Genomic DNA, 72,089 nt, shown 5'->3' with positions numbered 1-72,089 from the left:
TGAGCTTGAAAGTGCTAACGGCGACATCGTCAAAGTCACTGTCTATCTCGTTGAACATCTCCCAATATCTGTCCGAATATGTTTTCAGAGTTTCTCCTTCCCTCATGGACGGAGACAATAGGGAGGCTAGAGGCAGAGGGACCCTGTTGCATGTTATAAAGTGGGCCCCAAACACTTGAGTGAGCTCCTTGAAGGAATTAATGGAACCTGCCCTCAAGTCGTCAAACCACCTCATCGCCATAGGTCCCAAGCTGGAAGGAAAAATTTTGCACATCAGGGCCTCGTTTTTGGCGTGCATTGCCATCCTCTTGCTGAAGTGGCTCACATGCTCCACAGGGTCTATTCGACCATTGTAGATGGTGAACATTGGCTGGTAGAAACGCCAAGGAAGCATCGCCACTTCAATCTTGCACGTGAAGGGTGACTTGGAAATCTAGTTCAACGCCCTGCTCATAGCGTCATTTCCTAGACCTTTACGAGGTGGACTCCTACGACTATGTTTGTGGTGGCACTCCTCATCGTAGGAGAAAGACTCACTAGGTGGGGTCCTCAACCTTCGCCTATAACTGGCATCCTCTTTATCATCAGAGGAAGCGTCAGAGCTGGAGGGGGTTTGTTTTTGTTGTGCATGGCGCAGCTTTCTCTTTAGCTGGTCAACTTCCAATTGCAGGGCTTTGGTACCTTCCTCATGGGAGAGATAGCTTTTACCCCGTGAGCAACTCTTACTAGATTGGACAGTGTGCACGCTTCTCTCTCGGTCCCTTCTATGTTTGAGGTTGACAAAAGGATTTTCATGTTAGGATCCTATGGATTCTGCCTGTTGTGGACCTGAACCTACCATCGTTAGCCGTTGCACTCACTATTACACAAGTTCTTCCCACAAATGGCGCCAATTGTAAGGACCTAATTTGAACTCCTGGCCCAAAAGGAGTATGGACTTAAGCCTAAACAGCCCAAAGTAATAAATTTGTAGAGAGCGAGTTGAAGAACTGGGCTTTAGTGAATTAAGCAACAAGCTAATAGATTTTAATGATGAAGAAAAAAGGATGATAGACATTTACTAAAAAAAAAAGGTCCTTGGCCAAATCTGAGGAGACTGATTCTAGTATATTGCTTCCGAGATTTGATTACAAGTTTGGTTCTAGATTGCTACAGTATTTCTCTCTTGATTTTCTGATCCTTTTCTCATGGAGGGTCTCTTGCATTATATAGATCCCATTAAACCATCTTGACCCTACTCTTGTTGATCATTTGAGCCCTTACTCAAGTGCCCGTTCCATCAGACACCCCCTCTGGCATACTATGAGTTGCGGTAGCCAAGGTAGCACTGTTCAGGGGTCTTCTCCACATAAATGAGGCCAGAAAAGTAGCTGCAGTGCATTTAATGCGGTGGTAGCAACTTTTCTCCAGATATTTTTGGGTTTCCATCCTTCTCGCATGCTCATGAGGTGCGTCCCTATCAATGGAGTTCCTATGAAGGTCACGTCCATTACTGGAATACATATCTAAGCCGTAATTGTCATAGCCGAGGAAGAATTCCTCCTCGGACCGCCCTCCACTCCTTTCTTATCTATGAGACTCTAAACTGAAATTCCTCATAACTGTTTATCCCTCCTCGGACATGCCCACATCCACAGATAAGGCCCAAGGCCCAAAATATAATTTTGGGCCCTTATCCCTACAACGTGTTTGGCTCTCACTTTTAAGAACAATTTTCAAAATACTAAAAACAAAAAATAATTGTTTGGGAGACTTTTTCTATTTTTGAGATTTTTTAAAAAAAATTACAAAAAGTAATGTGTAGAATCTATAGATTATTATTATTATTTGGATAATGATAAGGAAATAGAGCTCATGTTTTTTTTTTTTTTTAATGATAAGTTTCAAATTTGAAGTGTGGGAATTCTTTTTGTGATAAAAATAAGCTCCTTAATTTAAGAGATAAAGAAGAGTTTGGATAAATATATGGAGTCCAATATTTTCAATTTATTTACAATTATGTCATTAAAAACATTTTCTATATCCTGAAAACACCCCCTTAGTCGTTTTCAAAATATATTCTTAACCAGGAAAATATGATACAATTTTTTGAAAATTGTATTTAGAAAATATTAGCCAAACAATAAATTCAAGTGTGTGATTCACTATTTTATAGATTGCAAAAAAAAAAAATTATATTTAAAAACTCTTACCAAACAGGCCATTATATAGGATACATTTAGATTGGAGGTTTTAATTATAAAATGCCTTGGGTTAGGAATTTGTTGGGAAGACTGGTTTACAGTTTGCGGTTTACCTCTCTCCCTATCTTAATTATTTTTCTTTTCAAAATTTTCTGAGTTTGATTACTTTAATTTTTTCTTTAAATTTCATATTGTTAGCTTAATAAATGGAACATCTTCAGGATGACTTTAAATTGCAAGGACAAAGATGGCATATGCCTTAATCCAATATAAATTATCAGAACTTATCTCAATTTCATTTGCAACCAAAATAGTAACTCCTTCTATGATGGTTATATAAAAGATTTGAGGTTCAATCTTCGACTTACACTAAATCCCGATTAGTGTCTTGGTCTAATGAAAAAGAGATATTATCAAAAGCAGACGCTATAAATTAAAACTCTCTTTTAAAAAAAAATAGTAACTCCAAATTTCTCCCTTGGTTGTTTAAGGACAAAGGAAATCCACTAGGTATGTGATTGTACCAATTTATTTTTGGTATTGATGTAATTGTAAAGTAGGTCCCTGGCTACGTACAGACATGGTTAATGCCATATTTTGCAAATTCTTCCTTGATTCTTTACTGTTTACTGGATTTTGTAAGGACGCAGTGGACCATTATTGAGGCCCGTATGATTTGATTGGAAGTGATCAGTATATGCTGATATTCTGTCCTTTTTTGCTTACTATACCTATGTGGGCTGACCCTTTTTGCGTGGCAAACGCACGCATTGAACTCTTGGTCTGTCCATGGTCCCCTCGACCCATGTGGCTATGGCTCACAAAAGTCACAACCTTTTGTTTTTGCTTTCTCAGAATGAAAACCCCAACACTTATAAAATTGGTGGTACTGGTGGTTCAAATTTTTCTTGTAATATATTTTTCAGTACAGAGTCACTATCAAATATTTCTAACCAATTACATCTATGGAGCTAGGTACAATGGAAACTGTCACCATTTATCATAAGATTGCGATCCACATGAAGTGATGACAATTCTTGTAGGCGGGGAACAATGGGTAATTGCAAATTTTCAAAACAATATAGAGCTCCTTCCTATTGAGTCAATTGGAATATCTTATTTGTTTCATATTCTTTTTTCTTACAATTAGTGAAGATTTAAATCTAGGTTCTTCTTACCGAGGGCACAGTGATTATTTTTATGAAAAGAATTGAAGAAAACACAATTCAAAATAGCTTTTAATGTGGATCATATATGATGGTAAATATTTGATGTCCTTTTGTTAAATCTACTCTCATGTCATAGACTCTCAAAAGAAAAAAATAAAATAAATAAAATAATAATAATAATAATAATTAGAATGACTATAGCGAATTAAGCTACTAGATGATTCCATTACTTCTTATTAAAAAAAAATGATTCAATTTCTTTGAAAATATAAGAAAAAAAAAGGCTAATAAAACCGGTTTTTTTAAAAAAAGAAAATAAATAATTGGTTATGCAAAATTTTATTAAGACGTTTCCCATATTTTGTTTGCTAAACATCCTGATAGGATTATTAGCTTTCTAAGTTATTTGGCTATGTAAAAGTTTTCAAAACCTTACTTCTTCTAAATTGAATAGGATTATTAGCATTCTAAGTTATTTGGCTATATAAAAGTTTTCAAAACCTTACTTCTTCTAAATTGAACTATAATAATTCTATTAATTTTCAACAATTAAACAAATAAGTTTTTAACAAAAAGATAAACCAATCGCACAATATATAAATAAATAAACTTAACTTAAAAAAAGAAAAAAGAAAAGAAAAAAAAAAAGAGTTATTCAAAATTCATCTTTATATACATAATTATTGTCGGCAAGGAAAACATAGTCATCTCTTTCAATGACGCTGGACCAATGAAAATTACATATAACTGCCATTAACTGCATTAGTAGCCTAAAGACATTGAGAGGATGTGACTTTTATAAGATTTTCATAAGAACATCACTCTTCTGAGTCAAGGATTTATTATGAATGATGGGATATTTAGCGGTCATCACATTGGTGGGGTTGTAGGGTGTCAATGCAAAACATATATGCCATTGCCATATGTGTGAAGAAAATTACCTGAGGAATACATGCAAGTCGTTTTCTATGTTCACAGACCGTAGGGAAAAGAAAAAAACCAGAAAGTGAAATTACTATGAAAAAATTGTTTGTGCTGGGTCCTTTCTAACTGGGCCCAACTGCGGTATAGTATATCCCAAGTTTTTGTTCTGTACAATATAGATGGCCCAGTCCACTAAATAATCAGTATAGTCTGCTAACACTTGTATCATCCCTCCCCTTAGGAGTGTGCATGAAACCCGCCAACCTGCCAAATCCGACCCGATCCAACCCAACCTGTCGGGTTAGGTCAATTTTTAGGGTTTGGTGGGTTGAGTTGAGTTATAAAAAAAAAAAATTCATAGCAGGTCGGGTTGGGTTTGGATCATAAAATTACAAACCGGTCAAACCCGACCCAACTCACTCATATTTTAATATATGTTTAAAATATATTATATATTTAATAAATTTTTTAAAAAAACCAGCTGTAGAGCACTTGCTTGGTTCCTACTATCATATATAATATAAAATCCTATAAGTTCTTTTAATATTTATTTAAATGCATTATATAATTAATAAAAAAATTTAAAAATTTTAGATATATTTTGTTTATAACTGAGTTAGGAACTCATGTATATTTTTTTATAAATGAATTAAAATACTAGTTCATTTATATTTTGTTTATCAATTCAGTTGAATACTTAAACATATTTTGTTTACAACTAAGTTGGAATATTAGTTTATATATTAATGTATATTTTGTTTATCAATTTAGGTGGCAAGTGTGATATATATATATATATATATATTGCTCAATTTAATAATAATAGTAATAAAAAAAATTGTCCAACCCATGGGTTCAATCCAACCCCAACTCACACCATGTGGGTTGGGTTGGACTTATGTGATGGACTAAGTTGGGTTGAATTTTTTTTGACCCACCATGGTGAGTTGGGTCAAAAAATCCTCTCAACCCAACCTATGTACACCCCTACCTCCCCCAAAGGCCAAATAGAAGAGAGGGAGAAAGAGATGATTATATAGTAGGGTTAGAAAGGGTATACTAGCAAAATTGGTCACTAGCAATTCGAGTTAGACGATGAGTTATTGTGTGTTTTGTGTGTAAACCCGAATTGGATCTGTTTATTTATTGGATCTGTTTTGGATTGACATAAATTTGACACGAAACTCGTTAGCCTGTTAATTCCATGACGTGTTTGTGGGCCATATCAAATATTGTCACCCCTAATTGAATCATCTCTTTTTCAAAAAAAAAAGTTTTCTTCCTATCTTATAGTTACTTTCATTTAATAACTTAATAACAGGAGCATAATACAAATACAGTTAATGATATTGGAATTGCCCATGTATAATAATAGGAATAGAATAATGTTAGAGATACAAACTATTTTACAAAAAAATTTACAAACTCCTGATGTGGTGAATGATTATTGGCAAATGAAGAAGTGATATTAATGGTGGGCCTAGATGAAAACCAATAAGAGGTCGGCCACATCAATATTTTGTAAAAATGTTGTAAAATAGTTTGTGCCTGTAGCATTACTCAATAAGAATAATACTAACAACAACAACAACAACTAAAGTAAACTATTACTCTAAAAAGTAAATAATTAAATTTCTATTATAACAAACTACTATTAAGATACATGCCACATGTAAAACAAATGGAGAATTTACCAAGGTGGATGATGATATGAATTCAAATCTGATTGGGGAATTTACCAAGGCTAATGTGGAACTGGCTTAAGGCTCCTGGTCTAGACGGCATGCCTCCTATTTTTTTCCAACATTATTGGGATAGCATTAGAGATGATATTATTAAGGCGGTTCTCTCTTGCCTAAATTCCAAAACAATTTTGCTAGGTTTGAACCATACTTTTATCACTCTTATTCCTAAAGTAAAAAGTCTAGAATATGTTACTAAGTTTTGCCCTATAGCTTTGTGTAATATTCTTTATAAACTTGTTTCTAAAGTTTTAGCTAACAAATTAAAAAGAGTGTTACCTTAGATTATTTCTGAATCTCAAAGTGCTTTTCAATCCGATAAAGCTATTTCGGACAACATTTTGGTGGCCTTTGAGACTCTCCATCATATGAAGATGAAGAAAACTGGGAAGATAGGACATATGGCGCTGAAGCTAGATATGAGCAAGGTATATGACAAATTGGAATGAATTTTTCTCCAATGAATTATGGAAAAAAAGGGTTTTCATCCTACTTGGATTGGTTGGATTATGGAATGCATTAGTTCAGTGACTTACTCCATTTTGGTAAATAGGGAACCAAAGGGTCATATTACACCAACTGACTTGAGCTTGAAATAGGCCGAAAACTTGAAGGAAAGAAGGATTTTAGAGAGAAATAAGGTTTTGGAGTGAGAAAGAAAAGAGAAGTGTCAAGATATTTGAGTTTGAACAAAACCGGGTTGACCCTTGAGTATTTATAGAAACAAGCATCTTGATAGATCAAGAAGGTATCGAGGAGGTGTCGAGAATAAAAGCTCAACGTATCGAGATGTGTCAACGGCTAAAAACTTTGATGTATTGAGGTAGATGTCGAGCAGATATCAAGCAGACAATGAGTTTAGAAATTTGGCTTGATTTATCGGGCTGTATCAAGAGGTATCGAGAAAAACCTAGAAAGTCTCGATAGAAGAGACTTGTGTCTAGAGGTATCGAGAGGTGTTGAGACTGCTATCGAGCTGGTATCGAGAATCATAGATGTTAGGACATATATGTTTTAACTTGTTTAAGAACATATGTCACTTAGTTATGTAAATTGACTAATCCTTTGACAAAACGCACTCTGCTTGTAATTGGGTAGTTTTAGGTGTTTTTAATACTTCAAGAAACAATGTTTCAAGGTCAAGTGTTGAAGTCATCAAGTCTGTCCAAGAGAAAGCAAGTTGAAGTGCACAGTTTTTAAAGCTCGACACCTCTCGACAGCTACATCGACACCTGCTATCTGTCGAGATTTAAAAAGTCAGATTTCCAATCAGATTTTATTGGGATCCGTGAATATGTTTTTGGGCCTTCTTTTCTTCTAACCCTAAACATATAAAAGGATTATTTTAAAAGCTGTTTTGGGTGACACAAGTTGCATTATCATTGAGCAATCTCTGTTTAAGCAAATTGTGATCAACAGACGAAGTTCTTGACCTAGTTCATCTTCCATCAAGAAGTTGCTGTGTATTTGCACCATAGGGTTTTGTAACCAAGCATCTTCCTGCTATTCATCAAGTGGATGAACTGAAGAACTTTGTAGCCAACCATTCTTCCTCAGTTGGTGTTCTGAAGTCGCGTACTTGGATCCTCGCATTGGTTAGTCACGTACTTGGGAGCCGTGCATCAAAGGAGGGAACTGTCGCTACAGATCAAGTCCAATTGGGTATTGGGGTAAGGGTTCAACTGTAGGTTGGTAAGGTACTTGGGATTCCTTTACTTGTAACCGCTTGATTTGATAATAGTGGAGTTTCGGGAGTGGTGACCTGAAAATCACCCGGTGGGGTTTTTGTCATTAGGGTTTTTCCCATTCGTAAACAAATCACCGTGTTATTTATTTTCCGCTGCATATTTAGTTGATTGGTGATTTGTTTGTGCTTCCATAAAATTGCATGATTAATTGATTAATTAATTACTTGGCTAAATTAATTAATTAGGGTTAATCACAGGGGGTCATTCAGATTGTGACCTATTAATTAGGGTTGACCCTTGAGTATTTATAGAAACAAGCATCTTGATAGATCAAGAAGGTATTGAGGAGGTGTAGAGAATAAAAGCTCAACGTATCGAGATGTGTCAACGGCTAAAAACTTTGATGTATTGAGGTAGATGTCGAGCAGATATTGAGCAGACAATGAGTTTAGAAATTTGGCTTGATTTATCGGGCTGTATCAAGAGGTATCGAGAAAAACCTAGAAAGTCTCGATAGAAGAGACTTGTGTCTAGAGGTATCGAGAGGTGTTGAGACTGCTATCGAGCTGGTATCGAGAATCATAGAAACATGAATTTTCAACAGAGAAAAGGTATCATGATATGAATGCAAACAAGATAAATACCATACCAAACCATCATAGAAGCATGTTAAGCATTCAAACATAACAAAACTGATGCAAAGCATTCTAGGATTTGAAACTAAACAAGTCTAACTAATTTTATTTTCAAAAATGAGTTAAGATCATTTAGTAAGCTTATACTACCACATGTATTCCTTGTGATGGCCAAATTAAATTGTACATGTACAATAGTATCAAGAGTGGCAAAGGGTTGCATGTTGTGTGTGAAACTTTTGCAAAAAAGCACAAGTTTTTCATCATATGAAAATAATGATATAAGAGAATCAAGAATCATTAACACACGATCGTAATTGTTTGATGGAGACTATTACCTTTAAGGTACATTATATAACTCTCACATTTCCTAAAAACACGCTTGCACTCTTATATAAAAGCATTTTGATTCTTTTTGTTTTTTCATGTTCTTTGCACATTTTTCTTTTAAGTATAAAAAGGCATATCATGCCTCGGCATATAAGAGAGAGAAAAGAAATATCCATTTATGTTAGCCAAACATTTTTTTCTTAATGTGCAAGTGCTACACCTTATTGAGCACAGCTTTTATGAATTGCACACATATGTTTTATGATTAATGAGTTTTAGTGGTGAAATAATTATTTATGCCTTTCTCATAGGATTTTTTTTGTCATTCCCTTCAAAAAGAGTGATATAGATATGAATGATTAAAGATTAACCAAATCATACAAATCACACAATGAGCCACAAAGCTCACATTTCTTAGTGTTGAGGGGAAAATTTTGATGTTCCCAAATAGAATATGGAGTAGCCAAGCCGAAACTCGACAATGAGCCCTTGAAATAAAGCCCAAAGACTTTTGGTGTTGTGTAAGTCTGCCCAAGCAAGAGATGGAGGCTGCACCATAACAAGAAAAACAACAATAAAGCACAATAAACACGTTACTGTTGTTAGTTTGTTATATTGTTAGTCCTTTTACAACATCATAGTTCAAATCAGTCTTTTAGCGGTATGGTATTATCTCTAGCAGTAGGGTAATTCCAGGTTAATAAGTGTGTTTACATGTTAAAAATCATATGTTTTTCTTATTATTATTAAGTCAACATAAGGGAAAACTTTCATAATATCCAAAACATTATGGCCTTCATCATAATAATAATAAACAAGGACTAAAGGCTCCATAGTTACAAAGAAAAGAGGAAAAATAAGATGGAGTGAAAGGAGAGAAAGATCCCCAGCTCAGTGCAGCAAGTATTAAGTTAAGATTTTGGTGACTGTGTATTTATAAGGCATGAATGAGATGAATGTGAGCTTTTTTTGAGTGAGATGGGATTAATATTAAGATCAAGGCTTTTTGTGAGTGGTAGTTTGTTTGTGACTAATTGAGAAACATTTATGGGTTCTGATTGTGTGAAAAGGAAAAAAGAGTATCTGAAATTAGATGAGTGTGGGCTAAAGATGATGAGTGGTGAGTTTGAGGAAAGCTAAACCACGAGCAAAGTAGTAAACAAACCAAGAGTTTCAGAGGGTAGCCGTCTATTTTTTTGGTTAGTTGCTTATGTTTTTATAGTGAAGCTTTAGAGAAGCATTAATTGACAAGAATCCAAAAATCGCAGGACTAATCAAAGGTGATGAATCAAGGTTAATCTTCCTAAGATTTTTGGTCAGAAGTAGAAGATTTACTTTAGGGGCTGCCTTGCTTCTTTGGGTAATGATGGGATTTTAGAGTGGTTTGTATTCAATGCTAGGATTTCTGGGGCTGAGCTCAATCAATGTGATTAAGGCGTGTATCAAGAACGAATTCTAATGCTGCAACTGAGATTTGGACTCCCAAGAAGTAAGATTCCACACCCCAAGCCAGGTGTTAAGCTCTAAGTCTACTTCAGGTGGTTCTACTAGAGATCTCTTTATGCCCTCCAAACCACATGTTCCCAATTTTTCCTCTTTTGGATTCATGGGTTGGCGCATGAATCATGTTTTGAATGTTTTTAACATTTATAGCATCAATTTGTTGAAGTTGAATAATTTGGTTTCAACTCCCCTTCCGCTAGAGGTACAGTCTTGAGGAAGATGATGGAGTCCTATCATCTTTTAGACTTTAGCTGATATGACAGTACTCGGGCACTGTTCATGCCAAGTAGAGTGTGGTAGAAAACTGATGGGACAACCCCTAGTTCATCCTCAAAGACTTGGTTCTCTTGTAGGGGCCTCTAGTTGTACTTTGGTTAGGAATGAACAAGAGCTGGTTGCCCACTTTCAAGCCTTTTTTTGGGACCTTTTTGGGCTGGAACTTTGCTCCATTTCAACACTTTTAGTTGGGCCACATGACCCTTTCTTTGCTTGGGCTTGTTCCCTTCCTTATGAGATTCTTGGGCCTACAAAATGGGCATTAAAGACATGATTTGCCATGAGTTTTTTACTCCTCATGGGTTTTAGTTGTTAGCAGAAATAAAAATGAATCTATGAGCTTTAATAAATATTTATGGTAGATTTTAGGTATTAATTTTCATGGGCTTTAAATAACAACTTGTATAGTTTCTCATAATTTTTGCTATGGATTACTTTGTAAATGATATTTCTTTGGGGCTTTTTTAAATAATGACCTCCAATATTTTCTTGAGAATAATATTTACCATGGGTTTTAAATAAGTATGGTAACAACCACTAAAATAGAATAATATGATGTTCTCATGAGTTTCTCTATAAATAATAATAATGGACATGTAGGATGAATAATTACCATGAGTTTTGGTAATAAATATTATGAATGTTGTGATGTAAGATAGATAGTAAACATGAGTTTATAATATGAAATAAATAAATATCATGGGTCTAATAATCATAACTTTCCATGGGATTTTATAAGAAGATTGCCATGGGTTTTGAGAATAGATAATTAATAAATTCCATGACCTTGTAATATTATGGTAATATGTTTAAGAATCTAAAGTATTGTTCATTATTGGACTTTTAAGTGAAATAATTATGATATAATATTTTGCCAAGTATTAATAACCTTGGACTTTTGATAGAATAGTGTCAAGTAGTTAATATGGGCTTTTAATAGTGCCAACGTAAGTTGGGCTTTTGATATTACCAATGAGAATTGGGCTTTAAATATTACCAGTGAGAACTGGGTTTTGATATTGCCAATGAGAATGCCAATGAGAATTGGGTTTTAATATTGCTAATGAAAATTGGGTTTTAAATATTGCTAATGAGAATTGGGCTTTGATATTGTTAATATAAATTAGGTTTTGGATAAATAAATTGTCATGGGTTTAAACCATGGGCTTTGATTATGGATTTGAATTCCATTGATAAAATTGTTTTTCCATGAATTTGAATCATGAGTTTTTCAAATATTGCTAAGCATAAGTATTTTTGAGCTCTAATTGAATAGGATGTGTTTATTGGGTTCATAAGGCCGGTTTTGGGTTTAGCTAAATAATGATAATAAAAATTGGATAAAATATGAGTTTTTGGGCTTTTTGTGATAGTTTATATCATAGCCCAATTTAGATAATGAGATATGAAATATTTGTGATTAGCATAATAATAGAGCAAAAAATATTTAGGAAAACCCAATAACTTATTAGTGGTATAAATAGGTGGTACTCGAATAAAATTAGGTGTAAAAAAAAAGTACCCTAACACTTAGTTGTGCATGAAGATGCTCATCTAAACTACAAAAAATACAAAGTTTAAGAAACCTAGTTTCATTGGCCATTCAAGGTACACAAGTACCAATATACATAAACACACACTCTTTTTGTATTTTTTCAATTTTTTTTTATTCTTCTTTTCTTGAAAGCAATAAAAGAAATAAAAAATGCATGTGCAAAAATAAATAAATACAAAAACAATGCAATACATGAAATCATGATTCCAAAAACAGATAAGAAATCAAGCATGAAAGTCATACTTTAGGTAGAAAGAATTAAAGTAGAGGACAAACAAAAAGACAATCAAGTCTTAGGATCCTTTATCACCTATACAGTATTAGTCTTTGATTGTGAAGATAAAAAGACACGTGTCCTAGTTTGACCACTAAAGGACATAGAAGAATTAGAATTCTCCTGAAATTGAGTTAAAAAGCTCAAAGTTTTTAATAACTCACCAAGAATAGGTATATAGCCTTTAGACAAAGGATGAGACCTATTAGAGACTCGTTTATGAGGAAATAGTTTAAAACAATTTAGGCTAGTGTGACTGAAAGCACCGCAATGGTGATAAACATAAGTGGTTTTAGAACTACTAGGCTTCCTAAAAGGAGGTTTAATCTTGGAGGTTGACAGAGACCTTAACTTAGGACAATTTGGCCTAATATGACTAACAATATGACAATAATGACAAGTGGAGACTAATTCATATTTTTCATTCAACCTAAGAGAAGTTTTAGACTGGTTTAGAAACTTCAATGTCAACATCAGGTTTTTGCCTTTGTCTATCCTAGTAGAATTAGCCTTCAACTCTTCATTATTTCCTTTTAAATGGAGGAATATAAATTTTTTTTTTTTTAGAGTTAGGCTCAACAGTAAGCTTGGCACTAGTTAATTTTTCAACTTCAATTTTAGATTCAACTAGTTGCTCTTCTAAACTCTTAATTTTGTCTACCTGATATGAAAATTGATTTTTTAAATTCTCATTCAAATTATTGGCTTCATCCAATTTTGCAATCAATTCATCTTTTTCAAGTTTGACCTTTTCAAATTTAGCTTTTAATTTTGTAGAACTTTTAAGAAATTTCAAACAAAATTTATAAAGCTTACAATAGGCATCTTGAATATCATCATTATTCAACACAAGATCATGCAAATAAAAAAAATCAATAGTTTCCATGACAACGAGGGTCAATGGATCACACAGCAAAGATTAAAATCTAATCAGAGTGTGCCCACTCTTATACCACTTGTTGGGTTATAGATTGACCATGGTTAATTAATTCAATTACCCAAGTTGATTAATTAGGTCAAATTATATGCAAATCGTGGAGGCACCAACAAATCACCAAATAAACTAAGTGCAGTGGAAATTAAATTGACATGGTAATTTGTTGACGAATGTGGAAAACCTCTCGCAAGGCAAAAACCCCCATCGAGTGAATTTCAGGTCACCACTCTCAAAAATCCACTATCAATAATCAAGTGGTTACAAGTATGAGAAATCTTACCACTATCCTAGCTTATCCCAAAATACCAACCTATAGTTGAACTTTCGCTCTAATACTCAATCGGACTTAATCTTGTAGTAGATTTCTTCTCATGCATAGATCCCAATATGTGACTAACTCCAGCAACCTAATTGATCGTTATTGGATGCAAATTTTTCCACATCAAGATGTTGAAGACCAGGAAGTACTTGGTTACAAAATACTAAGGCGCATAAATGCAGTAACTTCTCATAGAGTATATGAGTTATGAGTCTCAATTTCTGTACTTAATGACTTTTAAAATGAGTCTTTTATATGACTAGAGTTGTAGAGAGAGAAACCCTAATCATTCAAGTCATCATGGGCCAAAATTCAGATCTGAGAATTCTGAATTCGTAAGTCTCGATAAATTGAGCTTGTGCCGAGCTCCCCGGGGGGGGGGGGGGGTTTGTTGTGATTTGCTCTAGTGTCTAGCTTTAATGAAACAACTTTTTTTTCACTTGTTTCTTGGATCAATTTTCATGTCTTTAATGATACTACTTCTAAAGTAAACTACACACACTTGTTGATACATTAAACCCAACTTAGATCTACTAAATTACAAGTGTGTTTCGTCAAAAGATGAGCCAATACATATAAAATATGACCCTAGCATTAAGAAATAAATTCATTTAAGTTATAATCTATCAATATCATAATTCACCATTTTAAAATAATTCTATATTTAAATAAAAATTCAAAGTACCAACTTTGTGTTCACGGCTGCAGCAACCAGTGCATATTTTAGTTGATTTGAGAACACATGATGGTGACGTGTGTGTATGGGTGTATCAGATTTCAAATTGATGCCCATGAATGATAGTATATGGAGTGTAATTTGATTTTAGAGTAAATTATAATTTGGGAGCCTAAAATTTGAATTTAGTTTGAAATTAGTCCCTCAAAATTTTAAATGTTGGATTTCAATCCCTCAAATTTTTGAAAGGTAGCAGCTTAATTTGTTAGCATAACCTCCGTTAATTATTTATGTCTTACATGACTATCGGTGCTAAGGTAGTTTTAATCTAATGCGCTAATTCATTTGGACACATAGCCACTTATCTTCTTTGTTTTTTGGAAAAATTACATCCTAAACCCTTTAATTTAGGGGTCTAACAAATTAAACCTTATATTAAATTCTAAATACAATATAATTCCACTCAAAAGGGTGAGGTTAAATTTCTTACCATTGGAAACTTCAAGAATTACTTTGTTAATTTTTGAAAATTATTAATGTTTAATTTATTACTTTTGAAATTAAAGGGTTTAATCTGTTACACCCTTAAAACTATAGGGTTAAAAATGTAATTTATCCTCTTTATTTATTTATTTATTTATCCTTAGCTCCCCTCTCTACTCTTCTCTATCCTTTATCAACCTCTTCCCTTCTCATTTGCCAGCCAAATCTGTTGCACGTGGTTCCAAATTAACTAAGAAGCTCAAAATAAATATTGTGGGATTTGATCAGAATTAAAAACCCATTGATATTTCCCCTAACCACATAGAGTTACAGGAAGTTATTAGCATTTAGAAGTAACCACTCTTTCTCTTGCTTATGAGTTATGCCATGTGGAAAGACACTCGTGTATCATATGAGGAGATTGGAACACTTGTCAAAGGATATAGCAACTAGAAGACACTTGTCAATAAATGAAAAATCTGGTAATTAATTACTACAAATAATCCCCATCCACACCCCCCCCCCCTCCCCCCCCCCCCCCCCCCCCTATTTTGTGGAGTAGTTGTGAGCTAAAAATAACTATCATCCAATAGAAGACACCGAGCAAGTCTAAGATCACTGAATTAGAGATCAAGTAGTTTGTAGGCAAATCAAACTAGTGTATATTAAAGTGTATTTCCTTTGTACTCATTTTATTATTCAATCAAGTATTAAAGTAGTTTGATGCAATCATTAGTTGTTTTCTGATTTACTGCTTATTCTGAATCAATATGTTGTTGGAGTTAACACTTTGATTTAAACCATTTAAATTTCCTACAACTTACTTTATTTGGAGATGATTTCCTCTAGAATAGTTTACTTCGAGATGATTGATTTCAAGTTGATGCACTTTGAATTATTTCTATTAACTTAGGCCTGATAACTTAAGCTCGATAATTTAGGCTAAATAACTTAGGCTTATAACTTAATTATTTAGGATTTTTCATTATCATTGTTAACTTGCGTGTTTCTCAAAGTCCTATTATGTAAGTATCTCCTGATCACAAACCTAGTCTGCGTTAGATAATCACTTTGAACTAGTTGAAGCATCTTGAGACATCTTAAGTAATATGAAAGCACAATTAAGGGACCAAGGTTGACCTAGAATTGGTTTCTACTTAGATACATCTAATTTTGTGTTTGATATTAAAAAAAATCAAGAATTGGGTCTGATTTTGGGATTGATGTGGTGGTGCTTTTGGGGAACATTTGCTTCTTTGGATGTGTATTACTTTAGAAACTAATTCTTTTGATAAATTGATAGTTATAATGGGAAATGAAAGATTTGAACTATGGATGTCTTTGTTGGGAACACCAAGAAGTGCCAACCAGTTGAGCTACCCTCTTGGCAAGTTGTTCTTTCAAACCAAGTTCTTCAATCCCATTTGGAGTTCATTTGAATTGGTTCAATGCAACACACACACACACACACACACACACACAGAGGTGATTTTGACATTTAGGGTTTGTTTGGTTGGAGAAGTGGAAAAGTGGGAGGATAGAAAATGGGGAAATGATAGAAAAGTGGGAGGATATAAAATATTTAGTTTTCTCTCATATGTGTTTGGTTAAGAGGATAGAAAAGTGGAGAGATAGAAAACTATGAAAAATGAAATTGATATAAATTTACAATTATGTCCCTATTAAATAAAACAAAAGGCAATACAATTTTTTATACACATTTATTTATTTAAAAAATTATGTATGTACCAAAGAAGTGAATCTCGTACCGTCATACCGTACTGGTCAGTGAACCGGTACACTTAACCCCCTGTTTCATACTGGAAAAAATACCAAACGTACATGCCTCGTACCAGCTGTACCAGCGAAATCCGGATGTTTCGGCCGGTAAATGAACACTAGGCCAAAACAAGAAATGCTTTTTTGTTTTTTGGGTAATTTTGGCAATTTTTTAACTGCAGGATAGTGAAAATCTGAGTAAGCTAAGAAATCCCAGCAGATAGAAAGAGAAAAATGAAAGAAAAATGCACAATAGCTTTGCAAAATGAAGTTAGAATCACCTTTTATTCAAGACTTTGATACTAGATTTTGGCCCGTAAATAGAATTCGGGCGAAACAAAGACACTTACCCACTTTTTCCAGCTTTCCTCCACTTTTCGTTCTTCAGTTTTTTCTTCAAATCTCTCTCTTAGCATTTGAGTGTCTATGTTTGTTTGTTCCTTTCTTAGTTTTGTGTGGCCGAGTGAAGAGGCAAAGGAGTTCTAAAACCAAGAAAAGAAAAAGTAATGCGATAAGACTTATCTTGTAAAGTGAGATTGAAAAAAAGATTTTAAAAATAATAATAAAAGATACCAAAGATGGTGGAAAAGAATAAAAACTAAAAAAAGCAGTAACAAATGTTGGCAGGTATACCATATACCTTGGCTTGTACATGTACAACAACTTCAGATTTGAGTAAAGAAGAGATCTAGAATTAGCCTTATAATTTTTTTTTTTAAATGTCTAGTCAATTAAACAAAAATTCACATTTATTGTTAGTTTTATATATATATATATATATATATTAAATATATAAAATAGCGGTAAACCCGAAACGGTACACCGGTATTGACCGGTATCCGAAATATATCGTATCGTGGTCAAACTGGGGGGGGGGTGGAAATCACAAGAAGAAGAAGAAAGGATCTATAGAAGAAAGTGATAAAAACAAAAGAAAGAAAAAAGAAAAAATGAGATGAAAAAAAAAGCCCAAAATAACATGAACGTGTGCAAATTAGTAACAGAGAAAGAAAAACAAAGGGAGAAAGGAACTATGGAAGAAAGTAATAAAAACAAAAGAAAGAAAAAGAAAAAAAGTGAGATAAAACAAAAAATCCAAAACAACATGAATGTGCATAGATTAGTGACAAAGAAGAAACAAAAAATGTTAGCAAAGAAGAATGTGTAGGGGCATTTGGGGCAGCTCATGTTAGTGAGCTTCTCCCCCTAGTTTTCTCCCTATTTTGGAGAGAACTTTTTGGTGGCTCGGAGAAAAAACACCTGGGCTCCACATTTTTTTCCACTCTTCCTTCCAACAAACACCCATTAAAACTTCTTTCTCTCCACTTTTCTCTTCTAAATTTTCCATCCTCTCTAAAATCTCTCCAAAACAAACACACCCTTCATGTGGTTAGACAAATAATAGGTAAGAAAATGTTTGTGGTAAAGTTAGGCCCTATGTTCTTTCAGTCTATAGATTCAGTAAATTTTGATAAAGAACATATGGTTGATTGCTAGGATTGGTTGTTGCATATAAAGGATGAGGGTTCAGCTTCTCCAATTGGGAGTTCATCCAGGCAGGTGAAATTGTTTGAGATTCTTGCTTTCAACTTACCTTTGTAGTTTTAGGCTACAAAATTATATTGAGATAACATAAAGTGAAAAGATCAATTTTGACCCCAAAACGATTAAGCAGCAGCGAGTCAATCAATTAACTTTTTTTTTTTATAACGAGAGAGAGAGTTAATCAATTAACTTAGTTATGTGATTCCGATTATATTAATTTAATGAACAAAACCAGCAAGGCACCAAAACTGTAAAACAGATAAGCAAAACAATAATCAAGAAACAGTGATATGAAAAAGCTTTAATCCTAGACTCTTAACATGTAGATAAACTTACTGCGAAAACCCTCTACAACTCTAAAACCTTTATTTGATACATGAACACCTTCACAGATGATGTATTCAAGTCCATGACCAAAACCTGTGACTTCGAGAGGTTTAATAACACGCTAGGTGCTATGATTTCAAGCTTGATGAGCTCTAAGGCAACAAACACCATGTTAAAAAAATTTCGCTAAATTTTTCACTCTGGAACTCACTGATCAGGCTCAGATTTTCTTTCCAAGGTTCACGATAAATAGCCTCTCCAGCCTCTTGGAAGTTGTGCATAACGAATAGGGTACAGAATAACCTTTCCAACTTCTGGAAATTAAAACACATCAACCTGATCTTCAATTGATTGAGTCAATGTCGAAGGGCAGTCAAACATCTTTCGATCAATCAAGTCACGATCAAAAGGCAATCAAATCCTGAGATTTTGTTCAATCAAATGATAGTCAAAATCTACACAAACTGCTGCTTTTAAGCTGCTGCTCCTTGTACAAATGATCTTGAACTCGTTTGGAGATTGCCAAACATAGAAGACAGTCTCTTTCTCTCCTTTTTTTGTGCCATTAATTAATAAATGATCATTAAACTACTAGGTGATTCGTTTTTCTTATACACATATCATAGATCAGCAAACACAGAAATTGACTGAATCAAATTTAGAAATAACCAGAGTGAGCCAAAATTGCTATGACACTGACCAGCACATTACCATACAAATGGAAGTATTGAAAGAACCATCCACTAACTTGGGTAAGAGAGAGGAAAGACATGAATGATAACTTACAACTCAACATAATTAAAATAAGGAAAATAATCAAATACACTTAATGTTCCGAACTACGTCAACCAGGGATTATATAATCACCTCCATGAGACATCTTGGTACGATGTAAAAGAATTTTCCTTTGTAACTCTCCCCAATGTTTGTCAGTTCAATGCACACAAAGATCTGAATATTTTCAACTCCAGCACAACAAAAATTCATTCCACACAGCCAAGCCCAGAATTTCCATCTGATAAGGTCAAGTGTTTGCATAGTCCATTTAAGAAATAATCCAGAGTAAAACAGTTTCTTTGATGGATGGCCAGTTTAAGAAGAATTCGGAGCTTCCTTGTTAGAACCTGTAGTTAACAAGAACAAATACATTTAGGGTTAACTTCTAATTAAGTAATTGGAAAAACAGGGGAAAATAAGAGTAATAATAAAGGCATAACTTGTTATGAGGGCCACACAACTCCAGAATTTGCACTCCACTTTTAACTTTCTGAGTCCACCTTTAAGTGCAAAGAAAGCAATAGCTACATGGGAGAGCGCATGGTGAGGACATTATTACTATATTACCCTTATTATTACCTATTTACTTAAGGTGAGCAATATTACACATGCCATACTAGCATCTCAGTAATGAAAAAACCTTATGCAAGTTGTCACGTGTACAGACGAAAGCACCACCATTAGAATAACGGTTACTTTACAATTTGTATAGGCCAAAAAAATCAGCACCATTTGCAATATTTTTAGCGTCAGTTCTTAAATCAGCAATATTTGTCTTCCACCAACGAATCTACACTACAGAACTCAAGATTACAGTGAGAGAGAGAACTGAGGAAAATGAGACCAGTCAAGTCATCCAACATGATAAAGTCTTACCACTGGTTTTAGAGAACCAACTATGTGTCGGTACCCAAATTACTTTCCATGCTACGAGGGCACGAAATAAGCAGTACATAATATTTCATATATATAGTGGATTACATATTTCCATCACCAGGATTCTAAATCCTACCAGCAAGAAACCATGACATATACAATAGCCAACTTGAATAATCACACACACACATTTATGCATGTTTACATGTATATCTGCACGCCAGAAATTTTAATTTAAAATTCACCTGACTTAACACTAACGTTAAAATTATCTCATGTGCACACCTCTTTAAACATATATAAAGGAATCGTCATAGAAACTGACATAGCTTACCTAATTAAACTCAGAAAGGAGCCTCAAGTGATTCATCCCAAACTTCTGCACTTCCATTAGAGGCATCTTCAACATCTTCCTCCATTGAAAGCCTGATGTATTCTCTATGTGCAAAGCGATCCCACTCTGTCAATGTTGGATTTTCTCGTTCCTGTTCACATCACAACATCATTCTATCATAAAAAATGGCAAGCAGTACAGAATCACACTTTTATCCTAATGTATCATCAAGCAATGATTAAAAACTAGAAACATTTCAAGTACCTGACGAATGAGAAATGGATCACGAGTTTCAAAGGCCATAAATTTATTAAGGTTGAAAAGGATATTGAATACGCTTCCCGAAAGTCTACAACCTTTCAGGTCATGCAGTGTGATATAGCTCTCATTCTGCAGTCATGAAAATTTCATGTCAGGCACAGTAAAATAATCTCTAGTTAATGATGCCTTTGTAGATATGTTCAAGGAACATTGGCTACTCATGGCAAACTGAGTTCACTATAAGCTATCATATCCCAAAAACAAAAAATAAACAAAAAGAGAAAGCTATGGTTGTATATCAGTGGAAATCGACAGAAACAGCTAGTAGTGGCTGAAACAAACCAGTGTTTAAAGCAGTACATTCCAAGCGGTTAAATGCACCATATAACTGGCCGGTACAACAAGTACAGTATTGTATTTATAATTTGCTCTCTATTGCGACGTGAAGCAGTTCGAGAAGAACCTGTGGTAATGGCAACCTCATTTGCCCCTTAATTCATTTAGCTGGGGGCAATCCAACAGTGGTGGGCAGGGGTAGATTTGTGTTTGGTAAAGAAATAGAATGGATCTCATGATGAGGAAGATAAGGGGTACATGTAGGTTTGTGTTTGGCAGGACAAAAACTGTTTGAGCTTTTATTTTATTTTTTTCTTAACACGACTTAGTCAGATCAGCCTTAAAATCATGTCTTCAAGACACAGTTTCAAGCTCAAGAATCAAGAATCAAGTCTTCAAGACATGATTTCAAAAGAAATCTGCACTATTTTTACAAAAATTGTAATTGCATTAATTTCCCAAAAGCCCCAGGCCCAAATAAAGGGACAGGAGAGAGAGTTCTGGGACATTGTGGAGCATCATATGTACTCTATAAGAAGGACGTTAGAAATCAGGGCATTGGTATGCAATAAAATATTAATGGTTATTAGAAGTTGTTTCTCTTAGAAAATGTTCCCACACAAACCCTAACATTCAAGAAAGGGAAACAAAACCATCATTAAAAGAAGAAAAGAGGAAAAAGTGAACCTCAGGTCCAATCATGTCAATTATTTGGCACAATATATCCTCAAAGAGCACAGGCTCTTGGGCCATGCATTCCATTCGATGCAACTGCTCCTCATAGAAGAATTGCAGCTCATTCCGTGTCAGAATCCCATTTCCATCCAGGTCTATGCATTTGAACCTGTAAAAGACAATTTAATGTCACAAATACATCGCAACTGATAGCACAATAAACTCTGTAAAGATATCAAAAAATTTCAGAGTGGTCATCCATGAAAGAAAATGTTTTGAAGGTTCAAAAAGAAATCAAAAGATGTCTTTCTCTACCTATCCCCTCCAAAAAGGTATATATTGTATAGGTGATTCTGAGCAAACATGAAGAAAATGTATATCTTTAAGACAATGTAAAGACAGGTTTTATTGCATAAAAAATAAGTTCTGAAGCAACTTCTATTAGAAGCAAATTTAAAAAGAAATTGACATAAATATGGCACCAAAAAGCAATAATTTCCAAACTGCTTTTGGCAAGTACAATGCAAATTCAGGATAACATGGGAACCAGGAATTAAAATTTTTTATTGATAAGTAAGATAATTTTATTCAAAAAAGGAGAGAGTTCAAATACACAATGTGTCATCTGAGCTACTCCCAATACAAACAAAGATTCAAGAAGTCTAGAAACTCTATAAAAGAGGAAAAAGGGATGCCACTCAGGTGCTCTAACATTCATGCACTATAGCTGCCTCTCTCATTCTTTGGAAGACAGGCAATAATCATAGCTTACAGAACTCATATTTCTGCATTTTAAAACTTAAGTCTGATAAAGGTTCTTTTTTATAATAAAAAAAAACAAATGCTAAGATTTTAGGCTAAATAACACAAAAATCTCCACTAGAACTCTACAACATATATATTAACAGAAAACTTCAAACAAAATTGCATTAGATAACATTCGCATAGTCTGGGTAAGCAGTGACTAATGTGCTGTTCACAGTATTTTAATTAAGTTTTCATCCCATCTTGTGCACTCAATTTGTCTTTTTCCATTCTTTTTTTTTTTGATAAGTAAAAAGATGTATATTCAAAGAGCTACCTCATGAAAAACAGAAGGCCAAATGCTTACAAAATTGAACTTCAAACTGATAGTATGAACTTTCTTCATAGCTCTTTATAACCTTTTTCACACGTAAGTTAAATTTAGCCCTTGGGAAATCAAACTTTGTACTGATATACTTGATTCAAGGACTTTATTAACATTGCAAGAATTCAACCAAACTTTCCTTTCGCTGCCAATCATGCAAATCAGCATATATGCTCCACTTAGATGTCCCATTTCATATTTGCTTCCTTACTCATGATTACACTTGCGTAGATATAAAATTTGAGCATGCAAACTAGTGACTGGTGCAAATAAGAAGTGCAAACCTACCAATACTCGAGACTAGGTTCAGATGATTTATCCTCCTCTGACAGTATGAAGTACACAAAATCTTCATACCCCATCTTGCCCTCAACCTTACTAGTGAACTTCCTTGAAACCTGAGAAGGTATTAAAAGAAATAAGCAAAAGAGACTAGTCAAACAAAATGAGATAATTGAAAAAAATAAACAAAGAGAATAAGAGAGAAACCGGAAGCATTCAATGGAAGAAAACTTTTCTTCCCATAAACAGCAGGTAAAGTGATGTAAAGCAAGAACACCAATTGACACAAACCTGAGAAAATATTCTATCAACAATCCGGTAGGTAAGCGCATGGTTACCATATCTGATAAGGTTCTCTTTGTCGATCAAAAAATCATGATCCGTATCCAGCTCCCAAAACTTGCAGTATATAACATAAAAATGTTCATACGAGAAGTACCTGTAAAGGATGAGATAAGAAAGAAAAAAAAGGGGCAAAAAATGTTTAAAAATTTATCTAACATTGTGCACTAAGCATGATTCCAAAAATATATTCCTGATTTTGTGAAATGTAATTCATGATTAAGGGAAAAACTTAGGTACAGTACTTAAATACTGTTTCTTAAATTCCCCTCTTAAGATTCTGCCATGTAACTTTTTTCTGATGAGGTAAAATTGCATTTTTTAGTTAAGTGGTCACGTGGCAAAATCATAAGAGAGGAACCTAAGGAAAAACATCTACAGTATTGTACATAAGTTTCGTCCTATGATTAATATCCCTATTTATCCATAAGTTACTTGATGACAAACTAAGACAGGCCTTCAACTGGTATACCTCAAAACTTTATTGATGTCTTCTTCCTCATCTGCGTGTTGCATTGCATCAATTAAGTTTCCACGTTTCAGCTCCCTGAGTGTAAGTTGACCATTCCCAGATCTATTTATGTAGTAAAATATTCTGTATATTACAGTTTCAGCTGGCCCATTGCAATAATATTTTAAGTTAAAAAGTTGCATCAGGTAAGAAACAATCACATCTTTAATAGCACTAGAGTAAATAGAACTCAAATTTAGACATCAAAATAATTTAGGAACCGAGTTTAGCAGCATGAGCTTGCTATTGGGACATTAAACTTAAGGTGGAATAAATACATTTTCTTATCAAAAATAATTTAGGCACAGGACTTCAAGTGGACTAGTCTAACAGTCAGCCTCATGCAAAGATTCTAACTCAGCCTATGTAAACTGTTTTTTTTCTATGAGCATCATACTTTCTTTTATAAGTAAGAATAACTTTATAAAAAAGAGACTACTTCATGAACAAGAACTCCTAAAAAATTACATCACGAAAGAATTACATATACAATGATAATGACTCCTCGTATAAAAGACAATAGAATGGCTAGTTGTGAAGCCCCAAGTGCAAGACCACTCATATAAAGAAGTGGTGAAAGATGCTAACAATTGCGTCCTTGTACTTTCCATATCTTCAAAAGCTCGCCAATTTCATTCCCTCCATACAGTCCACATCAGAGAAAACGGAACTATATTCCATATATCCAACAAATGCCTTTCCAAACCAATTATTCCAACCAAATATAAGATCTATGACCTCTTCTGATAAACCCACTAAATCCCAAATGACCTAAAAACAACGCTCCATAACTCCAAAGTAATCATGCAGTGTATCAATAGATGATCCACCACCTTCCCACTACACCGACACAAACAACACCAACTCACAATCATATACCCTCTTGATAAGGTTTTCACAAGTAAGAATCTTCCCCCATGCCATTGTCCAAACATAAAAGGATACCCTCCGTGGAGCCTTAACACCCCGAATGCCTTTCCAAGGAAAAAGGACAGCACTTGATCCCCTTAATATGAACAAACACTAAACTCTCACTCCTCTTTAAGCTCCATTTCACTTGGTCACCACCCTTTTTACAGGGGTATGAGAATCTAAAAGATGAAGGAATGAATCCACCAACTCTAACGCCTAGTCATTAGTCCCAGTTGAATCTTATGTCCCAACTTCTTTGTCCCCCCCGCCCCTCTCTCACCAATGAGGATTCCACTTAAGAATCTCTATCAGTGGTGCTAGCATACAAAACAAGAAAAGCCACCCTTAAAGGCAGATCTCCACACCCACCATCATGCCAATATCAAAGTTAATGTGTTGCACAAATCAATCTCATCCCATCCTAATAAACTACAGCCATGAGTGACTCTAATAGGGTTTCATAAACACCCCCCCCCTCCCATAACACATCAAAAGGAATTGATTGTATGGAAATAACAAATATTAGCTACTTATAAACCAACAGCTTAACTATAAATCAAGCAAAAAACAAAAGGTTTTCTAAGGTAACATTTTATAAAAAGCTAAAGCAATTTGGATAAAATATGAAAGCCAACATATAGGTTACAATTGGATTTAAGAATTTAAAATCAAGTGATTTAAATAAAAAATTGCTAGTATAAATTTCTTTATAAGTATTTATCAAAAAAATAAATTTCTTTATAAGTATTTTGAAAAAAAAAAAAAATGGATTTGCGCTTAAGGGTTTTACTCCAGCAAAATCACTTGCATTATGAATTTGAATTAACGTCATCACTTAATCATTTCAAACCCACATATTAATAAGTCTTAAATCCATCCATGCATGTCATATATAGATATAATCAGTACTTTTCATTATTCAAGCCACTTCCGCTAAAAACTGAAAACCAATTCCTCCTTAAAAATTCCCATCCAAATGAACCAATATGAAGCTAATATCCCCATAAAATAGCAAAGCCATAATTCCTTGGGAATTCTTACAAGCTATAGGCGATACTGTTAGAATATTGGTTAAAATTTTGTAATAGCTGCCAAGTTGTATAATTGGCCTAGTAGTTAGATGGGAATTGTATTGGACGTGCTGGTATTGTATTAAGCACATGGCTTGGAAGTTGTTGGTAGTTAGTTACCTATACCTATGCTAGCTGGCAAAGGGGATCAAAGTTAGCTACAACAGAGTTAGTTACCATAGTTAGTCTTACTTGAGCTTGAGGGTATAAGTCTGATTGTAACAGTAAGAGAAGGCGCTGAAAAAAAAATTTCCAAACACTACATTTGTTCTCTTATTCATCTCTAATCTCTTCCATCTTTCTTAGGAGACCCGGTTGTCTTGAAATCAACCAGAAACACCATTATCTGTTTTAATTACAGAATATCTTAATCAAATCTTAACAGATTCTCACATTCAACAATTGATCTTCTCAAAAGCAACCATTCTAGGTAGAAATGGCAGTATCGGCCTTGCCACAAGAAACTCCTTGCACCATAACTCAGGCAAAAAAAAAAGGCTAGAATGATTGCTGATCATAGAGCAACAACTAGATTGACTTCATTTCTCATTCTCTCTCCCTGTGGTAAGTAAATTTCATCAGTCCCTGATCAGGAGTTCAATATACTGAGGTTTATGGCATTACAGCAATCTGCCAGATTCTATGACCTTTCCTTCATTGTTGGTGGGCAGCAAAGGAATTTCCTACAGGCCCCTTCAAAATGTGCATGAAAGAGATATTGATGAGGTGAGCTCTGCTAGTGCCTCCATCAGTATTGTTTTTTTTTTTATAAGTAAGAATGATATACATACGAAAGGCTACTCTATGCATGAAGAACATAGAGCAAACCTAGAAAATACAAGAAGAAGAAAACAGAACAAAAACAAAAAAGAAAACCAAACAACAGAAAAATTACAAAAGAGAAAGGGAGCTAAGAAAAGAAGGGAGAGAGTCACTAGTCGTGAGTCCCCATGCCTTAGACCAATCAAAAAGAGTCCCATTAAAAGAAGCAAACAACTAATCACCAGTGCTATCCAAATCCTCAAAAGTCCGCCGATTCCGCTCCTTCCAAACACACCATAGGATGCCCAACGGAACTAAATTCCAAATTTGAGACAAGTGCTTCCCCAACCAATTCCACCAGCCAAAAAGCAAATCTGGTATCGATCTAGGAATAACCCAGGACAAGCCAAAAGTTATAAAGACAAAGGTCCATAACCGATAAGCCATCTCACAATGAATAAGTAACCGGTCTACCGTCTTTCCACAGTGACAGCACATAATGCACCAGTCCACAAAATCCAATCTCCTCAATCTCAAGTTATCACCCGTTAGGATCTTATTCCAAGCTACACACCAAGTTATCAAGTTATCACTCGATGACACTCTGGATGCTCTGATTAAATGCATATGTTGCACCATCTCCCAAAAGTATCCATTTCATTTTTTTATTTAAAGAAAATCATTAAAAAAATTGCTGCCATGTCCAAGACTCCAAGTTATAACCGGCCATTTTCAATATGTATCAAACACTTATGTGGTTAGCCTTTTAAAGTGTCTGCCTCCTAGATTGGTCATCAAAAGAAGTCTAATTTTAATTTTTTGAGAGTTCGAGGGGTTGATGCAAAGAGTAGTCTTCATTTTTTAACAATCTAATATTTTTGAAAAAGTTACTACTTGTAATATGAAGATTATAAAACATTAAAAAAATAAAAATAAAACCTCAGAGAGAAGACCCTGAACTAACAGTCTAACACCATCTATGAAATGTAAACAAGAGTACAAATTGAAGATTTAGATAATTTGAGTGCCATCAATCTATACACAATTGGACCAGCTAATAATAAAAAATTATCTGAACCTGAAGGCCAACACACACGCGCGCATATATATAATAAAATTTTATTGAGATGGAGGAGAAACTGCAATGGCCGACATATTATAATGGGAGGATGATACCTTTTTAGATAAAACTAAAAAAACGTCTATGACAGCATCGAACTCAAGAAACATCTAAAGCTGACTAATAGGTTGAGAACGAACCATATCTTTCCTGAAACTCTGGTGTGCTCTGTAAGAACTCCAACCCTGGATGAGTTGCTAAAAGTTCACGAAGAACGGGTTTGAAGTCATCCTGTTGTCAAGTTGGAAATTCTTAAACAATGGAGAAATAGGGATTATGGTAATAAGTCACAAAACATCAATAAAAAATCTGACAATTATTTAATACCAAAAATAATAAAGTAGTTAATGAATGCAACTGTCAAGATACCATGTTGCAAACGTATCTCACATTTTGAATTTTTTTTTTTTTTTTTTTAAAGGAGAATAAATAGAGATATACAACAAAACAAATTACCTGAGTAACAAATTTGATATCCGGTTGCTTCAAGATGGTATACATTTGGGTTGCTATATCCATTGTCAACTTATTTCCAATGACCCAATACTGAACAAATGCATCCCTACACCCAAAAAAAAAAAAAAAATTGCATAGTGCTCATAATCTATTGGTCCATAACTAGCAATGAGGCACAACAAAAGCTAGTGCTCAATGATACTAGAAACAGAAGGCACTTTGAAAATTTTTAAATAAAATGAATATAAACAAAAAATGCATAGTAAGCCTAAGATTGTGGTTGTAAGCCCTACTCCAGTCAAGTAGACTTTCTCATCTGAGGAAATGATTGTAAATTATTGCTGTTGTGATTGTTGTCTTCTTATTATTACTTTTAACCATATCATGAATTAAGATTGAAAGTGGATATTATTATAATTAATCAAGTTATCATTCATAAAACTATAACTTGGTGTCCTTCACAGCAATTTATTGTCCTTTTGTGTACAAGCTTTTGCTTTTAGCATTTAGCTTCATTTAGCCTTTTCTGTGCTTAAGTCAAGCTTTTTAAAACCTAACTTTTTTCTCACTTTTTCAAAGTACAAGCATACTCTAGCCCACTTTCAGCAAAAGAAAATCAGCAAAAAGCCAAATAAGCTTGTTTCAAACACGCACTCAGCTGTGAACTAAATAAGGACTTTCATATTCTAGGTTCTTTTTCTAAGTCATAACTGATGATGGAAATTAGACCAAGTCATGGGTACGGATTCAAACCATACACATGGCACCACAAAAGATGCCATTACCATTGGATTATCACTTGAACCCCTAGGATTATTCCAAGTTCTAACTGACAATTGGAAACCCTAATTGTTATTGACTTGGGAAATTCCAATTATTGAATTACAAAAATTATACTCTGAGAAGTTAAATAAAAATAATAATGAACCTAATTAACTACTAATACCTAAAATAAAAATACAATTGACTTCCAAAAAGAAATAAAGCAAAATTGAAATAAAATTTTCTTCGTGCCTTCTGCATCAATGGCAATTTCTGGCACACTCCTCAACTTGCACAGTCACTTGCACTAGTTGAATACGCAGCAGCTAGAGGACTTCCAAGATGAGAAGACCACTGCATGTCTCCATGACCAAAAGTTAGTAACATATACGACTTTGCTGTGATAGTCAGGTTGATATAAATATCACTCCTTCAAAAAACATATATCATCCAAACATCCAATAGAAGTGATGCCTCTGGGGGTTAAGTGTCTCACATCTCTTATTTGCACCATTCTCTTTTTGAGATGCCTCTAGGGAGCAGCTTCTGTATATCAGAATGGTATTGATTTGCCTTGAAGTGGTCCCAGTAGGCCAGGTAGATAATATGGCTGAATTGACAGATATTTTATGTTGTAGAATTGGCTCTTTGCCAATGACTTATTTGGCAATGCCTTCGGGGGCATCTTTCAGGCTATTAATTGTATGGAATCCTATAATGGAGATGACTAAATGCTTTCAAGCTTACATGCGCATTACCCCTTGTTCTTTGCTATTCCAAAATCAATGGATGAAAAGATTAGAAAGGATTTAGGCAATTTCTTGTGGGGTGCTTCGGAGGAGTTATTCAAATACCCATTAGTGGTGTGGGATAAGGTATGTTCTCCTATTGAAGTTGGTGGCTTAGGGATTAGGAAGATTGGGAATTCAATCAAGCATTGTTGGGGAAATGGTTATGGCGTTTTGGGCATGAAGTTAATCATATGTGGAGCCGGGTTATGGCCTAGAAATATGGGGACAAATGGGACGTATGGATTACAAAACCAGGTAGAGGATCACATGGATGTAGCCTATGGAGCAGTATTAGAGAAGGATGGGACACTTTTTCTTCCAACATGTGGCTTTTGAGGTAGGTGATGGTGCTCATGTAAGGTCCTAGTATGATCAATGGTGTAGTCATCTTCATCTAAAAGATTTGTTCCCTAGCTTGTTTGCCTACCCAATTGATAGGGAAGCCTCAGTCTTTTGATCTATTGGATTCTCAATTGGATGGGGAGGTTACCAGCTGGAATGTATGCTTTCAGATGGATTTTCATGATTGGGAGGTGGAGATGGTGAATTCCTTCTTAAACCATATTCACTACTAGGCATAGGTGCCTACCAGGGGGGTGATAAGATGAAATGGTGTCTAGTAGGGAGTGGAAGTTTGATATTTGTTCTTTCTATAAAGCTATCCGCAGTGCTAATGGCATTAATTTCCCCCGGAAGAGCAAGAGTATATGGCAAGTCAAGGCCCCCCAAGAGGGCAGCTGTCTTTCTGTGGACTGCAGGTAAATTCTTACTATTGAAAACCTTGTCAAGAAGGGCTTATCTTTAGTAAATCGGTGATGCTTGTATCAGTGCAGTGGGGAAACGGTGAACCATCTATTGCTTCATTATGATGTTCCTTATGCTTTGTGGAATGAAGTACATGTTTGGGGTTCAGTGGATAATACCTCTAACAGTATCATCCCTTTTTGTTTGAGCAGAGGAATTAGTTTAGGAAGCACTCTACGGAAATTTGGAATGTAGCACCTTCATGTTTGATGTGGTTAGCATGGAAAGAAAGCAATTCCTGTATGTTTAAGGATACTGAGAGCTCCCTAGATCAATTGAGATCCTTACTGATTCAAACCTTGTTTGAGTGGTTTTGGGCTTGGGGATTTTCACATTGTAATTCCAATTTTGAGTTTCACAAATCTCTTAGATTTTCCAATTGATTCTTTGCAATTTCTGTGGAGACTTCATGTACATCATTGTGGACAGGAGGAAATTCTCTTTTTTAATAAAACTTTATTACTTGTCAACAAAAACCTGTAATATGCCCCCACATTCACATTTCAAAGCCAATTTTCTCTTGGGAACTTCATAATCTACATTGGATTCCTCCAAAGCCTCAAGTAATTCACCCATATTTCTGTACAGTGTCTAACACCTCAAGATTTCTGCTACAATACCAATCTGATACAGGATTCACCAAAACTTGGACTAAAATGAGAGACTAATGGCTTGGCTTGCTGTTGAATAGCTTATGCATGAATGGTTAAAACAGAAAGGCTTTGAGAAAATATTTAGAGTTTGATGGGGATGTCTAAGCAGTTCTTTTTAGTGTTACAGGAATTTGAAACAGCAGCTCACTATGGTAATCAGCTACACAGAAACCATAAATACTTTACATTCAGCCAAAGAGGGTTCAGGTTGATCATACATACAGAAGATATGTTATGATAATTGTCTAACCAGATAATTAGACTCCATTCACAAGTACTCCAATGAACACAAATTGTGGTGTCAGGCATGTTGATGTATAGCCACCTAATGCCTTGTTTTTTAATAAGTAAATGATATTCTGAAAAAACTACCACATGAACAATACAAAGCACACGATAGCCTAAAGAATTGTATCCAAAGAATTACAACTAAAGGATATCAATAGCATACTCAGTGACAGTTCCACTGTCGCTGAGACCCAGGACAGTTGACCATCCACAAAGTAATCCTAAAAGTGAAGCCTAAACTACACTTCCAAAACTTCAACAGCTTCAATGGTATGGGAATTCCACTCCCCCACTAGCCACATTAGACATGAAGGAGCTAAATTCCACACAGTGGACAAGCGTTTTACCAAATTCATCCCTCCAAACAACCAATAAATCAGATACTCTATGCAGCAGCACCAAATTAACTTCAAAGAGATGAAATATATAGGCCCCAAATGCATAGGCATAATAAAAAATGAAAGAGAAATGATACGTCCACAACATTTTCACAACATTTTTACAATAAATCTTAAGTGGCAGGTTGCTTCTAGTTGTTATTGTTGGGTCAAAAAAGTAATCTCAGTGGTAAGTTCAAATTTGAACCAATAACAACAAACCACCTATGATTTGTTGTGAAAATATTGTAGACGTAGCACTTCTCAAAATGAAATGACAAATTATCCACTGAATCCCCACTACTCCTACACAAACAGCACCAGTCTACTAATGTGATTCCTCTCCTTCTAAGATCATCATTAGTCACTTATAAAAAATAAAAATAAAAAGATTATTATTAGTCAAAATCTCCCCCCATGCTGTGGTGATGCTGTCCACACAAAGAAAAGCTACCCTGCTTTGGGGATTTGCCACACCAACTTCCTCTCCATAAGAAAGAGATCTCCTTTAGTGTTTGCAGTACACCATAGTAAGACCATACATCAAACACCCCTTTACCTCACAAAATTTATCTCATTCTGTCAAGACCCTCCCGCCTTGGCATATTTGAATACAGAAATTCAAGCATGGAAGCAACCAAGTCCAACTCCCAGTCATTAAACTATTTTATGAACCAGACATCCCAAAGCTTCTCCCTCCCTCAGTATTGCATTCCAAGTATGAAGCTATGAAAGTGTCTTGGTCAACTACCAAAGAGTAAAATAGCTTTTGTTTCCCTGTACATACACTCCCTGTGTACCAAGGTTGCTGTTTTTTATACAACTTTGGATTATTTTTTAAATAAAGTTTACTTGCCCATCAAAAAAACTACCAAAGAGTAAAAGGTCAGATACAGCTACCAAAATTGCACATGTTCTCCATTCCCCACCTCAAAATAGACGTGGCTATCAAATCCACCCTCCACTTGTTAACAAGAGAGCCTCAATATTCTTCATTTATCCTGATCTAAAGGTTAATTAACTATAGAAAAATTCTACTCAAATCTGCAAGAAGTTCAGTTTAGCATAACCTTAAACTTACAAAGGGGTAGAAAGATATCTACACACCCCCAAAACTAAAGTTCTTATTAATGGTTGTAAGCTTCTAATAAGTGGCAGCATTTCTCTAATTAAATGCACCTAACCCAACAGAAGATGCTCAAAACCAGTGTTTGGGGAAGAGACAAGAAGTTTAATCATTGTCCAGATAAGTGGACAAAAGAGCATTCCCTAAAAGTAGGGGGAAGCAAGATCTCTGAGAGCTTCCAGTGGCAGAGAGAAAACCTTCAGACATTTGAGTTTTCAGTGTAAAATACTGAAAGAATATTCTTTTCAATTTTAAACAGAAGCAAACATAAGGTTATCCAAAATAATTAATAAAAAAAAATTATCATTACAATATAATAAAGAGCAGGGGAGATAAAACATAGTTAAACCCTGCTATTACTTTCTCCAACAATGACCAGAAGTGTATACCTTGTCACCAAACCAGTGCCATTAACGTCAATCTTTCTAAAAAGGGCCGTGGAGAAGAAAGATGGTAGCTTGCAGACTTCCTTAGTTACTAATTTGAATTCTGACATTACAAAGAAAAAATTAGTAAAGCAGTTCCAGAATTATTACCTAAACTAATAGCTTATGTATATCTCACCATGCATCTGGAGTCCATCGAAGTGCCCATGGAAAAACCGATTAATTCTCATTAAGCATTGCTCTTTTACTTCATTTGGTGGTGGACGACCATTTTGAAAGTAAAACTGCAAACATTGCTAGTAACTATGTTAGAAACTACCATCAACATACCCCGAAATATCAGTTTAGCAGACAACACACAGACAGAAACAGCTAACTAAAGGATGGAAATAGCAAGTAGTGCAGCCAGCTAATTTTGAACTGAGAAGATCAGAGTTTCATCAAACCTGAGGTATCAATTCTTTAACTGGCTCACTAACCACTTTCAGGGGTGAACTTAAAATAGAAGGTCCAGGCCTCTGTTTCATTATCCGAGGGGAACCAGATGAACTCCTCGGTGAAAGTGGAGGAGCACTGCCTGCAGGAAACATAGAAGGCAAAGAATTGCTTGTGGAAGCACGTGGACTAGAAGAATTTCCAGGGACGTTCAAGGGACCACCCGCCTTTGCTTCATTGAGCAATAATGTTACCTAAAACAAGAGAAGCATGAAAAATTAGATTACACCCCATACATTGGCTTCGAAACGAAGTTCATGTTAGCTAATTAGGAAAGCAAGAAATAATGGATAAAAGTATAGGCAAATTAAATTTACTAGGCCACCACATCATGCAAATCACCACCACCACCAAGCTACTACTAGCACCAGCAATAGAGTTACTAGCCACTTGCCCAACCAACCTCATATCGCATAGAACAACTTGAGGAATTTGTCTACGTGGTGCTTGTCGTTGATTAAGGTTTAGGAGGGTTTGGGGACCTAGCATTTAGAATTGTAAAGAAAGGGTTAAAGCTCAAAATTAGCTAGAGTGATGAGTTTTTTAATGCTATTTGATAGAAAACACACATGGGGCTTCATGATTTTGATCAATAAGAGGAAGGGCTTGACTGGAGTTGTAAGGAAGAAGGAAAAAAACAAAAATTATATGTTCATGGATTGTTAGAACAGTACTGTGAACAATACCACAAGAGAGAGAAAAGAGAAGAGAATATAAGAAAAATAACTAGAAGGCTAACATGCCTGAATACGAAAACACTAAATATTTTTATAAATCAAATCCATATATTCTTCAAGTCATTGAGAGTGTGTTTGTGTGTGTATATATAAATAAATAAATATATATATATATATACACACACACGAGGACTCTTTCTTGTACAGGTAGTATTAGGACCAATGTCTTAAAAACTAGACTGTTTAAGAACTAAAAAAAGAGAGATTCAAGGTTTTAAGGTCAGACCAAAGTTCAACCAAAGGTTAACTGTAATGATGTCATAAATAATTAAAGAATATGCAAATCCTACATTGAAAATTTGAAAGGGGAAGGCTATAAAAATAAATGTTGCAAGCCTCGTATTGAAAGAATGAAGGAAGATGCTATGATTCCACCTCAATTAATAAAAGAGAGATTTTAATAAGAAGTGCTATATGTCCCACTTTGGAAAAATAAAGAAAGATGTCAGACTTCTTCCTCTATAAATAACACACTCCTTCAAGTATTTCAAGTATTGAATGCATGGGCTAACTTTTATTAGGCTTTGAATTTTCAAGTTAAATGAATAGCTATGGAGATAAATGGAGGAACAAGACCATTTATGGAGAAAAACTGTTGATTATAATATGGAGCTTTTCTGGGTGGATGGTGTAGAGATGTTGCTGGAGTACTATATATGGGATGAGTCTTTGGAAGCATATAAGAAATGTATGAACATCTGATCTTTGCATGACGGGGAGCTGGATTCTATGGTTCAGTTTTTAGAACTATTATATGCAGCCTGCATCTAAGAAACATGGATACTCGTCACACTCCTGCATGCAAGTTCTGTGTGTAGCGAGGAAAAAAAAATATTTAATTTAAAAAAATTCCTCTGATTCTACATATGTTTTTAAAGATTTTTAAAGTTGTTAATTTGTTATTATTTTGAAAACATCAAATAAACATAAAAATATGCCTAATATATGTGTGGGTGTGTGCACACGCGCGCAAAGGTTGAACAACCCCAACAAGAGAGCAGTGGTGAAGAGTGTGGGCAGGTTTTCTGTTTCTTGTTTACTGAAGAATGTGGAGGATGGCTTCCAGTGGGTTTTGAAAACATTTGATCAACAACAGAGGGCTACATGGATAAGATACAGTTGTGGTGGAATGGGTACAATTTCATTAGCCTCCCTAGTTTTGTGTTAGCAAGGAAACTGAAAGCTCTCATGAAGGGTATGAGGAAGTGGAACAAGTGAAAATTTGGGGATGTGGGGTTGACAAAAGAGGAGCTTTTGATTGAGTTGCAATTGTTGGATGGGAAGGAAGGTGGTGAAGGGTTGTCCCAGGATGAACAAATTACAAGGGAGGAGTTGACAACTGCAGGCCTTGAAGCAGCTAAACAATGATAAAACTCTAGGTTTGGATGGTTTTACAATGGAATTTCGTAACACTGTTAGAGGGTCCTCACATGTGAGGTTATGGCCCTTTTTAAATAATTTCATGATTATTGTAGGTTTGAAAAATCTCTTCCCTAAAAAGGTTAATACTTAGAATAATAGGGATTTTCAACCTGCTAACCTGGCAGGAAGTATTTACAAATTGGTAGTTAAAATGTTGGCTAACAAAATGAAAGTAGTACTGGAGAAACTAGTGCCCAAAACACGTGATGCAATTGTGAGAGAATAGTAGATTTTGGAATCAGTTAGTATGCTAGTGAATGTCTTAAGAGTCAAATCAAGAGCATGATACCAGGATTGATATAGACGTTAAGACTTTGTAAAGGTTTATGATCATGTGAGCTAAGAAGCATTACTATATTTGCATGGAAGAATAGGGTTTGGTGCTAAACGGAGTAGACAAATCCAATCAGATATTACATTTTTTTTTTTATAAGTAATAAGTTTTATTGATATCAAAAAAAGGACATCCTAGTACACAAGAAGTGTGAAGGGGTCAACAATCAAGAATAAAAATTACAAGAATCAATAAAAACAAGAAGAGAAGAGAATGATTGGTTTCGCAAAACAAACAACCAATCCAATAAAGTTCTAAAGAAAAAAAGCTTGAGGTCAGGTATGGATCTCTTAATATCATCAAAACATCTACTATTTCTTTCCTTCCAAGGACACAACATTTAGCAATGGCGAATGATTCTCCATATATTCCCGTATTGATGACAAGCAAACCGGCCTAGCCAGCAAGCTAGAAGCCCAACAACTGATTGTAGCATAACCCAACTTACTCCAAATAAACCAAAAACCATAGACCACAAATCCATAGCAATCGGACAATGAAGACAAATAAGGTCAACTGATTCCCCATTACACTTGCACATATTACACCAATCCAATATCCAAATCTTCATTTTTCTCAAATTGTCAATTGTCAAGCATTTTCCCAAAGCAGCAATCCAGACAAAGAAAGCTACTAGAGAAGGAATCTTCTGTTGCCAAATGCTTTTTCCATGGAAAACAAAATCAATAGATCCCACTAGAAGACTATAATAATCTTTAACCATAAACCCCTTACTTCTATTTGGTTTCCAACACATCTTATCCTCCCCAACCCCCCTTACTGATGAGCCATATATTGTAACCATGAAGCTCCACATAGCATCCAATTCCCAAACATGAAAACCCCTAAAGAAGCTTACATCCCAAAAAAGAACCCAATTAGTTAACTTCATAAGCTCAACTACCCTTGCCTCTTTATTTCTGCAAAATCTAAACAATTCTGGATAATTGACAGCAAGAGGTTTCTCCCCACACCAACAGTCAAGCCAAAATTTTACCCTCGACCCATCACCAATATCATACAGAATGTAATGAGATAAGGAAGGCCATCCCCAACTAATATTTTTCCATAAACCAACACCATAAGGACCAGAAACAGAATTGGAACACCAACCACCCCATCTATAGCAATATTTCACTTTTATCACTCGCCTCCACAAGGCATCCTTTTCAAGCCCAAATCTCCAAAGCCACTTCTCAAGCAAAGCTTCATTAAAAAGTCTCACTTTCCTTATACCCTAGGTGAAATTTATGTTCATCCCCTACCCCCCCCCCCCCCAAAAAAATGAGAAATTCCGTTAAATTTTTGCAATTCGATTAGCCACAACAACAAGGATAGGAAATAAAGATAGAAAATAAGTAGGTAAATTTAATAGAGTGCTTTTAATTAAGGTAACTCTACCTCCCTTGAATAAATACAAACGTTTCCATCCCACCAATCTCCTTTCCATCTTCTCTAGAATCGGGTTCCATATTGTCTTATCCTTGAAATTCCCTACTGGTGAATGGCTCTCCCATCGGTTTTTAACAGCTCAAGCACCTAAGGAAAGGTAATCCTCTTTCTCCCTTGTTATTTATTCTAATGATGGAGGTCTTGAGTAGGATAGTGTAGGATAGAGGCGAAGGGTTACATTTTTGAGTTTTGTGTTGGCAATGATTCTATGGATGAGTTAAAGATCTCTCCTCTGCTGTTTATTGATAATACGAATTAATTTTGTGACACAAAGAGGGAGCAACTTACTTATATAACAATAGTACTAACTTTTTTTTTTTTTTTTTAAATAACAGAATTGTATTAATTAAAAGTCCAGGTACACCGGGGGTGTACGTGGAAAACAGTACATCAAATACAAAAATTACAAAGATCAAGCATTTCTAAAAAAATAGAACAAGGAAAAGATTAAAGGAAGAACTCCACTCTAGCAAGGTGTGGAGAAGAAGAGATTTAATTTCTGAAATAGACCGTTCCTTCCCTTCGAAACATCTTGAGTTCAGTTCTCGCCAAATACACCATAGGACACAATGTGGGACAGCCCTCCTGCTCTGATGCCCGCCAAAAGACCCTTGCCAACTCAAAATAAATCAAAGACCCCATGCAGCATAACCCATTGAGGACCAAATAAAGCCCACACCATAGACCATAATTCATAAGCAATAAGACAATGAAGAAGAAGATGATTCACCGATTCCCCACTCTTTCTACACATATAGCACCAAGACCAAATAAAGCCCACACCATAGACCATAATTCATAAGCAATAAGACAATGAAGAAGAAGATGATTCACCGATTCCCCACTCTTTCTACACATATAGCACCAATCTACAACAGCGACACCCTTATACCATAAATTTTCAGTAGTCAAAATCTTACCTAATGAGGCAGTCCAAGAGAAGAAAGCAACATTAGTAGGGACCTTTGAACGCCACATAGGCTTCCAAGGGAAAGAAATGTCGAGAGTAGAGGAAAGAGAGAGATAGTACTCACTCACTTTAAAATTCTTATTCCCAGTTGGTTTCCAGCATAGTTTGTCCTGACCTTCACCATTAAGGGGCAGTGAATTGATAAGATCTAGAAAAGTGTAAAATGCTCTGTTTCCCAATCTTGGGGAGCTCTAGAAAAAAGAAGATCCCAGTGAAGCCTCTGGTAAGGAAAGTGCATAACATCTGCAATAAAAGACTCCTTATTACAACTAATATTATAGAGTTCTGGAAAAGCCTCCCAAGAGTACAGCTCCCACAACACACATGATGCCAAAATTTAATTCTGTCACCAACACCAACCTCGAACTAAATGGATTTTGAAAAGGCTAGCCAACCTTGTCTTATTGTTCTCCAAAGACTAACACCATAAGGATTAGAGACTTCTTTTGTACACCAACCTCCCCAATCATTCCCATATTTAGCCTCAATAACCCGCCTCCAGAGATGAGTTATCTCTCTTCCATATCTCCACAACCATTTCCCCAACAAAGCTTGATTGAAGGTTCTCAAATTTTTAATACCCAAACCGCCATACTACAATGGAGAACAAACTTAGGCCCAATTTACTGGTCGGAATTTAGGAGACTCATCTATCCCACCCCAAAGAAAATTTCTTTGAAGCCTCTCAATACGAATAGCAATATCCGCAGGAAGAGGGAAGAGAGATAGGAAATAAGTTGGTAAACTTGAGAGAATGCTTTTGATTAAGGTAATCTTACCGCCTTTTGATAAGTATAATCGCTTCTAACTCGTTAACCTTCGCTCCATTCTTTCTAGGATAGAGTTCCAAATCGCCCTATCCTTGAATTTAGCACCTAAAGGCAGTCCCAAGTAAGTCATTGGCAAAGATGACTGTCTACAACCCAGCAATGCCACAAGCTCCCCCACATTAGTCACCTCTCCAACTAGAACTAATTCTGACTTAGCCAGATTAATATGCAACCCTAACACTAACTCAAAAGTGGCTAAAATCTCCCGCAAATATTCAATCTGACTTGCTATAGCATCACAGAAAATTAAAGTGTCATCCGCAAAGAGTAGGTGGGTCACCATGAGGGGGGTATTAGCCCTGGTACCAACAGTGAAGCCCGAAATGTGTCCAGCCAGAACCGCACCATCCAACAAACGGCTTAATGCCTCCATAACAATAGCAAATAAGAGCGGGGAGAGAGTATCTCCTTGGCACAGCCCCCTAGAGCTCCCAAAGAAATCCTTAGAGGAGCCATTTATCAAAATCAAAAATCTCACTGTGGAGATACAAAATAGAATCCACTTTCTCCATTTCTCAGAGAATCCGCAACGCTGCAACATATAAATAAGAAAATCCCAGCTGACATGACCAAAAGCTTTCTCCACACACCCAACTTACATAAAACCCCAAGTATCCTTGCCTTGAGCCTACTATCCAAACACTCATTAGCAATTAAAACAGAATCTAGGATTTGTCTATCCAGAACAAAAGCATTTTGAGACTCAGAGATAATTCTAGTAATCACCCTTCTCAGTGTATTAGCCAGCAACTTGGAAATGACTTTATAAATACTACCCACAAGACTAATAGGTCTAAAGTCTCTCACACTGACATTATCTACTTTCTTTGGAATGAGTGCAATGACAGTTGCATTAAGGCTTTTCTTAAAGACAGCTTGTGAATGGAAGTTGGCAACAACCTCCATAATTTCAAGTTTTAAAAAGTCCCAACAAGCCTTAAAGAAAGCCATTGAGAAACCATCTGGTCCTGGAGATTTATCGCCATTACAACCTTGAATGACACCATATACCTCCTCTTCCTCAAATGGTCTTTCTAACCAAGCAGCTTCCTCCTCAGAAATCATAGAGAAATCCACTCCATCAAGCACAAGTCTTTGGCCCTCATTTTCAGAGTCCAATTGTTTATAGAAATGAGAGATGCAAGCTGCTACTAAATTAGGATCTGATGTCAATTCACCTTCCACCATCAAATTGTCTATCGTATTAAATCTTCTGTGGGAGTTTGCTATTCAATGAAAGAACCTAGTGTTTCTATCCCCCTCTCGGATCCAAAGGGCCCTAGATTTCTGCCTCCAACAAATTTCAACCATAAGAGTTACCTTTTCGAGATCAATGCGAAGCCGTTCTTTTTCCAAAGTCTCATCATATGACAGAGGACGACTATCTTCCAGCAAGTCCAGTGCTTCAAGGTTCTTCCATAACTTGTTCATCTTATCCTCCACATTGCCAAATTCTTCTACATTCCATTTCTTTAAATCTAGCTTCAAAGCTTTCAATTTGCTTGCAAACCGAAAGCTAGGGAAACCTTGAAAATGATAGGACTCCCACCAAGTTTTCGCTTTCTCTACAAAACCCTCGGCCTTTAACCAAATATTCTCAAAGCAAAAAGGACGGCTGCCTCTGTGAAAATTTCCCCCTTCTAACAGAACTGGAAAGCTTCGCAGCCTTCCAAGGAAGTACCCACTGATTTCCTAAAGGCTTTAATTCGTTTCTCAACCCATGGTGATAATTGAGTGGAAGTATCTGCCACTTCTACAAGTGGAGCAACTGGGTTAGCCATCGCCAAAGGTTGCACAACCAATGGTTCTTTATCATTTTCCCAATTTACAAGACCCCCTTTAGATTCCTCCAACTCACAATCTGACCCTGAAACAAGAGAAACATTATCCAGAGCACCTTCACATTCATCCGCCCAACTAACAATATGCCCTTCTTCCTTGAAAGTGTTGTTACCCTGTCCCACAGCTCCCTCAAGATCGGAAAAGTCCGACAAGCTCCCAAGTGAATGGTAAAGTGAGAGAGGGATAGCTATCTGTCTACCTCCACGAAGCTCTAAGACCCATTTCTCCGAATTACCCCAGGTGTGCTCCAAATCTTCAACGAAATTCTTAATGGAGGGGTGGGGCTCAACATGACAATCCTCAGTTGTAACTAGCACCAAAGCAACTGGCAAATCGGAGAGAGCAGTAGCGCTCGATTGAGAAATGTCGTTGGTCAACGGTGGTAGGTTGATGGCCGACACAGACCCAAATTGTAAAGAATCAGCCCGTGGTGGAGAAGAGCTGCTGCTGTTGGTGGTGGGGATGTTCTTCACTGGTGGGAAGAAATTGATATCGGCCGTCGATGGAGGAGTGGGATTGTTCTTCACCTGTGGGGAGATGACGATGTCGGACGTGGTGTCCTTGATGATGGTGGACGTTGGAGGCATATCGGTATCGGTACTAGTGGTGCACCTTGGTGGGTAAGAAGTGCCGTTGGTGGTAAAGGTAGTTGAAGGATGCATGGAGGGGGAGATGAGCTTCATCGGCATGTTATCTGTACTCTGTTGAGAGAGGGTGTCTTTAGGCTTGGAAAAAATGGGTTGTCGAGGTTGGGCTTTAGGCTTATAAATATTGGGTTGCTGAGATTGGGCTTTAGGCTTAGAAATAATAGGTTGCTGAGGCTAGGCTTTAGGCTTAGGTTTGGGGGCCCAGTTTTGGGAGTACATGTTATGGCCTTTGAAAGTATTGGGCCTCATTCCATGGCTAATATGATTGGAGCCCACATCTTTAATAAAAGAAGAAACTACAGCCCACTGCCCCTCTTTCCCACGCTTCACACGTAAAGTGATATCTAGTGTCAGCAAATCACTTTTGGCAATTACATTAATATTAGACAAAATATCAGCCCCGAATTGTGCCGTATCTTCCCCAGAATAACTCCTGCCTTGATCACGGACTGAATTACTGGGATTTGAAGGATTCAAATTTTGAAAGACCGTAATTTTCTCCTTACCTATATTTTTTGCACTGCTGTGATTATGAGGTTTACCAACCACCACCGCCGCATCAGCCTTCAGTGCACTTTGTATTCTATGAAGCGATCCATGACTACTCAAGGAAGTTGGTTTTAAAGTTTTCCTCAGGTTTAAGCCAAAGCCACGCCAGCCACTACCCAACCTTCCCTCCGATATCACTATGTTACCCTTCCGTCGACCATGAAGAAGTTCAGAAACCATTAAAAACGTGCCATGGTCGTTGGACCCCAATTGAAGGATGAAAACAATGTCACCCTCTCTAATCGTTCTTGCAAAATGACCAGGTGATCGCTTTGAAAGAAGTTCCTCCAAATGGAACAAGAATCGGTTTGCACTCTCCTTCCCCATAAAAACAGAGCGCATTGAGGTAAGACCTTTCTCAAAGATCCATAATAAAAAAATATGAACCCCCTTCCTCAACGGAAAACTCAAACATTTTGGATTCAATGAAGAAAAAAGTGGAACCACCCATTGCGAAAAGAGAGAAAGCAGCAGCTACCAAATCAGAAAGAAAACACGAAATCTAAAGCAGTAGCAACCATACTATGAAGAAAGCACAAAATCTATGGCTAATTCAAGGTAGCCAAGCCGCATATGTGACTAATCTGCGGTAGCCAGGCCTCATTCAGTCCTAGAATACTCTCAAAAGAATTTTTCGCTACCAGGATACAAACCTGGATTCAGTATTCTTAATGTTGCCCACTGCAAAACTTGACATGCTTCTAACAAAATCTCATGCTTGCAGCTTATAGCTATTCCTTAACAATAGTTACTCTTTCAAATGAGAAACAATTATTTCTTAACAAAAGGCCTGTGATAATCATTCCTTAACTTACAGTCAAAAAAATAAATCCTAAAAGCCCCACTGTTTGTTGTTGCTCAACCAAAGAAAAAAAAAATTCCGCTTTCCTAGGATCCACCATAACAATAGTACCAACTTGCTTTGAACAGTAACCAAATTTAAAGTAATCTGAGTAAGTGTAAAGCAATCTAGGTAGGAGCGTACTTAAGGGTATAAATGAGGTGTCTAATTTGTTATGTTAGGAGTTTGTCAATGAATTATTTCGGTAAGCCTTTGGGTTCCTTTTTCAAGGTGAAAGCAATGCGAAATTCCATTTTAAAGAAGATAAATTGACGATTGTAGGGATGGAAAAAATTATATCTTTCCAAAACGGGGATAAATGGCGCTACTTAAGAGTGTGTTGTTGAGTCTTCGTACTTACTACCTATCTTTGTTTACCATTTCGCCCCACATGTCAAATAGATTAGAAAAATTGCAGAGAAATTTTCTCTAACATGGGTCAAGGGATGCAGTTCAAGTTTCATCTTGTGGATTGGAACACATTGTGATTCCCAAATGCATGCGGAGGCTTACAATTGCACAAATTGAGCAATTTTTATAGAGCTTTATTAGGAAAGTGGTTGTCACAGTTTGGGGAGGAAGAGTCAGCCTTAAGAAAGACAGATTATTGCAGTAAATTAAAGCATGGGGTGAAGGGGATGGCTGGATAACAAAGCCGGTGCATAGCACACATGCTTGTAGTTTATGGAAGGCTACTCGAACAGGTGGACTGCTTTGTTAGTAATGTATGCTTTTGATGTGAGAATTGGAGATAAGGTGCATTTTTAGCATGATAACACGCCTTCAAAGTTGGTCCCTCTCAAATCCAAATCTCCAATAATCATTATGAAACCCCAATCCACCTCCTCCAGTGAAAAAATGCCCCTCCCCCCACTCCAAAAAAAAAAAAACCTTAACTTCCACTCAATGAACTTGGACACCACCTAATTCAACAACAAAAGGGCTCTTTTCTAAGTTTTTCAAACTATTTAGCAATGTAAATGGGCATAGTAAAGGCAACATAAAGCATGTGGGAAGACTGGATAATATATTCTTTTACAAGAGTGAGCCTCAAATAAATAGAGCGTCTTCTAGCTTACAAGTCTCTTCTCCACCTTTCAATAACAGCATTTCACACTGTTTGTGCCTTAAGAAAAACCCAATAGCGACCACAATTTTTTTTTTATTGGTAAGTTACACATGCATCCTAGTCTTGAACCCCATGAACTCACCCTCCACCTAGAACTTATAAGGGGAGAAGGTGCTACATCACTAAAAATTCACTTTGATTCAAATTTAACCTTAAATTTCACTCCACCTCAAAATAAGGAACTCCACATCGTAGGTAACCAAGTTGTTCAAGATTTTCCTAACGTAAAATAGTATCATCAACAAAAAAAAGTAAGATGGGAGATTTTCATAATTCCTCTGCTTCTGCCCCCAAACTTACATACAACTATGAAACCACCCTCCAAGGCTTTAAGTAAAATCTTGCTTAGAATCTCCATGTCATCAAAAATATCCCAAACCCATAATCTGCTCCCCAACTTACAAACACCCATCTACTTTTGCTACTTCACCCAGAAAGAAAGACAGGAATTTTAGAAACTAGATGGCTAAAAGTCCCATGATCTTTCTTAGTTACACTTACATATCACAATTCTCAAAACTAACAACCGAGTTCCCCATGAATCCAGATCAACCAGTCCTTCCTCAGGCCATACAATTCTCAATTCCAGCAAGTAAATCTCAATCAAATACCAATCTCATTAGTACCAGAAGTTAAAAACACATAATTACGCGCACAAATGAATACATACATTTACTTCTCAATTTATATCCATACCCACATTTCTTTCTTTTCTTTTTGTTGATAAGCAACAGATATCGAATACCATACTCGTAAATTCTCAAATTAATAAAAAAATGAACATAACCAAGGCTCAAATTCTCGAAAGCAAATTATACCTGACGAATAGAATCAGGAAGAGAAAGCCATTGCTCGAAGAGCTTCTCGGTGAAGACCGGATTGGATTTGAGTGCCAAAGGAGAAACCTCGGAGAGCTGCAAGAGGTCGGCGTCGAACGACGCCGCATCGACCACGATCTCCATGCTCGTCGTCATTCAATCTTTTCTCTCTCTCTCATCCAAGAATTACCGAAACGGGGGAAACCTTACGGAGAATCCGCGATAGGCAGAAGAGGGAATTGAACTCGGAGATTCAAATGCGGTTTGGGGAGAAACCCTAGATCGCCGTGGGAATTGGAGGATCGGTGATTGGAGAGAGAGAATATGAGGGAAAGTTTTTTCTTTTTCTTTTTTTTCTTTGTCAGAGAGAAAGAGAGAGATGGGATTGGACGACGTGATAAATGGAAGTGAGAGAGAGAAAAATGAGAAAATTTGGAAAGATTTTGTTTAAATGAAAACCTGAATTTGTGAGAAATTGGTTGAACAATAACTCACACGTGGCCGTGTGCTGTGGGAGGAAGAGCCGTAGGTAAAACACGGTCTCCAATCACGTGCACTGTTTTTCTTTTTCTTTTTTCCTTTTTTTCTTTTACTTCTGTTGAATTGGAAGGGAACTTGTTCATATAATTTGAAAGTACAATGGTTACGAGAATCATCATCATGATTATGGCTTTATGGTTTAAAAATAAGAAATTATTTGGGATTTGTTTATTTTACTAAAATTAAAAAAATTTTATTAAAAATATTGAAAATAAAAGTAAAAGTTAACTGAAATAGTATAATAAGACCTATAAATAGTACCAAAAAATATAATGATACTCATGAATAATAGTAAAAATAAACTAAATAGTAAAATAAGTTGACAAAATTAATAATGTCAAACGAACACTAAGCATGAACGTCATGGTTCGGATCCCGAATTAGATTACCCAATGTAAGATTCAATAGTACATCATAGACCCCGTAAACTATGGCTAAGATCAAGAGTTGCTATTCAGTTTTTAAATAAGTTGATAACCACTTTGAGTGATATGTGCAAATGTCTACTAGTCTTTACCTTTTTTCTTTTTCTTTTCTTTTTTTGATGGACGTCTACTAGTCTTTACTTTCATACTTTTTTTCGTTTTTATGAGAACTGGTCTTTACTTGTTAGTTTAGAGTTAAGGCATGTGCACGGGAAGGTGATTGGTACCAAGGCCCTTCCAATATAGTTGGTCTTTGTTTTACACTATTTTACATTTTGACTATATAAAATGAAAGTTTACTTTAAAAAATAAAATAATAATAAAAAAACCTAACATGTTTACTCCATTAGTGCATTCATTACTAGAATCACCATATTTATATTCAAAATCAAGACTTAGGAAGCGAAAGCAACCTACAGTCTACACATATTAGATTATAATTTATAATCATGGGTTGCATTAGTCACACATGTCAAATTTATAAATTCAAACCAGTCAATAAAATTATAGAATTGGAATTGATTACCCAGTTAGTTTCAAATCTATCAACTATTTAAAACCAAAATCGGTTATTAACGTTAGCTATCCTTATTTATTCTAAATAAATCAACCATTCAAGACCGGGTTTTAAGCTAATCAACCCTATGATGAATTTTGAAGTTAATTCCAAGGATTTAGGCCAATTGATCATGTGAAACCATTCAAACTAAAAATCAAAAATGCTTTTAGTTGATAGATCAATCATTATATAAAACTTTCATGCCATAAATGGGAAAGGTTCAAATTTCAAAACTCATAACTTAATTATTCTAACGTGTCTAGCTGTCTAGCAATATGATGAGCGGCAAAATTACTATATTTTAATATGTGAAAAACTACAAACAGCAAAGGAACCTGAAATAGTTTTTGCCTCTTCAATCAAATGACCATAAGCAACAAAAGACACATTCATTCTTCAAAAAGTTGATAATAATCTCTAAATCTCCCTTTAAGATAATAGAAGAGAGTCCAATATCCTTGTATACAATCACTTAAGTGTGATTTAATAAGTGAATACATGACATCTTCATATTGATGGTTGTAGTTAAACTTCATTCATATTAAAAGATCACACACTATCCATTTTATGGAAATTATCCTCTTCTCCCATATTCAGATATTAATCATGCTTATGAAGGAGTTAATTTATGGAGTTTTAAATGTAGTCAACATATGCCACATAAGGAAGGTGTACCCTAGCTAGGACCAAAGTGTACCTGTCACATCCCAAACCCCAAAGGGGTCCAAAGCATGAAAAAGACATTTCAAAGTACCTATAGATTTTTTCTTTTTGACAATTCAATCTACATCAATCATATCAAGTATCAACATCAAGAATTATCATAATAATTTCATTGAATATACTCTTTACAGTCTACACATATTAGATTATAATTTATAATCATGGGTTGCATTAGTCACACATGTCAAATTTATAAATTCAAACCAGTCAATAAAATTATAGAATTGGAATTGATTACCCAGTTAGTTTCAAATCTATCAACTATTTAAAACCAAAATCGGTTATTAACGTTAGCTATCCTTATTTATTCTAAATAAATCAACCATTCAAGACCGGGTTTTAAGCTAATCAACCCTATGATGAATTTTGAAGTTAATTCCAAGGATTTAGGCCAATTGATCATGTGAAACCATTCAAACTAAAAATCAAAAAAGCTTTTAGTTGATAGATCAATCATTATATAAAACTTTCATGCCATAAATGGGAAAGGTTCAAATTTCAAAACTCATAACTTAATTATTCTAACGTGTCTAGCTGTCTAGCAATATGATGAGTGGCAGAATTACTGTATTTTAATATGTGAAAAACTACAATCAGCAAAGGAACTTGAAATAGTTTTTGCCTCTTCAATCAAATGACCATAAGCAGCAAAAGACACATTCATTCTTCAAAAAGTTGATAATAATCTCTAAATCTCCCTTTAAGATAATAGAAGAGAGTCCAATATCCTTGTATACAATCACTTAAGTGTGATTTAATAAGTGAATACATGACATCTTCATATTGATGGTTGTAGTTAAACTTCATTCATATTAAAAGATCACACACTATTCATTTTATGGAAATTATCCTCTTCTCCCATATTCAGATATTAATCATGCTTATGAAGGAGTTAATTTATGGAGTTTTAAATGTAGTCAACATATGCCACATAAGGAAGGTGTACCCTAACTAGGACCAAAGTGTACCTATCACATCCCAAACCCCAAAGGGGTCCAAAGCATGAAAAAGACGTTTCAAAGTACCTATAGATTTTTTCTTTTTGACAATTCAATCTACATCAATCATATCAAGTATCAACATCAAGAATTATCATAATAATTTCATTGAATATACTCTTAAAGTAAGTCAGAGCTCTAAGCATTAATTACAAGGACCATTGGCCACAAAAGAATAGAAGTCTGAATAAATAATTACATATCATCAGCTTGTCCCATCAGTGGGAATAAAGTCACAACTACTATAATATACAAAAGAATTAGTCAAGTCTATTCTACAATGTACATCATCTAATATCTCCATTACAAAAATTCAGCCTTCATTAGTAGTTAGTCTAACTACTGTTAGCCACCAAAAAGTTGTCTCAAAAGATTGTTGCTTACTCTGAAAAGTTTATAAAATAATAGAATGAAACAGAGCCCAGTAAGTAGCATAATTAATGGAAGTGGGGAAAATACAAGTTTCATTTTCAATAATAATAATATGCTATGACAAGAATGATTTAATAATGAAACACAAAGTTTCTCAAAATAAATACCTTGAAACTATATAACATAATTTGTGAGCACCAATAATATAATTTTCAAAGTCATAATATCTAACATAAGGTAAATTATCACAAATATACTACACAATCACATAGACCGGTCAGGGGATCCACCCATTCACAACTGGCATGATATTGTCCTCTTTGGTATGCAAACTCTTGGCCCCATAGACAGCAGCCTCACTCATACCCTCAAGGTTTTTCTCTTCCCCCATAGGCAACAGAGAAAGCGTGTCAAATAGGACATCTCTTGCATGTGGTCTCTTGGCCCCATGAGCAGTAGCCTCACCCACACACAATCAAGGAATCTCTTTCCCCCATGGGCAGCAAAAAAGAACGCGTCATCTAAAGTGAAAGGGCATTGACTTGGATTTGATTCCATTGTCACAAAGACTACGGAGACCAAATCGGGTGATCACCGAAAAATCACATATGACATGGTGTTAAAACTACATAAAACTCACAAGTTACATATACTTTGAAACACATAGTTTATATCCAGGTAGTTTCAGAAAAACCCTAAATCATCTAACCTCTACAAAGTTTGTAAGGTTTTCTACTTCATTATTGTCAAGAGATTTTCTATCAATTTCCCACATAACAAGACAAGATAAGCATTTTTAAATTTTATAATATACCATAAAATCCATGATTTCCTTATCAAAAATTAAATAAAATATGCTCATTTTTTCATATCACCAATTCATGCATTTCCCCAAATGCAAATACCAAAAATTATGCATTTTTATATATATAATCATATATATATATATATTAAGGTTACAACACAGTAGTTTTTACAAAAATATAGTCTCCATAGGTAGTTTCTAAAAGTGTGTCTAACCCCAAAAACAACATTTATGCAACATGGTTATTTTTAAAAAATCTCATTAAAAAGCTACTTACCTTGCAACCGCAAAAGCCTAATTCTCCAAGCTCCAAGGAGATTAGCTAGAACTTAAACAATATCAAGTAAACCTATTATAATAAGCATAGAGCTTGAAATTTTATCTAGCTATAATTAGGAATTGCCAAATAAGCACTTAATTAAACAAGCCTAGTATTTAATCTCATCAATAATAATATATTCTACTTCTAAAGTTTCTCAACAAATTGATTCACAAGGTATAAACTTCAATTTATAAATAAAAATCTCATTAAAAAGCTACTTACCTTGCAACCGCAAAAGCCTAATTCTCCAAGCTCCAAGGAGATTAGCTAGAACTTAAACAATATCAAGTAAACCTATTATAATAAGCATAGAGCTTGAAATTGTATCTAGCTATAATTAGGAATTGCCAAATAAGCACTTAATTAAACAAGCCTAGTATTTAATCTCATCAATAATAATATATTCTACTTCTAAAGTTTCTCAACAAATTGATTCACAAGGTATAAACTTCAATTTATAAATTTAACCCACTTAATATCATCTCAAACATCATGACTAGCTTCTATAAAATTTACACTACATCATTAAGAGACACATGAAAGTAAAATCAAAATATCCTCCAAGACAAAAAATTTAGAACTTTAACTAACTCCAAATAAACCCAATGACAATGGAAAAATTAGACTTACCAACTATCACACGTTATAACTCAAAACCCCTAAATTTTACACCATACATAAACCTTAAATAGTCATCATTAACACAAACCATAAACCCACTCGTCAAATAATTCAACCAATGCAAAAGCCATACATAAAAACACATAAATATCACTTCCAATGCTCATAAATTACATGGGTATCATTATTAAAGCTTAGATAAAAATATAACTTCAAGCAAAATATTAAACCCACCAAAAAGCATAGAAAATTTTACCTCAAATAAAGGGATGATGATGCTTAGGGATTCCTAAGGATTTTTCCGGTGGTCTTGCTAGAAAAATGATGGTGAAAATAGTGGTGGTGGTGGCATGGAAGCACTGGTGAGAGAGGATATAAGAGTAGAGAGGAGTGTGTTTAAGTGAAAAGAAAAGAAAAAGGAACAAATGAGAGATATGGCCGGATATGAGAGGGTGAGATGGATTGAAATGAGTGGTGGGTAGTGGGTTAGGTGGGGCATGTGGGAACCAAAAAAAAAAAACCGATCTTACACCTCTTTTTTTTTTTTTTTAACTGACTGGGACGTTACAGTACCCCTACCAAAGCAAGTGTACCATCCTTAGTCCACATACTTCAAGATATATATACACGCAGTGCCAGTAATCAACTAAAAACTCTCCCAAGTAGGAGTTTTTTTCTCTCTTGAGTAAGGGTTCTCTCTCCCTGGCTCTCCTATGACTATCCTAAACTCAGTAATAGGATATAGTCAAACTATAGTTCACTGGAATGGAGCAAGCTGTCCTAGACAGGCTACAAAATCTGCAACTCACTAAAGAAGAAGAGGAAAGCATCCAAATCACAGCCCAAAGCCGAGCTGAGCTTCTAGAGGAATTCTACCTAAGTCTCTTTGGAAGGCTTCTATCAAACAAGCAACAAAATCAACAAGCCTTAAAAAGTACTTTGATATTTGTCTAGAAAATGGGTTCAGATATGAGAATATTAGAGGTGGGTAATGGTATACTCCAGTTCAAATTTAGCTCTAAGGATCAAATGAAATGTGTAGAGAAGAATGGTCCTTGGAATTTCAATAATAATTTATTGCTTTTATGCCAATTGAGAAAAGGGTTATCAGCTGCTAATATAGTCTTTAGACACTCACCCTTTGGGTTCAAGTGTGGGGGCTAGCCTTTGAGCTTATGTTGGAAGAAACAAGCAAAGACATTGGAAACAAAATAGAAAACTATGTGGAAACGGATAGAAGGTCATGGCAATCAGACCAAGCCAAGTTCTTGCGAATTTGAGTTGATCTTCAAATTGATAAGCCACTTCAGTGTGGGGGATATATAATGAATATGGAGAAGGAAAAGGTATGGATCACCTTAAAAAATGAGAGACTCCCATCTATCTGCTATGTTTGTGGAAGGATGGGCCATGATGATCGACACTGCTTACAGACAACAGAAGGGCAAGAAATAGAGTATCAATATGGGGAATGGCTTAGGGCCAATGGGAATTACAATGGGAGTCATGAAAAAATAAAAACCAGAAAAAATGAAAGTGCTTTGTCAAATGGTGAGAGCGAGAGAACCCGCTCACAACCTCTGATGATGATGATAAAGGACGTGACGGCTACTAGTAGCGGTGAAGCCCAAAAATCAGGCAGGAACCAAGGAACTGGAAAAGTTGAAGATTGGGGTGCTCAAGGTGGTGATGGTGGATCAGGTTGTCAGGTAGCTTGTCACCCTGTCAGATGGGACAACTTTGAAAGGAGCTCACCTAACATGGGGTAGGGAGAAGTTGTATGTGGGCCATAGGAAGTTCTAGTTTTTGCTAGAGTGAAAGGAAAAAAAAAAGTGGGTATGGACGAAACTTCAGTAGTGGGCCTACAAAAAACAAAAATAGTCGAGGAGGCTGGAGTAACAAGCCCACTGAAGCCCAAACAAGTCTCAAATGAAAAGGATGTAGTAGGACTACTAGATTTGGGTCAAAACAAAGATAAGAAGCCCAAAGAAAAAGGAAGGTGGAAGCAACTAGTAAGAGAAAAAGGCCTGGTTGGAACTGAATTGAAGATAGCCTGAGATGGAATTGGAACAAAAAGGCATGGGATAATAGAGAAGTTAGATATGAAGGTGGAGAGGAAAAGAAAGAAGAACTGTGAGGATGACTTTATTTGTGACGTACTCATGTCTGATGAAACGACAGTGGTTGCTAGGCAGCATCGCCGAGAGCCATGATAGCCCTATGTTGGAACTGTTAGAAGCTGTGGAACCCCTGGTCAGTTGGTGCGTTGCATGATCTTGTGCAACGCTGGGATCCTAAGATGGTCTTCTTATCGGAGACAAAGAAGAAAAATAAAGGTATTCAGAGAGTGAAAGCAAGGATTGAATTTGAAAACAGTTTTTATGTTCAAAACAAGGGAAAAGGAGGAGCTTTAGAAATGCTTTGGAGAAGAAGAACCGACCTGGAAATTAAGAGTTATTCAAGGCACCATATTACCGCAGTAGTCACAGAAGAAAAGAGTGGTTTCAAGTGGAGGATTACGGGTTTCTATGGGCATTCTGAAACACACCGACAAAAGGAATCTTGGAATTTCCTTGATACTTTAAACAACCAATTCCATCTCCCTTGGTTGTGCTTGGGTGATTTTAATAAGATTCCATCAAGGGAGGAGAAATTGGGTGGTGCCCTGAGATCGTGGCAGCAGATGGAAGCTTTTAAAAAGGTAATTGACCAGTGTGGATTCAAAGATATAGGATATCATGGCTCAGACTTCATTTGGTGCAACCAATAGGAAGGAAAAGTCAGAGTTTACTTAAGGCTAGACTGTGCTTTCGCAACAATGGAGCGGGTGCAATACTTCCATAATATAAATGTACACCACCTAACTGATACAATATCAGACCATAGTCCACTACTACTTGCTGAAACTAGTACTATTAGTCATCGAAGAAACCATATGTTTCATTTTGAAGCTATGTGGATGAGAATGGCAGATTGTAAAGAAGTAATTGAGGAAATTTGGAATGATGGCGCTAATAGAAGTAATCCAAGTGAGATTACTGAAGGGCTTAAGCAATGTGCTACAACCTTAACAAACTGGAGCAAGGCTGCCTTTGGGCGAATCCTGAAGAAGATCAAAGAAAAGAAAGAAGCTTTGGGGGAACTAACAAAGAATGATATTGATGGACAGAATGGGGCAGAGATCAAAAGGCTGAGGAAAAAAAATCAATGAGTTGTTGGATGAAGAGGAAGTATGGTGGCAACATAGATCGAGGGTTCAATGGTTGGGAGAGGGAGACCGTAATACAAAGTATTTTCATACTGTGCCTTCGAGAGAAGAAGGAAGAACACTATCAGCGAGTTATGGAATGAGGAAAGGTTATGGTGTAATAATAGAGAAAGCATTGCGGCAACTGCCATAGCATATTTTGAAGACATATATACAACCACGCATCCAACCAAAGTTGATGAAGTGACAAATCTAATCCCAGTCAAGGTCATGAGTGAAATGAATAATAAGCTAACTCATGATTTTACTATGGAGAAAGTCAGAACAGCACTATAACAAATGCACCCCACAAAAGCTCCTAGCCCAAACGGTATGTTAGCTATTTTTTACCAAAAGTATTGGAATATTGTTGGGCTTGATATTGCTAACATGGTTCTTAACGTGCTTAATTCAAATGCTTCTTTGGCTGAAATTAATAGAACTAACATAGCTCTTGTGCCAAAAGTTAAAAGTCCTTCCAAGATGAAAGATTTTCACCCCATCAGTCTCAATAATGTAGCCTACAAGCTGATATCCAAAGTTTTTGCAAACCGCCTCAAAGCTATCCTCCCTCAAATCATATCAGAAAATCAAAGTGCCTTCTTGTCAGAGCACCTAATAACTAACAATATTCTTGTGGCCTTTGACAATATACTCTGTTCTGATTAACGATGAAGATCATGGTTGCATCACTCCATCAAAGGGCTAAGACAAGAAGACCACTTTCTTCCTATCTCTTCCTGTTGCGCATAGAGACTTTTTCAGCCCTTATTGTGGATGCGAACACCAACCAGAGGCTCAATGATATCTCCATTTGCAGAGGATGTCCTAAAGTCACCCACCTCTTCTTTGCAGATGATAGTCTATTGTTCTATAAGGCAAATAGGCAGGAGTGCTACAAGTTAGTAGAAATTTTGGAGCACTATAAGATGGCATCTGGGCAGAAGATTAATGCAGATAAATCTTCAGTGTTCTTTAGCCAAAACATAACACCTGACATAAGAAATGAGGTCTTAGACATTCTTGGCCCTATGCAGGACTTAAGGCACGGTAAATACCTTGGTCTCCCGTCTATAATTGGGAGATCAAAGAACCAATTCTTTGCAGAAATAAAAGAGAAGGTGGGGAAAAAACTCTCAAGTTGGAAAGAGAAAATGTTATCAATGGGTGGCAAGGAAATCCTAATTAAGGCAGTAGCACAAGCAATCCCAACGTATACCATGAGTTGCTTTATGCTCTTAAAGGGCCTATGTGATGAGTTGGAAAGGATGATGAAGAATTTCTAGTGGGGTCAAAGGGATCAAGAGGCAAAGATATCTTGGATAGGGTGGAAGAAAATGTGCAAATCCAAATTACAAGGAGGCATGGGATTCTGCAATCTTCAAGCCTTCAACTTTGCCATGATAGCAAAGCAAGGTTGGCATCTATTGACTAACCCAAGCTCCCTAGTGGCTCGAATCTACAAAGCTAAATATTACCCCATTAGTGATGTCCTTGGAGCGAAAATGAGATGTAATCCCTCTTATGCTTGGTGAAGTATCTATAACAGTTTGGAAGTTATAAGGAAGGGCACTAGATGAGGGTAGGAAATGGAAAGATGATTCACATATGGAAGGATAAGTGGCTCCCTACCCCAACCACCTATAAGGTTTGCTCCCCCCCACAAGATATTGATGACTTTCCAATGGTCTCATCTCTTATCGACTAGAATACTAGATGGTGGAGGAGTGATAGAGTTAGAGTACTATTTTATCCCGATGAGGCAGAAACTATCCTTAATAAACCCTTGAGTTATAATTCGTCAGATGATAGTATTATCTGGGTGGCGAACAAAAAAAGTGTATTCACTGTAAAAAGTGCCTACTATGTGGCCTTGCTGTTGGTTGAAGAGCCTGGCTTGGGAGAGTGTTCAACTAGAGACTATAGAGCCCTATTTTTTAGGAAGATATGGCACCTCAAGCTTCCAACCAAGGTGAGAATCTTTGCCCAGAGAGCCTATGTGAATGGGTTGCCAACACGTCTAAACATGGAAAGATGGGGAATTAAGGTTGATGCAAAATGCCCTTTCTATGAGAAAGCTATAGAAAGTACAGAGCATGCATTGCTCTATTGTGGAAAAATATGTGATGTATGGTGGAATTGGCAGTCTTGCCCAATAAACATGTTGGCTGGAACACATGACTTAGTGGATGTTGCATTGCAAATTCTGGAATCTGGTACTAGCCATGACTTGGAAACTTTGTTTGTCACTGCTTGGTCGATCTGGTACAATCGAAACCAAATGGTTCATAAGTTTCAAGGCCTCCCATCATCCCAAATTTGGAGTTTTGCACGACGTTTTCAAAGTGACTATAAAGTGGCAGTAACTATTAATCTCATTAGGCAATAACCTTCTGAGGTTGGTTGGGCAGCACCAGCTTCTGGGATATATAAAATAAATGTTGATGGGGCCACTTCTGAAGATGTTAGACCCTTGAGTGTGGGGGTGGTAATCAGAGACTGCAGAGGTATGGTGGTGGCAGCAAGTGCCAAGTTACTGTCTGTTACGTATGGAGTGGAGGTCACTAAAGCTTTGGCTCCCGAAGAAGGAATGCTTTTAGCCCGCCAAATGATGCACACACGGGGTTATACTAGAATCAGACTCTCTCTTGGTTGTTCAAGCCATTTCATCGAACTCCCTCCATGGAGATCTAAAGCCAATTATCCAAGGGATCCTTTATTTGCTTAGTTCTGTTGATAGTTGGAAGGTTAAGCACGTGAAAAGGGATTACAACAGAGTGACACATGAGTTGGCGAAGTTGGCTAGAGATTCTAGGACAGCTCAGTTCTAGAATAGGATAAAACCCCCAATGCTACAACACCACGTACTAGTTGATAGGTCAAAGTGTTAGTGGGTTTTTTTGTATTCTGCATGTCCTCTTTGTTGTAATTCAATTTCCTTGACTTTTAATGAGAATATGGCATATTTCACCCTTAAAAAAAAAGATATATATTTTAATTATAATTTCGATGTATTTCAAATCTTATTTTAGCACCTTTGTGGGTGTTGTAAAACACATGAAAACAACAATGAAAACTCATATTGTGCTAAAGAATGCAATTAACCCCAAAAAAAAAAAAAAAAACAGAAAAACATTAAAAACTTTCATTAAAAATGGGTCTCATAGCACTATTCACACATTTAAAAATTATTTTGTTATAGTGTTTTCAATTTTCAGCAATAAACGGTATTCAAATAGACCCTTAATGTGTGTTTGACTCTCATTTAAAAAGCCAGCTTATTTTACTATTCAGTTTATTTTTGTTACTATTCATAGACTCCATTGCACTTCATGAGTCCTACTGTATTATTTTAGATAATTTTTACTTATATCTATAGTACTTTTAGTAAAAAGTTTTCAGCGGATCCCAAACAAACCATTATCTCCACTTTCAGCTTATTTTTACTATTATTTATGGGTTTTACTGCACTTTTTGATACTATTCATAAGTTATATTTTTTGATACTATTTATGAGTCCGTACTATTCAGTTTATTTTTTTACATTTCTTTTACACTTTCAGCTAAATAAACTGTTCTAAATGGGCACATTAAACTGTTTTTTTTTGTTTTGTTTTTGCATATAGGACATATATTATAAATTAATTTCGAATAGATGAGCGTATTTGAGAGTTTTTTTTACAGGTCTAATTCTTTCCGCGGTACAGAAAGCTTTGTCCAGCTTTAATTGCATTTTGTGTTTTTCACCATGTTTGGATCAGAGTTCTTAAATTAAGAATTATCCTTAAAAATTTTTTTATTTAAAAAAGAAAAAGAAAAACTCATTTTATGGTGGCCACTCCAGACGATAATCATATATTGAATTGAATTGGGCATTCCCCCGCACTTTTCCTGACGTACTTTCTCCGCAACCAAACAGAAACAGAAACAGAAAACTCTCTCACCGGATCGAAGTTCAAAATCACAAATTCCATGGATCTCTTGCTCCAATTCCAACACATCCTCGAATCGGACCCTCTCATGTAAACCTCATATCCCTCTCATTTTTTTCCCCTTATAGCAAAATATTGAAAATTTTACTTTGAATTTCATTTTTGGAGTCTTTACAGTGATGAAATTGGATTTGTACACCCGACCCAATTCGCGATGCTGGCTGAAGACTCAACAGGCGATGCTGCGATTTCGGATGGTACAACCTTTTGGAGCAGGGATCACAAGCTGGGTGTCTCGACCCAGGCTGTTCTGCCATTGTACAATGCTGCCAAGCGTGCGTTTATTGCGGCAATGGAAGAGTACAAGAGACTCGGCGACGGCGATGATGGGTTGGAGAGTGAAGTGATGAAGCATAGTAAGGCTCTCTTGTTGCTCAGCTCCGATTTCGGCACTGCCTGGAACTCAAGGTCTCTTATTATAATTCAGTTTACTTTTTTGAGTTTTTGGTAGAATCGGTAATTTATCATGTTGTCAGCGTCTCTACTGTACCTCGCGTTTAAAAAAACGTTAAAAATGAGCTCCACTTATCTCGATAGTTTAAACTTTTGGAAAAATTAGTAATTTAGCAACCCCAAATAAGCAACTGTGCAATGTAGCATGAGGTGATCCACTATAGGACCTAGGCGAAGCTTGTGAGATTGTAGTAGGTTTTAACTTAGAATCCATGCTTTGGTGAAGGCAGCCAATCATTTTATGTCTTCACTCTTCACTGTCTTGATTAGTGTGTATTGCATATAATTCATTTAGAAAGAGTTTCAAAGATTTCACCTCCAAATCATGCACTGATCTACTGATGATTTGATTTGAACATATTTGTCCATTTGAAAATCCCATCACCACATCAAAACCATATTCAGGTACCATTTCCCGAATCAAATTGACACGCCCCATATGGACCCCTCACTGCATCAAAGCAAAACTCACTCCAAGCAGCACCATATTTGTTATCAATCACTACCCCCCACAACATGTCCCTTTCCTACACGCAGTGCCATAACCATTTCCCAAGTAAGACCGAAGCATTCCTTGTCCTACTAATATTATATAAATTTGGAAATGCCTCCTTAATAGGACGATCCTTACACCACACATCATCCCAAAACTTCACACGAGTTCCTTCACCCCCTTCATACCGAATGAACTTGGAAGAATTCCACCAGCCACTCCGAATGAACTTCCACAAACAAACACCATATGCCCTAGACACAGCTTTTGTGCACCAACCACCCCACTCATTCCCATACTTCGCCCCAATGACCATTCTCCAAAGGGCTTCAGTCTCCAAACCATAGCGCCACAACCATTTGGCTAATAAGACAGAATTAAACCTTCTCAAACATGTAATGCCTATCCCTCCATTCTTCACTGGCCTACATATCTTAGACCAATTTACTAAATGAATTTTATGATTGTCCCCCACACCAGTCCAAAAGAAATCTCTTTGTAATTTCTCCATCCTCTTAGCCACCTTGCTTGGAATAGGGAAAAGATAAAGGAAATACGTAGGTAGGCTAGAGAGAGTACTCTTAATAAGGGTAACCTTACCCCCCTTGGATAAATACAACCTCTTCCAACCAGCTAGCCTTCGCTCCATCTTCTCCAAAATAGGATTCCAAATTGTCTTATCTTTAAATGAAGCACCCAATAAAAGACCTAAATATTTCAGCAGAAGAGCAGACTCCCTATAGCCCAAAATCTCCACTAGCTCATGAAGATTAGGCACATCCCCAACTGGAACCAATTCAGACTTTCCTAAATTAATTTTTAACTATGACATCTCCTCAAATCTAGAGAGAATCCCACGCAAGGCTGTAATATGATTGCTATCAGCATCACAGAAAACAAGTGTATCATCGGCGAACAAAAGGTGAGACACCGTCATCAAGGAACCAGTCACATTCCCCACTGTGAAGCGAAAACTGCGTTGCTGCAGTAGCTGCAACCAACATACGGCTCAAGGCCTCCATGACAATATCAAAGAGAAAAGGGGATAAAGGGTCACCTTGCCGAAGTCCCTTAGAACTCCCAAAAAAGTCAGATGGGCTACCATTGATCAAAATGGAGAATTTAACAGTTGATATACAACACCTGATCCACCTTCTCCACTTTTCGGGAAAACCACACTGTTGTAACAGAAACATGAGAAACTCCCAATTCACAAGATCAAACGCTTTCTCAAATTTCTTAGGAGTGAGAGCAAGAAAAGTAGCATTGAGGCTCTTTTCAAACACAACGTGGGCATGAAAATTATGAAACACATTCACAATATCTGTTTTCACCATGCTCCAACAGGACTAGAAAAATGCCATTGTGAAACCATCCGGACCTGACGCTTTATCACCCTTGAAATCATGGACCACTCCAAAAACTTCTTCCTCTTCAAAAGGTCTGTCCAACCAAGTGGCATATTCCTTAGAAATTCTAGAAAAAACAACCTTATCCAAAAGAGGTATGTGGACCTTATTCTCCAAGTACAACTGCCTATAGAAATGAGTAATGCACCCCTCAATGATCCCTTGATTTGTAGATAACTCTCCATCCACCATAAGCCTATCGATAGTATTGCATCTTCTATGCAAATTTGCAATACGATGAAAAAATTTTGTGTTCCTATCTCCCTCTTTAAGAAAAAGAGCCCTAGATTTCTGCCCCCAGCAAATTTCTTCCAACAAAGTTGTTTTTTCTAGCTCTCCACGAATTCGATCCTTATCCCTATTTCCTCCGCTGTAAGAACCTGGACATCTTCAATAACATCCAACGCATTAAATTCCTTCCATAAATTCTGCACCCGCAGACTTATATTACCGAACTCCTCCACATTCCATCTTTTCAAATCCAGTTTCAACATCTTCAGTTTGTTAGCCAAGGCATAACTAGGAGTTCCTTGGAAAAGATAGGACTCCCACCATGAACTCACCCTTTCTAAAAAACCCTCATCCTTTAACCACATGTTCTCAAACCTAAAAGGTTTTTTGCCTCCATGTAAATTCCCAAACTCAAGAAGGATTGGAAAATGATCCAAAAGCAACCTAGATAGACGGCGTTGACAGACAGATGGAAATTTCTCCTCCCAATCTGCTAACAATAGAAACCTGTCCAATCTAGATCTTGAAGCAACCTCTCTAGAATTAGACCAAGTGAAGCTCCCTCCAACCAAAGGCAGGTCAATAAGGCTTTGCTCGGAGATAAAAGCTAAAAACCAACGTATAGCTGAAGTGAAATTTGCAGAACCCGAACGTTCAGAAGGAAACCACACCACATTAAAATCACCTCTCACACACCAAGACACATCCCACCAACTACGTAAGCTAGATAACTCCTCCCATAAGAAACTTCTATCTCTATCACTATTGGGACCATAAACACAAATGAAAGCCCAAACAAAATGATCCACCACATTTTAGAATTTACAAGAGACTAAAAAACGACCCACCGCTTCCTCCACCTTATCCACAACCCAAAGAGCCTAAGTAGAGCCAATCTACATGTTGACCTCCCCACAAACTACAAATGACACCTCTATTAATTAACTCCATCTTAGTTTCCTGCAGACAAACAATATCTGCTTTCCACTTTCGGATCAAATTTCTAACCCGTAGCTGCTTATCCTGCTCATTCAACCCTCTCACATTCCATGAAACAATTCTCAAATTCATTGATGCACTACAACAGCCCGATCCCTACTAGCAACCTTGTTCCTTTCTGATTCATTCTCATCACCCCATGAACTCATTAAACTCTTTAATTCACGATGCCCTTTGTGCCTAGCCTTACCTATCTTCCTCTTAGAAGCTACATCAAGCATCCGCTTATTTCTTCGAGCTTCTAAAGCTAAGAGCAAACCTGTAACTTGTTCTTTGAAACCCTCAAGCGAGGTCCCAACAGATTTCTGGAAAGCTTTAATTCTATCAATTACCCATTTTGACAACTTGGCGTTATCTACATCTCCCTTACGCCCTATCTCCTCAACTTTAGTAATCTCCGTAACCACTAAATTATCCATTGCCCAAGGTGCCACTTCTAATGGTTCACCTAAATGTTCCCCATCCAACAGCCCCTCATCAGAGTCCCAAGCCTCACCCACAATCTTTGGTTTCGTTTATGGGTTTGATCTATTCCACAAAGGTGCGGGGTGTTGGTTCTGACAATCTTTGTTGGAAGCCAGCTAGTAGTCGAGGTTTCAAGGTGAGTGGGTATTATCATTCTATTTCCCATCCCATTGGCATTTCTTTCCCTTAAAAAATGGTGTGGCAATCGAAGGTTCCTCCTTAGGTAGCTTTTTTCTCTTGGACTGTGGCTTTAGGCAAGATTCTAACCATAGAGAACCTTCAGAAGAGGCATTTTGTTGTCCTTGAGTGGTGTTTTATGTGCAAAAGGTGTGAGGAATCTGTAGATCATCTCCTCCTTCACTGTCCTATAGCTTTTAAGATGTGGAGTATGATCTTTTGCTTGTTTGGTATTTGTTGGGTGATGCTTCAAAGAGTAGTGGATTTGTTGGATTGTTGGACATGCAATTTCAGGCGTCATCGTAATATAGTTATTTGGAGGTTTGTGCCGCACTATTTGATGTGGTGTATTTGGCAAGAGTGGAATTCTAGAAGCTTTGAGGGCCGTGAACGGTCCATTATTGAGCTTAAGTCTTTCTTCTTTTTTACCCTTCTCGAATGGTGTCTTGTTTTACCATCTTTTTCTTGTATTTCCCTTCCTGCGTTGCTAGATCATTGTAATTTGGTTTCTTGATTTTTTGCCTTTTTGTACATTTCCTATGTACTGGGCTGTGTGTTTTTAATAAAATTTTTATGTTACTTATCAAAAAAGTCTTGGTTGAAAGCTAGAAGTTTCCCAATCCCCAAATCCCCATTTTGAATAGGTTCACATATAATATGTCATTTGACCAAATGAAAATTATGCCTCTCGCTATCTACAGTTGTGGAATTAGTTATACGAATTCAATAGTAAGTTTTACAAATTCTCTCTTTTAAAATGTAATTCCCTAGGAGTATTTTGTACACACTTCCTTTTCAGATGAGGTATGTACTCCATCGAGGGGTTCATGCGTCATATTGAATAGAACCCAATTTCAAGCATGGGCTTTTCTACAATAAACTGACTGACTTCAGACCCCTCTCTGCTCTTGCATAACTTTGAAGTGTATTTGTGTTGTATTTAAATTCATTGAATTACATTTGTATTGCTTCCATTATTGATCCTCACTCCTATTGCGATGTCTTATGCATAATGCAGGAAGCTAGTTGTGTCTAAGAAGCAGCAGCTCTCAATGTATATGGGTGAACTTCTGTTGTCAGCTCTTGTTCTTTCATGTTCACCCAAAAGTGATCAGGCGTGGAGTCATAGGTAAAATAGTTTTTAACTGTAAATTAATTGTTTTGTATCGTTTCTACAAAGCACAATATTCACATGTCATTGGCTCCCCACCCCAACCACCTATAAGGTTTGCTCCCCCCCCCCATAAGATATTGATGACTTTCCAATGGTCTCATCTCTTATTGACTAGAATACTAGATGGTGGAGGAGTGATAGAGTTAGAGTACTATTTTATCCCGATGAGGCAGAAACTATCCTTAATAAACCCTTGAGTTATAATTTGTCAGATGATAGTATTATCTGGGTGGCGAACAAAAAAAGTGTATTCACTGTAAAAAGTGCCTACTGTGTGGCCTTGCTGTTGGTTGAAGAGCCTGGCTTGGGAGAGTGTTCAACTAGAGACTATAGAGCCCCATTTTTTAGGAAGATGTGGCACCTCAAGCTTCCAACCAAGGTGAGAATCTTTGCCCAGAGAGCCTATGTGAATGGGTTGCCAACACGCCTAAACATGGAAAGATGGGGAATTGAGGTTGATGCAAAATGCCATCTCTATGAGAAAGCTATAGAAAGTACAGAGCATGCATTGCTCTATTGTGGAAAAATATGTGATGTATGGTGGAATTGGCAGTCTTGCCCAATAAACATGTTGGCTGGAACACATGACTTAGTGGATGTTGCATTGCAAATTCTGGAATCTGGTACTAGCCATGACTTGGAAACTTTGTTTGTCACTTCTTGGTCGATCTGGTACAACCGAAACCAAATGGTTCGTAAGTTTCAAGGCCTCCTATCATCCCAAATATGGAGTTTTGCATGACGTTTTCAAAGTGACTATAAAGTGGCAGTAACTATTAATCTCCTTAGGCAATAACCTTCTGAGGTTGGTTGGGTAGCGCCACCTCCTGGGATATATAAAATAAATGTTGATGGGGCCACTTCTGAAGATGTTAGACCCTTGAGTGTAGGGGTGGTAATCAGAGACTGCAGAGGTATGGTGGTGGCAGCAAGTGCCAAGTTGCTGTCTGTTACGTATGGAGTGGAGGTCACTAAAGCTTTGGCTCCCGAAGAAGGAATGCTTTTAGCCCGCCAAATGATGCACACACGGGGTTATACTAGAATCTGACTCTCTCTTGGTTGTTCAAGCCATTTCATTGAACTCCCTCCATGGAGATCTAAGGCCAATTATCCAAGGGATCCTTTATTTGCTTAGTTCTGTTGATAGTTGGAAGGTTAAGCACGTGAAAAGGGATTACAACAGAGTGGCACATGAGTTGGCGAAGTTGGCTAGAGATTCTAGGACAACTCAGTTCTAGAATAGGATAAAACCCCCAATGCTACAACACCACGTACTAGTTGATAGGTCAAAGTGTTAGTGGGTTTTTTGTATTTTGCATGTCCTCTTTGTTTTAATTCAATTTCCTTGACTTTTAATGAGAATATGGCATATTTCACCCTAAAAAAAAAGATATATATATTTTAATTATAATTTCGATGTATTTCAAATCTTATTTTAGCACCTTTGTAGGTGTTGTAAAACACATGAAAACAACAATGAAAACTCATATTGTGCTAAAGAATGCAATTAACCAAAAAAAAGAAAAAAAAATCAGAAAAACATTAAAAACTTTCATTAAAAATGGGTTTCATAGCATTATTCACACATTTAAAAATTATTTTGTTATAGTATTTTCAATTTTTAGCAATAAACGATATTCAAACAGACCCTTAATGTGTGTTTGACTCTCATTTAAAAAACCAGCTTATTTTACTATTCAGTTTATTTTTGTTACTATTCATAGACTCCATTGCACTTCATGAGTCTTACTGTACTATTTTAGATAATTTTTACTTATATCTATAGTACTTTTAGTAAAAAGTTTTCAGCGGATCCCAAACAGACCATTATCTCCATTTTTATCTTATTTTTACTATTATTCATGGGTTTTGCTGCACTTTTTGATATTATTCATAAGTTATATTTTTTGATACTATTTATTCATAAGTTATATTTTTTGATACTATTTATAAGTCCATATTATTTAGCTTATTTTTTTACATTTCTTTTACACTTTCAGCTAAATAAAATGTTCTAAATGGGCACATTAAACTGTTTTTTTTGTTTTGTTTTTGCATATAGGACATATATTATAAATTAATTTCGAATAAATGAGCGTATTTGAGATTTTTTTACAGGTCTAATTCTTTCCGCGGTACAGAAAGCTTTGTCCAGCTTTAATTGCATTTTGTGTTTTTCACCATGTTTGGATCAGAGTTCTTAGATTAAGAATTATCCTTAAAAAATTTTTATTTAAAAAAGAAAAAGAAAAACTCATATTTTATGGTGGCCACTCCAGACGATAATCATATATTGAATTGAATTGGGCATTCCCCCGCACTTTTCCTGACGTACTTTCTCCGCAACCAAACAGAAACAGAAAACTCTCTCACCGGATTGAAGTTCAAAATCACAAATTCCATGGATCTCTTGCTCCAATTCCAACACATCCTCGAATCGGACCCTCTCATGTAAACCTCATATCCCTCTCATTTTTTTCCCCTTATAGCAAACTATTGAAAATTTTACTTTGAATTTCATTTTTGGAGTCTTTACAGTGATGAAATTGGATTTGTACACCCGACCCAATTCGCGATGCTGACTGAAGACTCAACAGGCGATGCTGCGATTTCGGATGGTACAACCTTTTGGAGCAGGGATCACAAGCTGGGTGTCTCGACCCAGGCTGTTCTGCCATTGTACAATGCTGCCAAGCGTGCCTTTATTGCGGCAATGGAAGAGTACAAGAGACTCGGCGACGGCGGTGATGGGTTGGAGAGTGAAGTGATGAAGCATAGTAAGGCTCTCTTGTTGCTCAGCTCCGATTTCGGCACTGCCTGGAACTCAAGGTCTCTTATTATAATTCGTTTACTTTTTTGAGTTTTTGGTAGAATCGGTAACTTATCATGTTGTCAGCGTCTCTACTGTACCTCGCGTTAAAAAAAGAAGTTAAAAATGAGCTCCATTTATCTTGACAGTTTAAACTTTTGGAAAAATCAGTAATTTACCAACCCCAAATAAGCAACTGTGCAATGTAGCATGAGGTGATCCACTATAGGACCTAGGCGAAGCTTGTGAGATTGTAGTAGGTTTTAACTTAGAATCCATGCTTCGGTGAAGGCAGCCAATCATTTTATGTCCTCACTCTTCACTGTCTTGATTAGTGTGTATTGCATATAATTCATTTAGAAAGAGTTTCAAAGATTTCACCTCCAAATCATGCACTGATCTACTGTCGATTTGATTTGAACATATTTGTCCATTTGAAAATCCCATCACCACACCAAAACCGTATTCAGGTACCATTTCCCGAATCAAATTGACACGCCCCATATGGACTCCTCACTGCATCAAAGCAAAACTCACTCCAAGCAGCACCATATTTGTTATCAATCACTACCCCCCACAACATGTCCCTTTCCTACACGCAATGCCATAACCATTTCCCAAGTAAGACCGAAGCATTCCTTGTCCTACTAATATTATATAAATTTGGAAACGCCTCCTTAACAGGACGATCCTTACACCACACATCATCCCAAAACTTCACACGAGTTCCATCACCCACTTCATACCGAATGAACTTGGAAGAATTCCACCAGCCACTCCGAATGAACTTCCACAAACAAACACCATATGCCCTAGACACAGCTTTTGTGCACCAACCACCCTACTCATTCCCATACTTTGCCCCAATGACCATTCTCCAAAGGGCTTCAGTCTCCAAACCATAGCACCACAACCATTTGGTTAATAAGACAGAATTAAACCTTCTCAAACATGTAATGCCTATCCCTCCATTCTTCACTGGCCTAAATATCTTAGACCAATTTACTAAATGAATTTTATGATTGTCCCCCACACCAGTCCAAAGGAAATCTCTTTGTAATTTCTCCATCCTCTTAGCCACCTTGCTTGGAATAGGGAAAAGATAAAGGAAATACGTAGGTAGGCTAGAGAGAGTACTCTTAATAAGGGTAACCTTACCCCCTTGGATAAATACAACGTCTTCCAACCAGCTAGCCTTCGCTCCATCTTCTCCAAAATAGGATTCCAAATTGTCTTATCTTTAAATGAAGCACCCAATGGAAGACCTAAATATTTCAGCGGAAGAGCAGACTCCCTATAGCCCAAAATCTCCACTAGCTCATGAAGATTGGGCACATCCCCAACTGGAACCAATTCAGACTTTCCTAAATTAATTTTTAACCATGACATCTCCTCAAATCTAGAGAGAATCCCACGCAAGGCTGTAATATGATTGCTATCAGCATCACAGAAAACAAGTGTATCATCGGCGAACAAAAGGTGAGACACTGTCATCAAGGAAAACAAGTGTATCATCGGCGAACAAAAGGTGAGACACCGTCATCAAGGAACCAGTCACATTCCTCACTGTGAAGCGAAAACTGCCTTGCTGCAGTAGCTGCAACCAACATACGGCTCAAGGCCTCCATGACAATATCAAAGAGAAAAGGGGATAAAGGATCACCTTGCCGAAGTCCCTTAGAATTCCCAAAAAAGTTAGATGGGCTACCATTGATCAAAATGGAGAATTTAACAGTTGATATACAACACCTGATCCACCTTCTCCACTTTTCGGGAAAACCACACTGTTGTAACAGAAACATGAGAAACTTCCAATTCACAAGATCAAACGCTTTCTCAAATTTCTTAGGAATGAGAGTAAGAAAAGTAGCATTGAGGCTCTTTTCAAACACAACGTGGGCATGGAAATTATGAAACACATTCATAATATTTGTTTTCACCATGCTCCAACAGGACTGGAAAAATGCCATTGTGAAACCATCCGGACCTGACGCTTTATCACCCTTGAAATCATGGACCACTCCAAAAACTTCTTCCTCATCAAAAGGTCTGTCCAACCAAGTGGCATCTTCTTTAGAAATTCTAGAAAAAACAACCTTATCCAAAAGAGGTCTGTGGACCTCATTCTCCAAGTACAACTGCCTATAGAAATGAGTAATGCACCTCTCAATGATCCCTTGATCTGTAGATAACTCTCCATCCACCATAAGCCTATCGATAGTATTGCATCTTCTATGCGAATTTGCAATACGATGAAAAAATTTTGTGTTCCTATCTCCCTCTTTAAGAAAAAGAGCCCTAGATTTCTGCCCCCAGCAAATTTCTTCCAACAAAGTTGTTTTTTCTAGCTCTCCATGAATTCGATCCTTATCCCTAGTTTCCTCCGCTGTAAGAACCTGGACATCTTCAATAACATCCAACGCATTAAAATCCTTCTATAAATTCTGCACCCTCAGACCTATATTACCAAACTCCTCCACGTTCCATCTTTTCAAATCCAATTTCAACATCTTCAGTTTGTTAGCCAAGGGATAACTAGGAGTTCCTTGGAAAAGATAGGACTCCCACCATGAACTCACCCTTTCTAAAAAACCCTCATCGTTTAACCACATGTTCTCAAACCTAAAAGGTTTTTTGCTTCCATGTAAATTCCCAAACTCAAGAAGGATTGGAAAATGATCCAAAAGCAACCTAGATAGACGGCGTTGACAGACAGATGGAAATTTCTCCTCCCAATCTGCTAACAATAGAAACCTGTCCAATCTAGATCTTGAAGCAACCTCTCTAGAATTAGACCAAGTGAAGCTCCCTCCAACCAAAGGCAGGTCAATAAGGCTTTGCTCGGAGATAAAAGCTAAAAACCAATGTATAGTTGAAGTGAAATTTGCAGAACCCGAACGTTCAGAAGGAAACCACACCACATTAAAATCACCTCCCACACACCAAGACACATCCCACCAACTACGTAAGCTAGATAACTCCTCCCATAAGAAACTTCTGTCTCTATCACTATTGGGACCATAAACACCAATGAAAGCCCAAACAAAATGATCCACCACATTTTAGAATTTACAAGAGACTAAAAAACGACCCACCGCTTCCTCCACCTTATCCACAACCCATAGAGCCTAAGTAGAGCCAATCTACATGTTGACCTCCCCACAAACTACAAATGACACCTCTATTAATTAACTCCATCTTAGTTTCCTGCAGACAAACAATATCTGCTTTCTACTTTCGAATCAAATTTCTAACCCGTAGCTGCTTATCCTGCTCATTCAACCCTCTCACATTCCATGAAACAATTCTCAAATTCATTGATGCACTACAACAGCCCGATCCCTACTAGCAACCCTATTCCTTTCTGATTCATTCTCATCACCCCATGAACTCATTAAACTCTTTAATTCACGATGCCCTTTGTGCCTAGCCTTACCTATCTTCCTCTTAGAAGCTACATCAAGCATCCGCTTATTTCTTCGAGCTTCTAAAGCTAAGAGCAAACCTGTAACTTGTTCTTTGAAACCCTCAAGCGAGGTCCCAACAGATTTCTGGAAAGTTTTAATTCTATCAATTACCCATTGTGACAACTTGGTGTTATCTACATCCCCCTTACGCCCTATCTCCTCAACTTTAGTAATCTCCGTAACCACTAAATTATCCATTGCCCAAGGTGCCACTTCTAATGGTTCACCTAAATGTTCCCCATCCAACAGCCCCTCATTAGAGTCCCAAGCCTCACCCACAATCTTTGGTTTCGTTTATGGGTTTGATCTATTCCACAAAGGTGCGGGGTGTTGGTTCTGACAATCTTTGTTGGAGGCCAGCCAGCAGTCGAGGTTTCAAGGTGAGTGGGTATTATCATTCTATTTCCCCTCCCATTGGCATTTCTTTCCCTTGGAAAATGGTGTGGCAATCGAAGGTTCCTCCTTGGGTAGCTTTTTTTTCTTGGACTACGGCTTTAGGCAAGATTCTAACTATAGAGAACCTTCAGAAGAGACATTTTGTTGTCCTTGAGTGGTGTTTTATGTGCAAAAGGTGTGAGGAATCTGTAAATCATCTCCTCCTTCACTGTCCTATAGCTTTTAAGATGTGGAGTATGATCTTTTGCTTGTTTGGTATTTGTTGGGTGATGCTTCAAAGAGTAGTGGATTTGTTGGATTGTTGGACATGCAATTTCAGGCGTCATCGTAATATAGTTATTTGGAGGTTTGTGCCGCACTGTTTGATGTGGTGTATCTGGCAAGAGTGGAATTCTAGAAGCTTTGAGGGCCGTGAACGGTCCATTATTGAGCTTAAGTCTTTCTTCTTTTTTACCCTTCTCGAATGGTGTCTTGTTTTACCATCTTTTTCTTGTATTTCCCTTCCTGCGTTGCTAGATTATTGTAATTTGGTTTCTTGATTTTTTGCCTTTTTGTACATTTCCTATGTACTGGGTTGTGTGTTTTTAATAAAATTTTTATGTTACTTATCAAAAAAGTCTTGGTTGAAAGCTAGAAGTTTCCCAATCCCCAAATCTCCATTTTGAATAGTTTCACATATATATGTCATTTGACCAAATGAAAATTATGCCTCTCGCTATCTACAGTTTTGGAATTAGTTATACGAATTCAATAGTAAGTTTTACAAATTCTCTCTTTTAAAATGTAATTCCCTAGGAGTATTTTGTACACACTTCCTTTTCAGATGAGGTATGTACTCCATCGAGGGGTTCATGCGTCATATTGAATAGAACCCAATTTCAAGCATGGGCTTTTCTACAATAAACTGACTGACATCAGACCCCTCTCTGCTCTTGCATAACTTTGAAGTGTATTTGTGTTGTATTTAAATTCATTGAATTACATTTGTATTGCTTCCATTATTGATCCTCACTCCTATTGCGATGTCTTATGCATAATGCAGGAAGCTAGTTGTGTCTAAGAAGCAGCAGCTCTCAATGTATATGGGTGAACTTCTGTTGTCAGCTCTTGTTCTTTCATGTTCACCCAAAAGTGATCAGGCGTGGAGTCATAGGTAAAATAGTTTTTAACTGTAAATTAATTGTTTTGTATCGTTTCTACAAAGCACAATATTCACATGTCATTCCTGTTGGTTAGTTTTGCCTTAAGTGATAACATTATCAACTTGATGAACAGAACTTAGGGGGCCAATCTTTCTTTTTATTCTTTAGTTGTCTCCTTGCTTGATACACAGGGTTTTGTGTTTATTAATATGATTTTCCACCTGGCTAAAGTTTTTAGTTTTGTTCACATTCCTTTCTAATAGTATTTTTACTTTTCTGCCTGCCTGTTATGGCTTTAAGGGGATAACATTATCAACTTGATGAACAGAACTTAGGGGCCCAATCTTTCTTTTTATTCTTTAATTGTTTCCTTGCTTGATAGACAGGGTTTTGTGTTTATTAATATGATATTCCACCTGGCTAGAGTTTTTAGTTTTGTTCACATTCCTTTCTAATATTATTTTTACTTTTCTGCCTGCCTGTTATGGCTTTAAGTAATAACACAGAGTTCTTATGCACATTGTCAATTTGCAGGAGATGGGTGATCAAGTCAATCACTGGAAAGTGTTCAGCTTTGCAAGAGATTTTGGGGAAAGAATCTGAGCTGGTGGAAAAAATAGCTGAGGTTTAAATTCAGTTCAGGAACTCCATACTATTAAATTATGAAGGTTCACATTTACATTTCATTATTGAAAACCTCCATTCTCACATTTGCTGTGTTCGCTTGTTTCTCTTAAACACTACCTGGAGCAAACAAGAACTTCAGTTTCAAAAAAATAATTTTGGATGAGTACGATTCAAGATTTGATAGATACTAGGATGCTTCTCT

The 72,089-nt window shown here is 36.4% G+C and overlaps 3 protein-coding genes across 6 annotated transcripts in view; 1 reads left to right on the top strand and 2 right to left on the bottom strand.

Moving 5' to 3' along the window:
- LOC112032452 (uncharacterized) overlaps nt 1–394 on the bottom strand; it is a 903-nt gene extending 509 nt beyond the window's left edge. Inside the window, exon 1 of the mRNA XM_024065209.2 lies at nt 1–394. This exon is cut by the window's left edge and continues 509 nt beyond it. Coding sequence (XP_023920977.2) covers nt 1–394 — 394 coding nt within the window.
- An 18,594-nt stretch (nt 395–18,988) lies between these two features.
- Nucleotides 18,989–45,868, bottom strand: LOC112032454 (serine/threonine protein phosphatase 2A regulatory subunit B''beta). 3 transcript variants are annotated; one of them, XR_010624062.1, is made up of 14 exons: nt 45,442–45,868; nt 33,822–34,064; nt 33,554–33,671; nt 33,379–33,478; nt 28,189–28,294; nt 27,873–27,963; nt 23,830–23,971; nt 23,307–23,454; nt 23,022–23,131; nt 21,617–21,773; nt 20,597–20,722; nt 20,333–20,483; nt 19,563–19,646; nt 18,989–19,469 (listed from the first exon to the last, which is right to left on the bottom strand). XR_010624062.1 is itself a non-coding variant. In XM_065761118.1 (13 exons), exons 1-12 carry the CDS (start codon nt 45,595–45,597, stop codon nt 20,343–20,345), a joined length of 1,638 nt encoding a protein of 545 aa, XP_065617190.1. In that variant the 5' UTR covers nt 45,598–45,868; the 3' UTR covers nt 18,989–19,469; nt 20,333–20,342. The 3 variants fall into 3 exon arrangements, 2 of the variants coding, with proteins under 2 accessions (XP_065617190.1, XP_065617191.1); XM_065761118.1 differs by lacking the exon at nt 19,563–19,646; XM_065761119.1 differs by lacking the exon at nt 19,563–19,646 and having other exon boundaries at nt 33,554–33,659; nt 45,442–45,867.
- A 19,700-nt stretch (nt 45,869–65,568) lies between these two features.
- On the top strand, nt 65,569–71,885 carry LOC112008359 (uncharacterized; the record flags this gene model as incomplete). Of its 2 annotated transcripts, none has more annotated exon segments than XM_065761123.1 (4): nt 65,569–65,897; nt 65,976–66,275; nt 71,161–71,271; nt 71,795–71,885. In XM_065761123.1, coding segments are annotated over 4 exon segments (552 nt in total), but the record flags the coding sequence as incomplete, so codon positions are not given.
- Nucleotides 71,886–72,089: the final 204 nt, after the last annotated feature.

The sequence above is a fragment of the Quercus suber genome, unplaced genomic scaffold (assembly GCF_002906115.3).
Source record: "Quercus suber isolate HL8 unplaced genomic scaffold, Cork oak 2.0 scaffold_396, whole genome shotgun sequence".
NCBI classification, from domain to species: Eukaryota; Viridiplantae; Streptophyta; class Magnoliopsida; order Fagales; family Fagaceae; genus Quercus; species Quercus suber.
This window is presented reverse-complemented; position numbering and strand designations above follow the sequence as displayed.

Coding starts and splice junctions, on each gene's coding strand:
- LOC112032454 (XM_065761118.1), bottom strand. CDS start 45,597: ATGACGACGAGCATGGAGATCGTGGTCGATGCGGCGTCGTTCGACGCC. Junction 28,295..33,378: donor GGCACTGGTTTGGTGACAAG/GTATACACTTCT, acceptor TTTTGGGTGTAG/GGATGCATTTGTTCAGTATT. Junction 23,132..23,306: donor TTGATAGAATATTTTCTCAG/GTTTGTGTCAAT, acceptor ATACCTTCTCAG/GTTTCAAGGAAGTTCACTAG.